The 67,215-nt window shown below is 48.8% G+C and overlaps 2 protein-coding genes across 7 annotated transcripts; one reads left to right on the top strand and one right to left on the bottom strand.

The window, feature by feature from the left end:
* Positions 1-6,720: 6,720 nt before the first annotated feature.
* On the top strand, positions 6,721-30,166 carry APBB1 (amyloid beta precursor protein binding family B member 1; the record flags this gene model as incomplete). 5 transcript variants are annotated; one of them, XM_080642416.1, is made up of 14 exons in its annotated part: positions 6,721-6,858; positions 14,799-15,533; positions 21,701-21,876; positions 21,969-22,025; positions 22,108-22,193; positions 22,297-22,360; positions 22,789-22,938; positions 23,314-23,441; positions 23,832-23,946; positions 24,094-24,178; positions 24,412-24,495; positions 29,065-29,180; positions 29,323-29,499; positions 29,592-30,165. In XM_080642416.1, 13 exons carry the CDS (start codon positions 14,813-14,815, stop codon positions 29,757-29,759), a joined length of 2,127 nt encoding a protein of 708 aa, XP_080498542.1. In that variant the 3' UTR covers positions 29,760-30,165. The 5 variants fall into 5 exon arrangements, with proteins under 5 accessions (XP_080498542.1, XP_080498541.1, XP_080498544.1 ...); XM_080642415.1 differs by lacking the exon at positions 6,721-6,858 and adding an exon at positions 6,956-7,295; XM_080642418.1 differs by lacking the exons at positions 6,721-6,858; positions 14,799-15,533 and adding exons at positions 19,469-19,611; positions 19,991-20,219 and having other exon boundaries at positions 21,687-21,876.
* Positions 30,167-30,295: 129 nt separating this feature from the next.
* Positions 30,296-34,805, bottom strand: SMPD1 (sphingomyelin phosphodiesterase 1). 2 transcript variants are annotated; one of them, XM_080642421.1, is made up of 6 exons: positions 34,280-34,805; positions 32,655-33,427; positions 31,933-32,104; positions 31,576-31,652; positions 31,248-31,393; positions 30,296-30,948 (listed from the first exon to the last, which is right to left on the bottom strand). In XM_080642421.1, exons 1-6 carry the CDS (start codon positions 34,736-34,738, stop codon positions 30,941-30,943), a joined length of 1,635 nt encoding a protein of 544 aa, XP_080498547.1. In that variant the 5' UTR covers positions 34,739-34,805; the 3' UTR covers positions 30,296-30,940. The 2 variants fall into 2 exon arrangements, with proteins under 2 accessions (XP_080498547.1, XP_080498546.1); XM_080642420.1 differs by having other exon boundaries at positions 30,299-31,081; positions 34,280-34,798.
* Positions 34,806-67,215: the final 32,410 nt, after the last annotated feature.

Genomic DNA, 67,215 nt, shown 5'->3' with positions numbered 1-67,215 from the left:
CAGTGTCAGCATTGGTATAACTTGACACACGTCTGTACCATTTCTCTTCCTCTTTCTATGCAGGTTTAATGGCTCCTCCTTTGGCATCACACAGGTGAGCCACACCATTCTTATGGCCATGATCTGCCAACGTTGTGACTCTGTCTTCTCAGTTGCTGAAGTCCCCAATTACTTCAACCACCCAATTATTATGGCCCAATTCTGACCTCAGTCATCATTCACAATTGCTCTACCCATGAAAAAAATTCCAACATCTCACCTGTGATCATAACCTCTTATCCTTATTCTTCTGTCTTCCTCACAACTTCATTCTGACTCTCCTGCTCTTTGACTTTATGGAGATGTTTCTTTTTAAAATATATATAAATTTGTATTGATTTCAGAGGGGAAGGTAGAGGGAGAGAGAGATAGAAACATCAATAATGAGAGAGAATCATTGATCGGCTGCTTCTTGCACACTCCACACTGGGGACCGGGCCCATAAACCGTGCATGTGCCCTGACCGGGAATCAAACCCTGACCTCCTGGTACATTAGTCAATGCTCAACAACTGAGCCACACTGGCCAGGCAATATAGAAATGTTTCATCTCTTTACTATCTCCCAGCCCTTCATTCCCTAAAAACCATTGTTTTTCCTACTCAGTTTAATAAGTTGATCATCTGAACAACTAATACTTTTATTTCTCTGTCCCCTTTTAACTTCTGTTTAATCTGGCCATAGAAAAGAACAACAAAAACCAACTTCAAATCAGAGAAAGAGAGAATTTTAAAAGTCAGACATGTCTGAACTCCAATCCCAGCTAGGCCACTTCCTTTGTAGATTATTTGAGAAAGCCTGAGTCTTGTGTGTGGTATATGTGTGTGTGTGTATGCATGAATGTATGCAAAATAGGAATGTGTATTGAATCAATCACTGTTCAGGAAGAATACAGAAATCACTGTAGACAGTTTAAGTAGAGAAGGACTAAATGGGAATGATTTGTTACAAAGCTATGGGGGAGGTCTGGAGAAACGTAAGAGTTTGAAAAGCAGGGCTACTTAGAGACCAGAAAACGACCACTAATCTTAATTTAAAGGAGCAAAAATGGGGATATATGCAAAGAATAAGGAGCTAGAATCTACAAGTCTGCACTGGCTGCTGATATGGCTGGAACTTGTATTGCTGATGCTGCTGGGACTGCCTCCATTTTTGCCACATCAGAAGCTGATGTTGCCAGAGGCACTGCCAAAAAGCAGAACTTCTCCCTTCCTCATGTGAAGGTTCCCATTAGTGGGACCCAACTGTAACAAAGCAATAAAGGAATCAGAGAAATGTGGTTTTCAGATTTCTAGCCCTTTGTACAGGGGAGATTATAGAAGAGTGTATGTGGGGATGAATACCAACAGGCAACATCTGCCACGTGTGTTCATCATACTCTTGGTTGCCAGTGATAAGTCTCAATTCAAAATGTGTAAGCAAAAAGAAAATTTATTGACTTACGTGATTTCAGGCAGAAGTAATATAGGTGTTAAAGTTATGTTATCAGGCATCTGTCTCTCTCCCTTAACTATGTTTCATCTCAGGCAGGCTCGTTGTTCCTGGTGGCAAGGTGTCCACCAGGCTTATGTTCTACCAGCACCTCTATTTGCAGGAAAATTCCTGGATCTGATTTTCACCGGCTCAGATTTCATCATGTGCTCATCTCTGAATTGATCACTTTGATCTAATCATGGTTTAAAAGCCCATCACTGAAGTGGATTGTGGGACTTGTGTGACATAGACTTTGACTGGGGAAGGAGTGTGCCAAAAGAAAAATGAGGTGCTGTTACCAATAAAAAGGGAAATGGATGCTGCACAGATAACAAAAAGGCAACATGTTCATGACAGGATATTTAGCTTGCAGGTTTTTGTTGTTCTGCATCCAACCCACCTTCCCTTCTTCAGCTAGACTGAAAATATTGATATCCCTGGGCATGAAATATCTCAACCTTTTGTTGGCTCCCAGTTTATTACCCTATCTACACCTTTGTCTGCACCCCTATCTTTTTAGTCTACAAAGTTAAGGTATCCAATTCTCCTCATGAGTCCTTGATCCCACCTCCTCTCCTTGCCTCTAGCATCTCACTCCATCTGTCAGCTTCTATTTTCTTTCAAATTCATCTTCTCTGCTGGTACCCTTTTGTGGTGTATACTTATGTTCAAGTATATTTTTAAAAGACATACACAGCCAGAATGTATCAGTTGGTTGAGTGTTATCCTGTGCACTGAAAGGTTGTCGGTTCGATTCCTGGTCAGGGCACATACTTGGGTTGCGGGTTCAAACCATGGTTGGGGCATGTATGGAAAGCAACTGATTGATGTTACTCTCTCACATCAATGTTTCTCTCTCTCTCTCCCCCTTCCTTTCTCTATGCATGTCCTCGGGTAAGGATTAAAAAAAAACAAAAAACAAAAAACCTAAATAAACCAGAATATTTAACTTCATACCACTTTTCAGCTACTGTCTATTCTTTCTTATAAATTTCTCTATAGGGGGTTCTGCACTTACTTATTCTTCTTCCTCGTTTTCATTTGCTCAACTCATTGCATTGTGGCTTCTGCCTCCGTTTTCTGCTGATACAGATCATATCATGAATGTCCATGACCTCCATGCCACAAAATTCAAAGGATACTTTTTTGCCTTGACCTTATTGGAAATCTTTGCTGCATTTGATGCTGCTGACCATTTTTGTCTCCTTGAAAATCTTTCCTCCCTTGGATATCTTCCATGACATTACTCTCTCCTGATTCTTTTCTTACTCTGTTTCTTCTCAGCTTTCTTTTTGGCCTTCTTTTCCTCTGCTGGCTCCCCAAACACTGGCATTCCCAGAGTTTAGTCCTTTTCTCACCCTCTATGCTCTTCCTGGGAATGTATTAGAATAGTCTAGAAGAAGGGTGTTGAGGAAGTCCTTGCAAGACCTAGCATCTGACTTATGAATTCCACTCCATATAATATGTAGGAAGATTTTACTCGTTATAAATTTTTCCAAATGATAACAACCACCCAGAATAAAGAAAGTTTATTAGATCGACTACAATAAAAATTACAATATCTAAGCAATGCTTATATATAGTGAGAGAAAATGCTGCCTTTGCTTCATTAAGTGTCTTTAGTGCTAACAGAGATGAAAGCTCTATTCTTCCATATATAGGTGACATGTATACTAACTGCCTGGTGATGCATAAAGCCAGTGCTCTTGGTAAGTGACTCTCTGGATGGAATTGTTTCTTTTTTCTTTTTTTAAAATTGATTTCAGAGAGGAAGGGAGAGGGAGAGACAGAAACAACAATGATGAGAGAGAATCATCGATTGGCTGTCTCCTGTACAACCCCTACTGGGGATCGAGCCCGCAACCTGGGCATGTGCCCTGACCGGGAATTGATCCAGTACCTTTCAGTCCACAGGCCAACACTCTACCCACTGAGCCAAACTGGCTAGGGCTGGAGTTGTTTCTAGTTCAAGTTTTTCTTTCTTTTTTTTTTAAATATATTTTATTGATATTTTACAGAGAGGGATAGAGAGCTAGAAACATCGATGAGAGAGAAACATCAATCAGCTGCCTCCTGCACACCTCCCACCGGGGATGTGCCCGCAACCAAGGCACATGCCCTTGACCGGAATCGAACCCGGGACCCTTGAGTCCTCAGGCCGACGCTCTATTCACTGAGCCAAACCGGTTTCGGCTCAAGTTTTTCTTGATAGGACCAAGGTAATAATTTTTAAAAATTGCTGCCTGGGACCCACATTGTTAGAACCACACACAGTATCTGAGGTGGTTCATAGGCTGTTTGCTCCTAGGCCCTGGAGAGCATCAGAAGGGAGAAGAGATACATTAGTGAAAGGATGGATAAAGGGCACAGGTTGACTCCCCATGGAGCAGGAGGCTTTGCAGACATAGGAGATCAGGGATTCAGGAAGACTGTGTATGGGTCAAACTGCACCGTGTGTGAACTGCACATTTTCCTTTGTGTATCTTAGCTAATTAGACGCCTATCCCCACCCTCATCATCCTATCTGTGTGCCTCTGGTTACCTGAAGAGATTTCCCTGAATATTGCAGCCCTCCTGCCCAATGGACTGGGAAGACAAGTATTCTGGTGGGCTCTCTGTAAACTGATGATATTTCTGGATTTTTTTAATTGCTCAAGCAGAAGTCTGGAATTCATCCTTTCCTTCATACTTCCATAGCCAATCAATTGATCACTAATATCTGTGAATTCTACCTCCTGTTTATTAAACCTATGCAATTTTCTCCATCCCTACTCCCACAACTAGTCATCTCCCACCTACACTACATCAACTGCTTCCTAACTGGTCCCCACACTGAGAGCCAATTTTGCTTTCTTCCTATCTATTCTCCACTTAGCAGCCAGTGAGCTTCTGAAATGCGAGGATGAACATGCCTCTCTTCGGCCTCAAACCCTTTGATGATTTTCCATTGCCCTTAAAATAAAGTCCAAACCCTTAGCAAACCCTTACAAGGCCCTCCTTGATTTGGCACATACTACCTTTTCAATTCATCTTATGCCATTCTTCTCCACTGTCACCCATGCTGGCCTTCTTGTGCTTCTCCTTTGACTTGTAATAATTTTCTCTTCTGGCTGACTTTCTCCTTTACCCCATTCCCCTCACATAAGTGCCAGTTCCTTATGGAAAGCCTTCCCAAACCTCTCCAGGCTAAATTTAGTTCACTCACATAGCATCGTGTACACCTCCTTCAGATACTCATCACAAATAGCTAAGATCTGGAAACAGCCCAAGTGCCTATCAGTAGATGAATGGATAAAAAAGCTATTGCACATTGATACTATGGAATAGTATGCAGCTGTAAAAAGAGGGATCTCTTACCTTTTGGAACAGCATGGATGGACCTAGAAAATATTATGCTAAGTAGAAATAAGCCAATCTGAGAAAGACAGGTATCACATGATCTCACTTAATTTGTGGAATCTAATGAACAAAATGAATTGACCAACAAATTAAGACCTGAAGCACAGAGGCATGGAACAGACTGACATACCTTTAAGTGGGGTTGGGGGGATGAAAAGAGATAAACCAAAGAACATATATACTTACTAGAGGACTGGTGCACACCATTCGTGCATGGGGGGGGGGAGGTGGTGGGATCCCTCAGCCCGACCTGTGCCCTCTTGCAATCTGGGACCCCTCGGGGGATGTCTGACTGCCTCTCATAATCCAGGACTGCTCACCCCTAACTGCTCACCTGCCTGTCTGCCTGCCTGCTCGCCCCAAACTGCCCGCCTGCTGGCTTGCTCCTAACTGCTTGCCTGCCTGCCTGCTCAGTGCCCATCATAGCGACTGGTCATTCCCATTGTTCTGCCTTAACGGTCGCATAGGCTTATATATATATAGATATGCATAGCCCATGAACATGGGCAACAGAGTAGTGAAGACCTGGGAAGGGAAGGGAAGTAAGGGGGGCAGGGAAGTGGGAGATATCTGTCCTACTATCAACAATAAAAATATATTTTAAAAAAAGATACTCATCACATTTCTAATCACGTTTAATGTCTTTCCCATTATTCAAGCTTTAAGAAGGTAGAAACACAATCTTGTTTCTTTATGTGTTCCTAGCACCAAGGACAGTGCCTCACACATAATAATTATTTGTTGAAAGAATGAATGGATAAGGACGACTTTCTTTTTCTGGGTAACTCTTATTCACCTATCAAGGACCAAGGCCAGATGTTATATCCTCCAGGTTGGGTTACAGTCAAATCTGATACATCTTTGGATCCCTAGGGCCTAGTGTGGAACTTGGTACATGATTCATATATCATAGATATTTGTCAAATAATAATAAACTCTTGGCCAGGAGTTGATAATTGTTGAAACTGAGTGATGGGTATATGAGGAGGGTTCATTACACTGTTCTTTCTCCTTTCACCTATATTTTTAATTTTCCCATAATAAAAAGTGAAAACATTTATATTCACCTAAAGTCAAGCGAAAGTGTAGTCGAAAGTGTAGTCGAAGAGGATCTTGAGGTTTCTGGCTGAAGCAAACCAGTAGATGGTGGTGTGATTCACTGGGGTGGATGAAGGGCTGCATCCAGACTCGGATGTGTATGTGCATGGGCTATCTTGGAGAGGATTCCTTTTCACCCCAGTGAAAGTTCTTCAAAGGTCAATAACGGGGATGAAAGAATAAATTTTGATTTCAATACCATTAGTTTTAATTACTTGAGGGCTTCTCCAGTCAGCTGTGCAATAGTTAGCAGCTACCATAAATCAAAACCTCTGCCTTAAACAATGAGCTATGAGAAGGTTTCTGGATGGTAACCTTCCCCCTCATGGTCCTCCATGAACTCTGGGACACTGATCTGACTGACCACCGGGAACTGGCCTGCAGTAGATACTGTGCCCCACCAATGCTTCCGTCACACTTCTCATCCACACTCTCCCCTTCTTCTTTACCGCTCTTTTATTTCTACTGGGGAGCGATTTATTGACATCAGCCAGGCCTCGGTGGGTGTCCCGGCTTTATGTTCAGCAGCAGGTAGGGTGTCAAGAAAATTCTGGTTCCCTTTTGACTTCACCACCTTCTCAGAAGACTGCAAGTCGCTTGACCGTTCTGAATCTCAAATGCTGCCTCTGAAAAACAAGGATAACAATCGTGGCGAATTCACAGGGCTGACGCGAGGATGAACGCACGCAAAGGGTTCAACACAGAGCCTGGCACAGTGTGAGCGGTCGATAAACAGGAGCTATAATTATCGCCAGCGCCGCGTCCTCCTCAGCTCTTCACCTGGACGTTGGGAGAGCTGCCGCAGGAGCGGAGCAGGCTGCCCTCCGCCACCGCCGCCGGCCCCTGCCCGGTGGGTGCGTGGCCCCGCGGGGGCGCGGGGAGGGTCCCGCGGGCGCGCAGGAACAACTCAGGGCCAGGGTGGAGGGTGGCGCCGGCCGGGCAGGATTGGCATAGGCGGGGGCTGCGCTGTGGGACCCGGGAACCGCGCGCAGGGTTGGCGGCTGGCGCGGGGGTGGGGCCGTGGGCTCACCGAGGCCGGAGGGTCGCGCTGGGTGGGACCCTCCAGGACGCCGCGGCCAGGACCACCCCGAGGAACTTGCGCCCGCGCCGGCTAAGATGGCGCCCCTCCCCGCGCGCGCCCGCCCCCCGCGCGCCCCCGCTCCGGGCGCAGCCCCGCGGCCCGCGCGCTCCTGGGCGGGGGATGTTGTGATGGAGAAGCCGCCGCGGAGCCGGAGTCCCGCAGCCTGAGCCACCTCCGCCACCTGGGCCTGGGGCCTCCCCACGCAGGTAGGAGCTGCCCCGGCCCGGGCCCAGCCCCGGCGGCCAGATCCCGACCCCCAAGCGGCCCGCGGACCTTTTCCATGGCGTCTCGGGTCCCCCAGCCCGGCCCATCCCCGCGGGCAGTGCTTTCTCCCTGCGCATTCCCACTATCTCCGGTCCTTCCTGGTAGATTCCACTTCGGTCTTCACACCGTCCCTCCCCGACCTGTACCTCCTGCCCCTGCGAGATGAATAGGGGGCGAGTATGGGGGACGCGAAGGGAGGGACGGTGGGGGATGGGGCGTGGGGGGAGGGGAGGTCAAGGGCTGGGACGGGGAGGTGCAGCGAGGTAGGCAGAGGCCGCGGGTTTTCCTGCAGTGTCCCAGGCCTGGAATCTGTCAGGCCGCATTCTGTCGCTCTCAGCGACCGAGCAGCGTGCCCTGGGGCCGGCTGTGTCCTCAGCTCGGCCAGGAGGCCTAGCACTCACAGGGCCACTCATTAGGAGCGGTTTTCCCACAGCCAATTCAGAGGTTATTCCGAAGCTATTTTGATTCTGCCTGTGCGTTTTTGCATTCCCAGACCCTCTATCGTAGTTCCAGCTCTCTCCACTCTTCAAAGCCAAAACCTTGTCACACTTGCTGTGTTCATTGCCTCACTTCCCATTCATTCTTAAAGCCGATTTACTGGGTCTTCTGTGTCACTCACCCACTGAAACTGCTCAAGCCAAGGTCACTGGAGACCTCCATGTGGCCAACTCCAGTGGGCACTCTCCTTCGCCTTTCCATAGTATTCATTCAGTGGCGTGTGTCAACTCTTCTTGAAGCATTTTCCTGGTTTCTCTCCTGGCATTGTTGGCTCCTTCTCGATCTCATTTGCTACCTCTTTCCTCTTCTTTTAGATGTTGGCGAGGCTCTTCTTTCTGTCCTGAGCTATCTTCTCTCATTCTGCACTTTCTCCTTGGGCATTTCATTCATTCCCAAGGCTTCATACACACATGCTGATGATCCCCACATTTATATATCTGGCCTAGACCTCTTTCCTGAACTGCAGATTCAATATCCAACTGCCCTCATGATCTCCGCTTGGAAGTCCAACAGGAATTCCAAACCTATAGATCCATGCTGAATTAATTATTTCCCCCGTGTTCCCTCTCTACCCTTCTTCCAAGTCTCTTGTTCCTTTAACGCTCTGAAATGGCTACTTTCTAATCAGTTAGTTACCAAGGCTAGAATCCTGGGCAACAGTCTAGGTTAACCTCTACTTCCTCACCCTCTACATCTAATGTCACCAAGTTCTGTCACATCCACCACCTAAATATTTTTCACATCCATTCATTTCTCTCCATCCCCATTGCTACCAAACTTAATCTAGGTTACAACCCTTTTTCCCCTGGCTGGCTACTCTAATAGCATACCTTCCCTCCTTTTTTTTTTTTTTTTTTTTTTTAAAAAAAAAGTATCCATCTGATCATTTATTCATTCAACAAATGCTATTTGAGCACCTAATATGTACCAGGTATTGTATTGGGCACTGAAAATGTAATTATGAGCCGAATAGACCGGTCCTTGTCCCATGGAGCTGACAATCTATAGGAAGGGGGAATCAGAAAAGAACAAAATTATAGATTTAATAGATATCACGAAGGAAAGGTAGATGGTGCCTTGGGAACACACAAGAGCATAAGCTAAGGTGGTCTTGGGGGTAGGAAGAAAGGGTCAAGGAAGACGTCTCTGAGAACATGACCTTTGAACTGAGATGTAAAGGATGAGTAAGAGTTAGGCTGAGAGGGTAGGGGAAGGAGGTTCTAAGCAGAAGTGAAATCACATGCAAACACCTTGTGGAAAGAGACAATATGATGTTTTTGAGGAATTAAAGAAGGCCAGTGAGGCTGGAGAACAGAGTGCCAAAGCTGGAGAGGAAGGCAGGGGCCAGACCGAGCAGGACAATTGAGACCATGTTATAAATTTTGGTCTAAAGGTCTTTGTTCTTGATGCAGATTGTTGATGGTAGTGAATGTGGAGAGTAGTTCAAATCTAGAAATGTTTTCAGAGAGAAAATTGTCAGTACCTAGGGATCGATTGAATATGGAGAATGATGGAGAAGGTAGTGTCAAGGATGGCTGACACTCCCTACTCAGGATGGTTGATCAGATCATTCCATGAGCCAGTTAGGGGGTGAGCAAGAGAAACATGAGTGGGCATGTTAGTCTGAGAAGCCTTTGAGACATCCAAGTGGAGATGTTGAGTAGAAAGATATGTACATGTCTGGAGCTCAGATGAGGGATCTGATGGAGGGAAAACCATTGGTATATAGATGGTAACTGAGGCTATGGGCATGAATGAATACCTATATTGAATGATAGGTGAGAAAGACAAAAGGGCATAAGGACAACATGGGAAACTCCAGCTGGTAGAGGAAGATGAGCCAGCAAAGGGGTCTAAGAAGCCACCAGATAGAAACTAGAGTGTAGGAAGGACACCAGGAGATGTAGCATGTAGAAGCTATGGATGAAAGTTGGATGAGAGGCCCATGGTGTCAGATGTGCAGAGCGTGCAACCCAGATGAGAACTGAGTGTCTGTTGGATCAGTGACGTAGGGGCCATGTTGACCTTGGTAAGAGCTGCTACTGAGGTGTGTTGGGAGTGAAAGCAAGATCGGAAACGGTTAAGAAGTGAGTGTGAGGTGAGAAAATGCCCGTTGGGGGATGTGCAGAAGAGAGAGAGCAGCAAGTGGCACTGGAGGAGGAGTGTTGGGTCAAAAAAGAGTGTGTGTGTGTGTTTGTTTTAAGTTGGGAGATAGTAGATCCCATTGAGAAGGAGAGATTGATTATATAGAAAAGAAAATGGGGTGCTCGCTTTGGCAGCAAATATACTAAAATTGGAACGATACAGAGAAGATTAGCATGGCCCCTGCGCAAGGATGACACGCAAATTCTTGAAGCGTTCCATATTTAAAAAGAAAAGAAAAGGAAACGGGTAAGCAGTGGTATAAAATTCCTGGAAAGGCATGAAAGGAAGGAACCAAATGGTAGGTGAAGCAGTTGGTTTTAGGAAAGAGGGAAAAGGATAGGTCCTGAAGTCAGCAAGTCTGTATGTTCGAGGACATTCCCCACTGATGGCTTCCATTTCCTCTGTGAATGAGAGTGGGTGGTCATCCTCTGAGAGGGTGGGTGGTGCAGGGGGTGGACAAAGGAGAGTTGTGTTCTTGCCTTAGCTAAAAAGTCCCTTCCTCAGGAAGGTCTTTGCTGATGTCTAGGCTAGAGTAAGCCTCAGGCTGCTCCAGTGTCCTGTTCTTCCCCCATCATATTACTCAGTCATGTATTCAACAAATAGGGAGTGCTTTTAGGTGCCACGTACTAGTCTACATACTGGCATTACATTTTATTGTAACGGCCTGTTCAATGACTATTTCACCACTAGATTGTGAGTTCCACTGGGGAGGAACCATTTCTTTATTATTCCTCATTCTCCCCCATGCCATGCAAAGTGCCTGGCATAAGCTACCAGGTTAGAAGACCCTTGACCTTGAGCAGGATACCACCCCCCCTCCCTCATAGTCTGATATCAGTTTCTTCAGGTCTAGTGGCCTCTCTTAATTTCTGCCCTGAATTCCTTGCCCAACTCCCTGCCTTGAGCCAGAATCCATTCGGCTCTTTCCATCCTTCAAGGAGATCCAGGTATGGATGACCCCAATGAGAGGGGAGAGGTTGGGTCTGGAAGATATTGGGCAGCTGGTCATCCTTTGATCTCAAAGGCAGTGTGATCACTATCACCTCAGAACTTCCCCATTCCTCCCCCAATACTTTCTGCCCTGCTGGCCAGAGATGGACAAGGCTGCCCTGAAGTCAGCCAGGCTCTTTGCCGTCCCAGCCTCACAGTGCATGTGCCCGTCCCAGATCACACTTCCAAGTGCTAAGGAGCTTGGTCCCAGCCTGACCTCTGCAATACCCAGCTCCATACGCCACTGCCTTAGGGAAGCACTCAGCATGAGCTTGCCAGAGTTGCGGCTCTCCCACCTCCTGAAACTCATGGAGATGGCACTCTTGAACAGCATAAGAGCCAGGAAGTCAGTTTAAGTAAACCCCCTTGCTCCTTTTCCCCCTAGGTCTCAGCCCACACCTATCCTGCACCCCAGACCCCTCTTACTTCCTTCTCAGGGACTCTTTGCCATTCTCCAGCACCCTCTGTACACTCCCATTGCCCATCCTCAGCCCGTGGGGCCACACAAGCCTACCTTAGTGTCTCTTTCCAAAGAGTTTCAAGCTTCCCAGTGTCTCTCACCCTGTCTGCCCCACCCATCTTCCCTTCCTTCCACACTGAGGGTCAACTGTGTGGCAGATGCATGGTGGACTCTCATTGTGAGTGGGAAAGTGAAGTTGAGCAAGACGTGGTCTCTGATGTGCTGGTAGGATGCAGTATTGGGTATTGTGAGACACAAAGGAGGGAATGGTCACTTGAGGATGGGGAGAGAGGACTGAACAAGAATAGACTTACTGCCCTTGCTGATTTGGCTCAGTGGATAGAGCGTTGGCCTACAGACTGAAGGGTCTCAGGTTCGATTCCGGTCAAGGGCACATGCCTGGGTTGCAGGCTTGATCCCCAGTAGGGTGTGCAGGAGGCAGCCAATCAATGATTCTCTCTCATTGATGTTTCTGTCTCTCTCCCCCTCTCCCTTCCTCTCTGAAATCAATAAAAATATATTTTAAAAAAAGGAATAGATTTACTGCTTCGGAGCTGTGACCACTGAGCCACGTTTTGAAACATGAAGCAGAGTTTCTCATGAGGGGAGCTAGAATTCCAAGCTGAGGGCAAACAGAGAGCCAGGGCTGTGAGACTGTGGCATGTTCTAGAACCCACCATACTTCACGTGGCTGGAGTGTAAGGTGTGAAGGAGGCAGGGCGGAGGATGTCCAAGAGGTCATCGGGATTGGCTCAGGAGGCTTTTGGTGTCCTGCTAATGAGCACGGATGTTTTATCCTAAAGGCAGGGGTAAGCCATCTTCTTTTTCGAACTGGGGAATTACACAATCCCGTTTCCATTTTTGGAAGATTCCTGTGGTTTTGGGTAGAGGCAGAGCTGTTTATTTTTTCTCATTGCCCAGGTGGAGCCACACGGAGCAGACCAGCAGTTCCACGTGAGGCAGACATAGACAGGAGCCTTTCCCATTTATCTCACAGATGCGTGCATAGCATTGTGCTAGGGTCTGAGGAGCCAGAAGGCACAGAAAGGCGAGCTACGGCTCCTGCCTCAGGATACCACACCTGAGAGATGGCAGAGCCTTGCTCGGCAGCCTAAACACCTCGCTGCAACCTGTGCTTGGAGCTGAGAGCCACACTGAGGTGGCAGAGAACTGGGGCAGAGGGTCAGGGAGTGAAAGGACTTCTTAGCGGGGAACAGAGAGACAGAGAACTCTCAGGAGAGAAATGAAGGAGATGGAACTGTACAGTGGGTGTCAGAGAGAAAGGTGGCGTGTGAGGGGCAGTCAGTGAGGGAGAGTTGTGTTGGGGAAAGGGTCAAGTAGGAAGAGAGAACTCTAAGAGTGTCAGGGAAGTAAGAGTGTCATGGTAGGGGCTGTCAACAAGGGACAGGAAGAGAAAGAATTGGGAAGTGGTTGGTCAGGAGGCATGGACTGTGATGTGGGGGGCTAACAGGGGGCGAGCACTCTGTAGTGGGGGTCAAGGAAGGAGAGTAGCCCAGTAGTCGAAGGTCAGGGAAAATGGGGAGGGTGGACTGGGAGCTTGAGGGTGGGGTCACTGGGGTGATGGGACTGGAAGGAAAGGTAAGTGGAGGTGATCCGTGAATGGCTTGTGAGGAGGGAGGAGGGGTCAGAGGGGTCAGGATACATGGGCTGTCACTCGGCAGAAGGGCAGGCAGAGTTTGGTTGGGGCACCATGAGCACTGGTTGAGACGCAGAAACACAATCAAAGTGTGCTTTCTGAAACTGGCAGTGGAGATGCTAAAAGGAGGCCTGGAGGAGATGGGAGGGCACATTCCAACATTAATTCTGCAGCTGTGTGTTGAGTTCCTCTTCTGTGCCAGGACTGTGTTAGCTCTAGGAATACTGCATTGAAAAAAAAAAAAAAGACAAAATCCTCACAGTATGGAACTGAAATTATTGTCATGAGGAGACAATGAGTTATAAAAAGCAATAATAGCCCTGGTCAGTGTGGTTCAGTGGGTTGGAGCGTGGTCCCCTACACTAGAAGGTGGTGGGTTCCATTCCTGGTCAGGGCACATAGCCAGGTTGCGGAATCAATCCCCCATTGGAGTGCATGTGAGAGGCAACCAATAAATTTGTCGCTCACATCCATGTTTTTTGTTTTTTTTTTCTCTTTCTCCCTTCCTCTCTCTAAAATCAATTTAAAAAATAAAATTAAAAAAGCAGTAATAATAATATCTTGTCAGATGGTGTTAGGTGCTAGGGAAGATTTGGGGATTGCTGAGAGGGGGCATAGTGACCTGCAGTTTTTTTGTGTGTTTTTTAAAAATATGTTTTTATTAATTTTTTTAGAGAGAAAGGAAAGGAGAGGGATAGAGAGATAGAAACATACAGCGGCTACCTTCTGCATGCCACCTACTGGAGACTGAGCCTGCAACCTGGGCATGTGCCCTGACCGGGAATCCAACCGTGACCTTCTGGTTCATAGGTCAACGCTCAACCACTGAGCCATGCCAGCTAGGCAGACCTGCAGTGTTAAGAGTATTCAGAAAGGTCTCACTGAGAAGGTGACATTTGGGCAAAGACCTGAAGGGTTGGAGGGTCCAGTTCAAAGGCTTCTGCTGTGACCCAGGCTTGCGTTAAAGGGGCTGGTGGAGGGACCAGTGCCCGAAGTCAGATACTTTATAGAAAGACTCACCAAAATACATCATCAACTGACCAAAGGGGCCATGAATTGGAGCTGAGGCCCTTCCTTTGTGACCTGCCTTCCTGGCCCTGCCCTGCCCTGTGGGCTGGGTCTGCAGCTCTTTCTTTCCCGACCTCACAGTCCCTATAGGGAGCAGGCTTGGGGGCTGGTTGAGCCCAGTGATGTATGATGATAGGAACGCATCCTGGGGAGCTCAGAGGTGGGACTCTGGATGGCAGTGTGGCAAGAGGAAGGGGGCAGTCAGTGTCCAGTGTTCAGAACACATGAGCCAGGCCCACGCCAGCTGTGTCCCTGGCACAGTGCGCCCCAGTTGGATGAGCTGGGGGTGGGGATGCACAGAGAGCCATTGTGTGAAGGCTCTGCTGTTGGAATTGAGGGAAAGACAGAGGTTGGCTGTGCTCTCTGGGGAAGTCGGGATTTGTGGATGGGGTGGACTTCGGGCCTGGGCCTAGTCTGGGAGAGGGGTGGTGGAGGACAGGAGTTAAGCTCAGCCATGCTTATGGGAGAATAGCTCATACACGGAGCGGTGTGTGCTGGCCTTCTGAGAGTAAGGGAGAGGAGGAGCTGCAGGGCACAGCCCTGGGGCAGAGGCAGGGATGCTGCTATTCTGACCTGGAGACTAACCGTGGTCTTCCCTTTCCCCCCAACCCCCGCCCTGCCCTGCAGGATCTGCCAAGGCCATGTCTGTTCCATCATCACTGAGCCAGTCGGCCATTAACGCCAACAGCCACGGAGGCCCCGCCCTGAGCCTACCCCTGCCCCTGCACGCTGCCCACAACCAGCTGCTCAACGCCAAGCTGCAGGTCACGGCCGTGGGACCCAAAGACCTGCGCAGTGCCATGGGGGAGGGCGGTGGGCCTGAGCCGGGCCCAGCCAATGCTAAGTGGCTAAAGGAGGGCCAGAACCAGCTTCGGCGGGCTGCCACGGCCCACCGTGACCAGAACCGAAATGTGACCTTGACCCTGGCAGAGGAGGCCAGCCAGGAACCTGAAACGGCACCCTTGGGCCCCAAAGGCCTGCTGCACCTGTACTCTGAGCTGGAGCTTTCTGCCCACAATGCGGCCAACCGAGGGCTCCGAGGACCCGACCTGATCATCAGCTCCCAAGATCAGGGGCCAGACGAGGGAGAGGAGAAGGCAGCGGGGGAAGCAGAGGAGGAGGAGGACGAGGACGAGGACGAAGAGGAGGAGGAGGACTTGTCTTCTCCCCCAGGGCTGCCCGAGCCCCTGGAGAGTGTGGAGGAGCCCCCTGCTTCTCAGGCCCTGGTAGACGGCCCCCGGGAGCACAGCAAGAGTGCCAGCCTCCTGTTTGGCATGCGGAACAGTGCAGCCAGTGACGAGGACTCAAGCTGGGCTACCTTATCCCAGGGCAGCCCCTCCTATGGCTCCCCGGAGGACACAGGTACCTTGTGGAGGTTGACACGGGGAATGTGGGAGGGCAAGAGGGCAGAGGGCAGGCTTCTCCAGGCAGAGGCCAAGGCCAGCCTGGGGGTGAGTCCTCGGTCCACAGCAGGCCATGCCCAGGTTTTCCTGAAGGAAGCCATTCCCGCCTCAGAGAGAGCTTGACCACGTTGACCAGTCCATCCGTCATGCACCCGTGACGGACAGTGGAGCAGGTCCGTTTATGGGGCATTTACCAGGTACGGGCCCCGTGCTCAGCTCTGTCGTATTTAACCTTTGCAATGCTGTGAAATCGATACTATTTTGTGCCCATATTACAGATGACAGAAGGAGGCCTGGAGCGATTTAGTAGCTTTCCTAAAATCCCAGGGAGTCTGAGATCACAGTAGAACTGACATCTAAACCAGGTCTGAGTCCAGACCTGAGCTCTGGGCGCTGTGTTAGCCTGCCATCAATGCACACAGCACAAGGAACCAAGGCGCCTTGGGCCAGACTTGGACATGCTTGAGAGGGAGCAGCAGCACATCCACAGAGGTCTATTGTAAAAACGGGGGAGCGTTGTGTGCAACACACTGGGCATTGCAGGGATCCTGTTGTGAATCCTTTGTATCTGGAATAGAATATTTACTAAGTTAGGAAGAATAAATATATACTTCTTTGGGGGTGTGGGGGAGAGTAAGAATAGATATTCAGATTCCAAGGATTGATCATTAAATGTGTCTCTTGGAAGTAAGTTGAGTTTCCACATTTGCTGATTTCACATTTGTGGAGATGCAGACAGAGCTGAGAGCACAGGGCAGAGTTAGTGGGCTGTAGCTACAAGCTGGGCATGTGGAGGATGGGGGTGTAGGTAAAGATTAGAAAAGACTCCCCTGCATCAGGCAGCAGGCACCATACCCAGACTCCAAACTGTGGAACCTTTGCAGGAAGCATGTGGTTCCGATGAGCCAAGGGCAGCACACTGTACCCTTTTAAAACTCTTACTATGGACACTTTCAAACATATACAAAAGCAGAGGGAATAGATACAGGGGTCGTCAAACTTTTTAAACAGGGGGCCAGTTCACTGTCCCTCAGACCGTTGGAGGGCCAGACTATAGTTTAAAAAAAAAACTATGAACAAATTCCTATGCGCACTGCGGGCCTGGGACGAGTTGGCTGCTAAGCAGGACAGGCAGCGGCACCCGGCGGGCCGGATAAATGTCCTCTGCGGGCCGCATGTGGCCCACGGGCCGTAGTTTGAGGATGCCTGGAACACACCTGATTTATCTAGGACCCAGTTTCAACAATTATCAACACCTGCCTAGTCTTGCCACATCTGCACCCCCACCTACTCCTGGGCCGCAGCCTAGGTTATTTTGAAGTAAACATTTCATCCATAAATGTTTGCCTATCCATTGTTTTAAATTTTATCCTCACTCCATATTTTTTTCATTGATTTTTAGAGAGAGTAGAAGGGAGGAAGGAGGCGGCGGGGGGGCGGCGGTCGGGGGGAGAGAGAAACATCAATTGGTTGCCTCCTGCACTGGGCCATGGATTGAACCAGCAACTGAGATATATGCCCTTGACCGGGAACCGAACCCGTCCTGCGGCTGATGCTCCCAGCCGTGGCCAAACTACGGCCCGCGGGCCAGATCCGGCCCGTTCGGCTGTTCTATCCGGCCCTCGGAGCCGAAAGAGCGGAGGGTTCTCTTGCTCTCCCCTCCGCTCCTTTACTTTGAATTTATATTAGTTCACACAAACACTCCATCCATGCTTTTGTTCCGGCTCTCCGGTCCAGTTTAAGAACCCATTGTGGCCCTCGAGTCAAAAAGTTTGCCCACCCCTGCCTAACCACTGAGAAACCGGCCAGGGCAGCGCATACATTTCTAAGAGATGTAACTCTTTTATTTATTTTTAAAATATATTTTTATTGATTTCAGAGAGGAAGGGAGAGATAAAAACATCAATGTTGAGAGAGAATCATTGATCGGCTGCCTTTTGCATGACCCACACTGGGCATTGAGCCTGCAACCTGGGTATGTGCCCTGACCGGGAATCAAACCGTGACCTCCTGGTTCACAGGTTGACTCTCAATCACTGAGCCATGCTGGCCGAGCAAGATAAAACTCTTTTTAAAAATTCACAATACCATTATCAAGTCTACAAAAATGTAGCAATAATCACTTAATATCATCAAATATTCAGTCAATGTTTACTTTTTCCCAGTTGTCTAATAAATGTCCTCCCTGCCTTTTAAAACACTTACTGTTTGAATCAACATCCAAATATTGATATTGACCTTTTGATGATTGATATGTCTCTTTTGATCTATTCATGATCCCTCCACTGCTCTGTCTTCGTTTTTGCCTACCGTTTTTTAATGGAAGCCGCGGTGGTGCTTGCCCTGGTTTTTGCATGGTCGGACTTGCACGTCCTCTCTCTGTGGTGGTGCTGAACGTGTTCCCTTCCCCTGAGGTTGCCAGGAATTGGTAGTGAGTTCTAGAGCCGGGCTCAGACTCAGATTTGAGAGTGTTTTTGCAAGAACATTTTATAGGTGCCATTGAGTCCTTTATCAAAGGCAACGTCTGATTGCCTCTCTCCTCTGTGATGTTGTGAACTCAATGATCATTGCTTGGACCCCCTTTAAAGGGAACAGCTCCTCTTCCAGTCCAGCTCGTTGTTTGTAGGGTTGGGTTTGGGAAAATGTACTCTCAAGGGAGCCATTTCATGTACCTTTTCAAGGGAAACGGAAAACTAGATATTGATGTGAACTATCCCAATTTCTAAATGTTAGCAGTCAATTCTGTTTTTGTTTTTTTTTTTTAAAAAGAAAAACAAAACACCTTGCAGGCCACACAAAATTGCTCTGAGGCTTGCACCCATCTGCAGGTTGCTGGTTTGCAACTTCTGCCCCAAGGGTGGGAGTCAGGCCAAATAATGGAGAGGGCTTGGTTGCTCAGGGATCCTGGGATGGTTACTGTGGTAGCTACACCTATGAACCTTCTGGGAGTAGGAGGATAGAACTGCTGGAGACCTGGGAAGGGTATGTAGGCATGGGCAGTGACCTTAGCAAGGGCATTGGCGTGGCAAGAGGAAGGTCAAGGATCACACTCCAGTGGAGGCTGTGGAAATTGAAGGTAGCCATGTGGGGCTAGCCCAGGGAAGGGCCTACTGTTTTGTGATTGTGTTGCTATAAGCATGAAAGCCACAGAGCAGTTCTAGACTCCTGTAGGAATGGGCTAGAATTGAGCAAAAATTATTTCTCCTTCCCACTTTAGTATCTCCACAAAGTTGTTGATTGATTGCATAAGTGAATGAATGAATGATGAATGAATGAATGCACTCGACTACCTGCGTGGGGTGCATACTCTGTGCCAGGCCTTGTCCTGAAGGCTGGAAATGCAGACTGCAGGGGACAGGTGTTCCTGCCCTCATACACTCCCAGTCTAGTGGGGAGACAGAAGTACAAAGTCAGAATCAGCATGATGCTCTGCGATGGGGCAATGCAGGAGAGGCATCTAACCCTGCCTGTGTGTGGGTTTGGGGTTTGGGGTGGGGTGGGGTGGATTAGTTTTGAAAAGTGACCTTTACACTGATGCCTGAGGGAGGAGTTGGTAATAGCCAGGTGAGGATAGAAGGGAGGGAGGCTGGGCTGGAGAAGATGGGGGGCATGCCCCAAGCAGGGGGAGAGAGAGAGAGGAGAGGGTTAGGGATGGTCAGAGATAAGGCTGAGAGGCAGTGGTTAGGGCCTCCTGACAACACACAAACCTTAGGGGGTGGGGTGGGGAGGATTTGGATTCCATCTTGAGGGCGAGGAGAGGACAATAAAGAGTAATTTCATCAGCTGAGATTTCAGAACAGTCATTCGGGCTGTGATGTGCAGCCCAGATTGGTGGAGACTAGACTAGAGGGAGGCACTGACGCTGTTGCAATGATCCAGGTAAGAAATATGAGTAGTCTGGGTGCTGGTGGTGACTGGGAGGTAGGTAGTGGTTGGAGGAGATGTGCCAGGCTCCAGAAGGGCCTCCCAGATGGTCAGGGCAGGAGAGCGGCCCCTCCAGATCAGATCGGAAGGAAGAAGCTCTTTGAAGCAGGAAGGTACAGACTGACAGGGACAGCAGATGGATTGGTGTGTGTGGCTCAGTCAGAAGATGGAGAGTTCTCCCCGCAATTAGAGAGGTGTATGGCTTTCATGAAGACGTGTGTGGCTGTGGAGGGCATGGCTGCGCTTTGCGCTGATGTTCTTGGAAGGTTTGGCCTTTGAGCCCGGAAGGCGGTGGGAGGTCTCTGTGGAAGAGCAGGCATTTTAATTCCCTAGGGCCTGAGGGTGGGGATGCGGGGCGGGGGGGGGGGGGGGGAAGAGGTGGTTATGGCTGCCTGGAAGGCTGGATGGGCAGCAAGAGCCCCTCCTCACTGGGCCCACCTCATTTGGAAGGTCAGGGTGGTGAGGCACCTGCCCAAATAACTCTCCCCTCAGGTGTGCAGCCACCGTGGTGTAACCACGCCCACTCCCAGCCCCCTGGGCCTGGTTGCTCAGCAGCCTGGGTCTAGGGACTGACTGCCTGTCCCTCAGTGCTGCCTCTTGGACCAGTCAGGATTCCTGGTCTCCCTGGTAACGCGAAGCACGTCAGCAGACTGGGCGCTCCCAGCCGGTCCTGGTGCTGCGGTTGCCGAGGAGACGCTGCAGCCTAGCTGGGCCCTGGCAGGTGAGGGGGGTTGGTACTGGGAAGCCCCAAGCCCAGCCTCAAGCTTAGTGGAGCCCATGCCCTCAAGGCCCACTCTCAGACTCAAACTGTTGGGCAGGCTCTGGGGAGGGGGGGCATCCCTGGGAGCCTTGAAGCCACACCCTGATTGTGTTGAGCTCCAGGCTTGCAGGGCCCCAGGGGGCTGGGGTATTCCCAAGGGCTGAGCCTCCGTGTCCCTAAGACAGGGCGTGACTGTGGCACTGATGTGATCACTGTGGGATGGGGTGGGATGGAGATTTGGGATTGGGGGAGGGGAGCCAGGATTGGAAAGAAAAGATGTGAGGAAAAGGGCTGGGGTCTCCTGAGCACCCTCCCTTCTCACCCCAAAGAGGTCCCCTCCCCTGGTGGTCCTGGCCCCTCCCTAGTGAGCTCCAGGCGGAGGAGGATCTTGCCTGGCAAGCACTCTGCCCTGGTGAGAAGGGGGCGGGATGAGCTTTTCTCTGCAGCCCAGCACCAGGCTGTGAGCCCAGCTGGCTGGGCTGGAGGGGCTGTGAGGAGGGAGGGTGCAGGCAGGAGGGGCTGGGAACGAGCGCCATGTTCTCCCAGGACTTTTTCCTGGCCATCATCCTGCAGGACAGCAGCCCAGGTGAGGGAGGGCAGGGGGCTGGGCATGATGTGGGGTGGGGCTGGCAGGGAGGGCAGAGGCGGAGGAAGCATGAGCTGGGCCATAGGGCTGGAGTGGTGGTGTCAGCGGGGATGGGGGGAAGGGAGGGGGAGAATGTACCGGTATGTCACAGGTGTGTGGTGTGTGAGCATGTGCACAGAACGTTAGCCTGCATCTGTAAGGGTCCGGGTGCGAGGTCTGCAGTGTCTGCATACACATGGCAGAGGTTGACATACGTTGTATGAGAGTGCATTAAAAATGTGGTACCTGTACATGTGTTGAAGGTCATTGTAGGTGAGGTTTCTGTACTTATGCGTGGCCGGGTTGGTTTATATACATATATACCTACCTATGTGTGTGCACACCTCGCCTCTGTACATGGTGTCTGCATTAGTATATGCCTAGAGTTGGTGTGTGTGTTTGCCCATTTTCTGTGTGTACATACCCTTGTGTTTGTGGTGGCTGCACAGGTGTGGAGTAGGGCTTGTGTGTCTGTGTGCACATGTGTGTGCAGGAGCTGGTAAGCGTGTGCACCTGAGATACGGAGCTGTATGACAGGAGGGCACCTAAGCTCCCTCCCTTCTCTCTGCTCTCCTCCTTCCCCCAGTATGGCCTCATTAGCCAGGAGCAGGGCCCAGGAGGAGACCTGAGCCATGTTCCCTGCTGGGGTCCCCCCTGTGGTGACTCCAGACTGCAGGCTCTGGGAGGAACCATGTTGTACTGCAGCCCTCCCCCCACCCCTTCTTGCCCACCATGGGGTCTTAAGGAGGGGACTGGACATAAGCACCGCTGCCTGCTTGTTGGGTGGGCAGACTCTCACCAAGGCCCCACCTCGCAGATTCCTTCTGGAACCCCAACGCCTTCGAGACGGATTCCGACCTGCCGGCTGGATGGATGAGAGTTCAGGACACCTCAGGGACCTACTACTGGCACATCCCGACGGGGACCACCCAGTGGGAACCCCCTGGCCGGGCCTCCCCCTCCCAGGGGAGCAGCCCCCGAGAGGAGTCCCAGGTGAGGCTTACAGGCCTGTTGTATTTGGGGTGCAGGGGTGGTGCCTCTGGAGCAAGACGAGCCACCCACTCACTGCTGCTGCCCCCTCCTAGCTCACCTGGACAGGCTTTGCCCACGGAGAAGGCTTTGAGGATGGAGAATTTTGGAAGGTGAGTGGGGGACCTGTTTCACAAAGGGGGCTCTGCAGAAGGGGCATGATTTTGGTCCTGATTCCTCTCTCCCCTCCCCAAGGAGGAACCCAGTGAGGAGGCCCCAATGGATCTGGGATTGAAGGACCCTGAGGAGGGGACACTGCCCTTCCCGGCTCAGAGCCTTAGGTGAGTGGGAAGGCACGAAGCAGTGGGATGGATGTATTGGGAAGGAGCCTTGGGACAGCTCCATGTTTGGAGCCTGTACCAAGTGTTACCCATCTGCCTCCAGCCCAGAGCCATTGCCCCAAGAGGAGGAGAAGCTGCCCCAAAGGAATGCCAACCCAGGGACCAAGGTTTGTTCAAGACCAATGCCCGTTCCCCAGGCTGGGGCCCTTCTGTGTGCAGGAGAGCGCCTCGTGTCATGTCCTGGGGGGCACCTCTGGTCTCAGTACAGCTCCCCAGGTCCTGAGTTAGGAGCTCTTCCAGTTTCCACACCGACCCCTGTGTCTGAGCTGCAGGACCTTCAGCTTTCATTCGGCCAGCCCAGTGGTCTGACGGGGCCCTGCCGGCTTGTACTAGCAGGGTCTCTTCTGAGACCACCACCCCTCGCACCAACTATCTCTTATTTGGGGAGCTTCTGAGTCTTAGCTTAGAACACCCACCACCACCTTCCGAGTTAGGGACTCCTCTGGTCTCAGCAGAACCCCTGTGTCCTGTGTTGGGGGCTCCTCCAGTTCCAACTAAGACCCTCTACCTCCACCCCTTCTTCTGTGTTTGGCAGTGTTTTGCCGTGCGCTCCCTAGGCTGGGTGGAGATGACTGAGGAGGAGCTGGCCCCAGGTCGCAGCAGCGTGGCTGTCAACAATTGCATCCGGCAGCTCTGCTACCACAAAAACAATCTGCACGACCCCATGTCTGGGGGTTGGGGGGAGGTGAGGGCCTGGCTGGTGGGGTGTGGTGCTGTGGAAAAGTGAAGGGAACTGTGAGAGATGGGAGAGCTGAGCTGCCCAGGTGGGGATAGGGTGTGTGTGTGTGTGTGTGTGGGGACCTATCCCAGGTGACGGCTTGTGAGATGGATGCGTGACCTCACCTTGGGGCCTTGGGAGATGGTTGTGTAACCTGGGGGTGGGGGGCAGGGGGAGGATGATAAAAGGAGTAAGCGATGATGGGTGAGACCTCTACTCTAGTGTGGCCTGCAGGGTGGGTGGTCTGACACCCAAGTAAGGGTCCCAGAGCCATGGCTGACCTCCTCTGAGCTGGAGGTGGCAGCGGGGACCCCAAGAAGTGCCTGCATCCTGGGCCTGCAGGGAAAGGACCTGCTGCTGCAGCTGGAGGAGGAGACGCTGAAGCTGGTGGAGCCGCAGAGCCAGGCCCTGCTGCACGCCCAGCCCATCGTCAGCATTCGAGTGTGGGGCGTCGGGCGGGACAGTGGAAGGTGGGCGCAGGGCCTGGGGTCTCAGGGTGGGGGCTAACCAGCAGCTAGAGCGGGCCCTCCTCCCTAACTCTGTTCTTTGCCTCTCTTGTGCTGCCGGACCCAGAGAGAGGTACTATGCCTGTTTACCTCCTCCCTCCTCCCACACCCAGACCAATGCCTCAATGCCTCGAAGCACCCAAGTTCCCCTATTCTGCCCTGCCCCTTCATGCCCGCTGTGCTCGCCCATGCTCCCTCACCTCGGCATGCTTGCCTGTCTACCCTCCAGCCAGAAGGCAGTGCCCACAGGACACCATCTGAGGGCAGAAGCCCTGGAGGAGGGTGTGGGTGTGGTGGGGACAGGCTCGGCATTGGATGGCACTGGGAGACACTGAGGTGCCCCTCCCCCAACAGGGACTTTGCCTATGTAGCTCGTGATAAGCTGACCCAGATGCTCAAGTGCCACGTGTTTCGCTGTGAGGCACCCGCCAAGAACATCGCCACCAGCCTTCATGAGATCTGCTCTAAGGCACGACCTGTCTGCTCCCTGGATTAGCTGCCACCTTCGCTCTACAAGAGTGGGGGTGGGGTCACGGAGTGGGGGTGGGGGGCTTTAGGGCTAGGAAGCCCTAACAGGCCGTCCTTCGCTCCTCCCTTCCTCTCCTCCCTTCCTCAGATCATGGCGGAACGGCGAAATGCCCGCTGCTTGGTAAATGGACTCTCCCTGGACCACTCTAAGCTTGTGGATGTCCCTTTCCAAGGTCAGTGTCACAACCCCTCCACGTCTAGCATCAACCACTGGACAGACACAATAGAAAAAAATGGCTGCTAAATTCTTTGGGTCAAATGAGTGGAGGGACTTTGGTTAAAGAGAGGAAGTGGGAAAGGGTGGAGGTAGGGCCTTGGCTGGAATGTCCAGCTCATGCCCGCATGGTGAGGACTGGGAGTGAGCAAGATCTGCCACCACAACTGAGCTTCCTCTTCTTTCCTGCAGTGGAATTCCCAGCGCCTAAGAATGAGTTGGTACAAAAGTTCCAAGTCTATTACCTGGGGAATGTGCCTGTTGCTAAACCTGTTGGTATGTATGTTCTCCTTCACCCAGGGACCACCACCTTGATCCCAAAGCTCTGGCCCCCCTCTGCCTTCCAACGCCTCTTTTCCCAGACCTTCCTCATGCATGACGTCACCCATCCTTCAAAATGCATCCCACCTGCGGTACCTCTGTCCCAGCTGCACTGTGTCCTGCCTGTCACAGCAGTTGGCATGCCTTCACTGAGTGTGAACCAGTGAACCAGGCACACAGGGAGACCCACTCTTGAATCCTACAGAAAAGCTTTGATTGGGTTGGGAGGCAGGTCTTTCTGATTAGAGACACCAGGCAGCAGCTGGGAGCTGGATTTGGTATTACAGCACCAGCTATGGGCCTTTGCAGAGGCAGTGAGCATATTTGTCACATGCTTTATTGCTTGTAAATTACTTCCTTATATGTCATTTAATTCTTGATTAAATTCTGATATCTCCATTTTATAGATAAGGAAATTGAAGGTAGGCTATCTGGTTTACTCTTATATTTCCAGTTCATTCACTAAGCAAATAATACCTATGAAGCCTACTACCATGTGCCAGACCCTGGGAAAACAATGGCCATAGTCCTGCTTTCATGAAGGTTATAGTAGGAAAAAACAGGAACTGGTAAAATAATCACGGAAATAAATATGTAATTACAAGTTGAGTCATTCGTTGAAAGAATGTAGCAAGGTGCTATGAAACTACATAATAGGGAAACCTCATTTAGTCCAGGGAGTCAGAAAGGACTTATTTGGGAAAGTGACATTTGAACTGAGATCAGAAAATGAAGAGGAGCTGATGTAAAGTGGGATGGAGGTGGGGAAGATCCTTCCAGTCATTTGAGTACCCAGAGCAGAAGGCACTTTGGTGCTTCAAAGGCACTGAGAGAAGGACAGTGGTGCCAGATGAGGCTGGGAGCTGGACAGTGGACAGACTGTGTGTGCAATCTCACAGGCCATGTTAGCGATTTGTTCTTCATCCTAAGAGCAGCAAGGGGCTCTGGAGGAGTTTTCAGGAGAGCTCTTGACATGATCAGATTTGAATTTTGTAAAGCTTACTTTGTTATTCCATACATGGGGAATATTCAGTGGTGGAGGTGGATGTAGAGAACTCAGGAGACCTTGCAGTAGTGGTTGCCAGTATGGGGAATAACTTGGACTCTGAAGGAACTGAGAAGGAGTGTATTGACTCAAGAGATATTTAGACAGATGACAAATCAGAGAGGGAGAGATTTAGACAATTGAAATCAGTAGGCCTTGGTGATTAATGTGAGGTGTGGGGGCAGAGGCATTAAAGGATGACTCCTGGCTTCCTGGCTTTTGTAGAGTGGTGCCCTCCAACATTTAATGGATAGTGGAGGAAGGTGAAACTGCCAAGGATAGTGAGAGCAGGAGAGAGTTCAGAGGGAAAAAAGACTGCTTCACAGAGTGGTTGGGTGTCACGTCGAAAGACACTTTGGAAGAACTCAACAAAGCTTGGTGAATAAGTAAACAGACAAACGAATGTATGAATGAATGAGACTTGCCTCAGATGACATAGCCAGGGGAAGGTGGTCCTAGGACTCAACCTGGTCACCTTCAGTTCTTTCCTCTTCCCCTCCAACCATGCTGACTGTAATGACCAGCACCTTACATTCAGCGAGGGCACCCCTCTTAGGAAGGATAGGGATTGAGCTGGAGTTGCAGAGGAGTGGCTGTTCTGGTTGGATCCAATAGCACTGCTGCAGACATGGATTTGGAGGTGGAAAAGGATGCTGAGGAAGCAGAAAGGAGGTGCTTGACCCCTACACATTCCCTCTCATTTCCTCTCCCTCCCACCCTCAGCTTCTAAGCCCTTGTTGCCTCTTCCAGTTATTACCCCCACTCCCATATCCACCTGACACAGGTTCTCACTGCACTGAATCATCTGTCTGCAACCCTTGATGGCCATTAGCTCAATGTGCCTGCTCTGTTGAAGCCAGGTCATTCACACCAGTACTCTCTAAGCTCACTTCTTGCTTTAGTTTCTGCTCCCTTTTTGAACTCTGGGAGTTTATTTATTTATTTAAAATATATTTTTATTTATTTCAAAGAGGAAGGGAGAGAGATAAAAACATAAATGGTGAGAGAGAATCATTGGTCGGCTGCCTCCTGCATGTCCCCTACTGGGGATTGAGCACACAATCCAGGCATGTGTCCTGACCGGGAATCAAACTGTGACCTCCTGCTTCATAGGCCAACATTCAACCACTGAGCAACACCTGCTAGGCTGAACCTCTGGGAGTTTAACATTGGCTCCTGCTGAAGCTGCAATATTCATTCACTCAACAAATGACTACTGACTGCCTGGTTTGTGCCAGATACTATTGTGGGTTCTTGGTATACATTAATAAGCAAAACTGACAAAGATTCTTGCCTTCAGGTAGCTGACACTCTAGCCAGGAGAGACAGACAATAAAATAAGTTATGTAGTATGTTGGAAGGCAACACCTAATATGAAAAGAATGCACATCAGGATGAGGGGGATGGGAGTGTGGGGCTAGCAGTTAGGGTGTAGGTTTCAGCTCTGAATTGTTACCAACTCAGGATTTTTCCAGGCCCATTCTTCCACTGCTTTCCCCTTCCCTCCACGCTGGTCCTCCCCACACTCTGAGGCCAGGACCCACCCTCACAGCCCCATCTGCTTTCCCCCACCAGAGGATATGCTTTTTATTAATTTTAGAGAGAGGAAGGGAGAGAGAGAAACAAACACACCAATTGGTTGCCCCCTCCCCACTCCCCAAAACGTGCCCCGACCAGGAATTGAACCTACAGCCTAGGTATGTGTCCCAACAGGGAATCAAAACCGTAACCTTTTGGTGTATGGGACAATGTTCCAACCAACTGAGACACACTGGCCAGGGCCTCATCTGCTTCTTAAGCAGTTTGATTTCAGTGTCGTATCCGCAACTCATGATCTTTGAGACTCTATTGACTGAGCTTAATGTCATACACATCACAGCTCTCTGCAGTCTGACCTGGCCCACCCACTCCTGCTTGCATTGACACCCTTCTGTGGACTCCTGGGTTGCTTGGTTATACCAGTTTGGGTGCATTGGCCCATGCTGCCTTGAGGGTGACTTGCTCATGCATCTGGAAATCCTTCAGTAGATAAGCCCTGTGCTAGGATTGGCAACATAGAGATGAATGAAACTTGGTTTCTGTCCTTGAGATGGCCAGCCCACTGTAGGAAAGGTTTTAAGCAGTATTAGATGTTTTGCTAAGAGTTGACCCAGCAACACCCTCTCTCTGCCTGCAGCAGGGAAGGCTTCCTAGGTGGGGTGTGGGTGAACCTGAAAGATGAGAATCAGGAGTTTCTCAGGCAGTCAAAGGGGGAAGGTGCACTCCAGACCGAGGCCTTACCCTCAGTAACATTCTGTGTCCCTCGAGGGTATCCTCTTTCATTTTTGTATTCCCCACCTGCCTCCAGGGCATTTGCCCAGATGCGATGTTAATAAATGTTCCATAAGTCATCTGAAGCTCAGGGAGCAGTAAAATAGGAGGCTTGACAGCTCAGATGAGGCCAGGTTTTAGAGGCCTACTGTGCTTGGGAGTTTGGCCCTGATCCAGCCAGAGGTAAGATGAGCAAGGCCAACATGAGGGAGGACTGTGGAGGAAGACATTTTTCCTCTGCCCTAAGAGGGCCCATGTGGTCTGTTTCTGGTGGGAGCTCAGAGGGTCCGAGGGACCACAGAGGCGTGTGCTTTTGTGTGGGATGCTTTTGCATTGGATGCTTTTGTGATGGCACTATTCACCACTGCAGGGGTGAAGACACGTAGGTCACACAGCCAGTCCTGAGCGGTGCAGGGACTGGAACCCATGCCTCCACCACGCCACGTGCTGCTGCCTGGGTTCTCACTGAGTGCCAGCAGAAGTGGAAGAAACCATTGTGTTTCAAGGAAAAGCTGGTTGATCTAATAAAAGCCAGGGACCTTGGGTTCCTTGGCCTTTGGGCACATTATAGAAATTATTAAGCACAACTAAGATTTTGACACCCCATCCCTCCATGTGACCTAAGGTTTATTTCCTGATTTCTATGAGCTTCCTTATCTATAAAAGGATCTATTGTGAGACTGTTGAAAGGCACTTGATTTAACACAGTGTGACACAAGAGTAAACATTTCCTTAAATGGGTATCTTTAATAAAACAAAAGCTTGGGTCTTGGGAGAGGACTGGCCTTGAGGGGCTGATTTTGGAGTCAATGTTGTGTGAAGCACAAGGTCTGAATGTGGGTGAGTCAGATGTGGTCAGAGCTCCAGGGGGTCAATGGGTTTAGGAGGCTGGGTTCTCCTCTGAGTGCAAGCAGAAGAGGGAGAATAGTGAAGAAAACCAAGCCTAGGATTTAGGATGGAGAAACCAGACAAGAGGCAGGTCACTGAAGCCCAGGAGGAAAGCACTGAGGCAGGGCCGCCTGGGCAGCACCATGGGGGCTGTAGGCTGGTGAAGTGGGGATGGAGCAAAGGCCCTGGGTTTGACTGGGCAGAGCTGGAAAGTCTAGGGTAGATCCGGGGTGTCCTCTTCCAACCTCCAGTGGTGCCATGTGTGTGTCTGTATCTTCTAGGGGTAGATGTAATAAATGGGGCCCTGGAGTCCGTCCTGTCCTCCAGTAGCCGGGAGCAGTGGACCCCAAGTCACGTCAGCGTGGCCCCTGCCACCCTCACCATCTTGCATCAGCAGGTAAAGACCTGGGATGGGAGGTGTGGCAGTGCTTTGCCGTGGAGGGGAGACTGGGGGGTGAGGGCAAGAGCTGCCAATGAGATGCATGTGCCTGTGGAACAGAGTCTGGCTGTTCCTTACTAACTGGGGCCCCTCCCTCCAGACGGAGGCAGTGCTGGGAGAGTGTCGGGTGCGCTTCCTCTCCTTCCTGGCGGTGGGCAGAGATGTCCACACGTTCGCATTCATCATGGCTGCCGGCCCAGCCTCCTTCTGCTGCCACATGTTCTGGTGCGAGCCTAATGCCGCCAGCCTCTCTGAAGCTGTGCAGGCTGCGTGCATGGTAAGTGGGTAGGATGGTGGGGTGGTGACCCCCCCAGCCCCCGCCCCGGCGAGGCAGGCTGGAGAATGACTGCCCCACCTGTCTCTCTGCAGCTCCGCTACCAGAAGTGTCTGGATGCCCGCTCCCAGGCCTCCACCTCCTGCCTCCCTGCACCCCCTGCTGAGTCCGTTGCCCGGCGTGTAGGGTGGACTGTCCGCAGGGGTGTCCAGTCCCTGTGGGGCTCCCTCAAGCCCAAACGCCTGGGGGCCCACACCCCCTGAAGCCCTCAGTTCTTCCTCCACCTGCTTGCATTAGGCCCCAGGGAACTCAAGGGTATGGGGCAGGGAGGGGCCCTAGAGGCTATTCTTAGGCCTCAGCCCCACTCCCCTCCCAAACTGCCCCTTCTCTGTAGCTGGGTTCCCAGCCTAGGGGCTGGGGAGGGAGACATCTAATCCCTTCAAGGAAGTGACAATACTGGATTGATAAGAGGAACAGGAAGCAAAGCCAGCCCCGTCTTCTCCATCCCCACATTTCAGGTGGAGCAGGAGGAATGCCAAGCCAGGCCCCATCTTTGTGGGGTCCAGCAGGGGCTGAAGTAGGGGACCAGTCCAGACATGGACCCCCTCCCCTCTGCTCCATGGCACCTCTGCTGTACTGATATCACTAATAAAGTCTGTCTGCCCTGCTGAGCTGTGTCACTTCCTGTGCCCGCACCACACCATCACCCCCATTACCCTGATCCCTCAGTTAGGATCTTGTTCCCAAGGTCCTCTTGCCCTGCCTGCCTTGAGAGAAGAAATTGGGGCAGTCACAGAGGGAGAGGATCTGGAATCCAAGTCTCTTAGCTTTATTAACCGCCTGGCAGCCAGGCAGCAGCAGCAGCAGTGTTCCTCCTGGCTGGCCAGCACGGGCCCGGGCCTGGGCCCTGTCTGCTCTGCCCAGAGCACTGCCAACTGAGACCTCTGCTCCTAGTCTGTGAAAGGACAGCAGCCCCAGGGCAGCCTCGATGTGGCCAACAGGCGGAGCCGCCAATCCCCGTCCATGCCTTGCCACCCCAGCTCCAGGCAAGGAGCTGTACTTGGGGTCCAGCAAAGGCTCGTCACTGACGTTTCTCACCACAGCGGCCTTCTGGGGTTTCTGCTCCCTTCCTAAGACGCGCACTTTCCCAACTCGAGCAGATGATGCTAGAGTGGGTGCTAGCAGAGCGGCCTTCGCTGATGGCTCTGGACCTCGGAGATGCTTGCGTCTGACACCAGGTGGCGGCACAGAGCGGGGCTGTCGGAGCGGGCGGAGAGCTGGGCGCACAGAGTAGCGAGGCGGCAGGGCGTGCCACAGGGCTCGGAGGGCGGGTGGCCCTTATGGTAGAGAAACCAGAAGGTCTGGAATAGCTGCGTGTCGCCCCGCATGCGGTATACCAGGTCGTTCCAGGCGGCAGGCAGCGCATTGGGCAGCCCGTAGGTCTCTAGAGCCCTGTAGAGGAGATGCCAGTGCGGAGTGGCCCCTGGCTCATTAGCTTGAGTCAGGTTCAGGATGTAGGTCTCATGATCCAGGACAACGTGAGAGCTACCGGGGTAGTTGCCGTCTATTAGGTAGACCCGGTAACCTACAAGGAGGGAGGGGCTGGCTGGGAACTCAAAGAGCAATGGCAACAGAGGGGAGAGGCCCCGTGTCCAGCCCCTTGCTGGCCTAGGCTCTACCCCGCCCCTTTAACCCCCTCCCCCCCCCCCCCCCCCCGCGCTATTTCAACAGCTGCTCTCTGCCTCACTCACCAGGATTCAGGCTGATGTAGGTGGTGGCACTGGGCGCCAGGAAGGCTACAGAGAGCGGCCGGCTCAGGGTCTCCTCATCATAGAAGATTTCAAACTCATCCACGTGGGTGTGGCCAAAGAACTGACCAGCCAAGGTGTTCTCATACCTAGCCAGGGACAGGAATCATATTCAGAAGGTTCTAGGGAGGAGGAGGAGGAATGGACGCCTTCTTTTCCATCCTATTCAAGTATGTGGCCTCCCCTCCGGGTTGGGGCAACAGGAATGTTGAGAGGCTCAAAGGAATTTCAATCTTCACTCTTCATCCTCCCACTCCCACCCCCCTCCTACCTGGCTACAATTCGGTAATAATTCCAGCTCCAGCTTTTCAGGCAGTGCCCTGGGGGGATGTGGCCAATTATATGCACCTGTGGAGAGAGGTGAGGATGGTTATCAGGGCAAGGAGGGGTTCAGACAGCCCAGGCCAGCCGAGTTGGTACTCATCTATACTGACTGGCATTTCTGGCCAGAGAGAGGGTGAGTGAACAAAAGGACTTCTAAGGATGACCTTGAGCAGCACCCCGAGAACGCTGTTGTTGGAAGCGTCTCTGCTCAGATGCTCCAGCTCCAGACAGGAGTCTATTGAGAAGAGCCTGCTGCTCCCCCTTGTTGGGCACTGATGCCATCATGCTCCCCACCCTCCCTCACCTTGTCTCCTCGATCCTCAGCAGCCTGAAGCTCTCCCACCAGCCACTGGAGCTGTCCAGCGGGATCTGTGGAGTTGATCAAGAGCCAGAAGTTCTCACGGGAACAAAAATTCATATTGAGAGAGATGAGGCGGAGGCCGGGGCTTGGGGAAAGGGCATAGAACCCCCCAGTTCTGAAACAAAGTGAACACAAGGGGTCAACACTCATTCATAACCCTGGTGCTGCATGCCCAGTCCTGTGCGAGACATTTGAACGCAAGTTGGAGGCATACAGAACATCGTGTCTACCCTCAAGAAGCTGAAGACCTATGAGCACAATGATAGGGCCTGAGTGACTGAGGAGAATGGCAGAGGGCTGAGGGCTCTAGGAGTTCAGGGTAGAGCGAAAAGTGAGCTAGAGTGGGAAGCAGTGGCCACTCAGGAAAGATGACACGGACCTGGGTAAGTTGGGGAAAGGTAGGATGTAAACAGGAGGGGAAGGCATTCTGGAGAGGGCCAACATGAGCAAAGCAGAGACTAGAAGGAGAGGGAATGCTGCCAGCCCTGTGAAGGAGGGTGGCGGGAGATAAGGGTGGGAAGGAAGGAGGGGTCAGATTAGGGAGGCCCGAGAGGAGAGCAGAGGAGTCCCGCTACAGTGGTCAGAGATAATGCCCGGGTTCCCTGCTCCCTTCACATCCATCCACCTTTCTTTTCCACTCCCATTTTCCCATGGACCTCAAGTACCTGAGGGTGTGAAGGGCTTCAGCAGGCAGCCAGGGCTCCCATGCCTTGGCCATGGCCTCGTAGAGCCAGCGGGAAGAGTGGTTGCCCTCTATGAAGGGGGGAGGGAAGCCATTCACAGGTGTGCTTTCGTGGTTGCCCACAGCAGGATACACAGGCACGGGCCCCAAGTACTTCTTCACAAGGGCCGTCACGGTGGTCAGGGCCTGCAGCTGGTCCTGACGAGACTGGTGCCAGACGTTATGGGCGGGGATGTCTCCCGTCCAGTACACCATATCAAAAGGGCCGGCGGGGCCCAGCCCGCTCAACAGGCTCTCCAGAGTCCGCAAGGGCAGGTCACACTTGCTGTACTCGCCCCAGTATCCAGCACCTGGGCGGGAGTGGGGTGGTGGGCCAGAACCCCGGCGGCAACACAGTGGGTCTTCACAGTCAGGGTCTGTGCCCTCCAGGTAGTCCCGATCCCAGTGCAGGTCAGTGAGGAAGAGGACTCGGCTGACAGGGGCACCTGGGGCCGGCGGGTTGGGAGGCTGGGGAGCCGGCTTCGGCACGGCTGGCAAAGAGATGTTCCAAGATGAGAAAATGTCCCAGTGCCCACAGGTGGAGCCCAGGAGCAGGCCACAGGCCTCAGATGGGCTCAGTACTGAGCGTCTCCACACCTCCACCATGTCATCCTCAAAGAGCTGAACAGCCGACTGGCACACGGCGGGGGGTGCGATCTTCAGCAGCTTGCACAGCTTGGTGGCCAGGGAGCCCACCCGGGCCACATTATTCTCTTTCTGTGGTGGAAAGACCCAGTGGTGAGAGGTCAGAGTCAGAACACAGGGGCCAGGCCGTCCCCTGGCTACCACCCTTTGGGCCTCCACATTCAAACTGGGGCTGGACTGGACCAGTGTCACCATGGCGAAGAGACCTCAGCGCCTCCTCTGCCTCCCACAGATACTGCCCCGTGACTCAGGCAGCACCAGGCCAGCACTCCTCTTCAGTTCTGTGGCCAGAGGCATTTCAGGCCTTTGTTTGCCCAGTTGGCTTTCTCAGGCACAGTCTTCAGTGTGCCCTGAAGTTTGGGATGGGCACAATGACAGACTGTCCAGGGTTTGGAGACACACGCAGGGGCAGGGCCCTGCTTATCTGGGGAGCCTCACAAAGCTTACCTAACAACCAGCACTCATCATAACCGGATCAGGGTCAAGGCGGCCCCAGCTGGTCCTACACCCTGGATATATCTTCATGCAAGTCCCCTTTGAGTAGCTAGTACCAGGCACACCAGGATGGGAGTCCCAGTCTCCCCCTGGCCAGTCATCTGCCCTTGGACAAGTGACTTCACCTCCCTGGAAATCTATTCATTTGTAAAATGGAGACAGCAGCAGCAGCAATGAAACCAGCTCTCAGGCCTGCTTTAACCTGTGTGAAAAGGCTAGCACAGTGCTCAGCCTGTAATTTGCTCTGTTCCCTTACTTCACAAGGTCACAATGGAGGTAGGGTGGCGTACAGCACGGGTGTCCTTAAAGGAGAGCAAATTCAGTGAAGGCTTGTGGAGGCCAGCCTTTCCCCATGGGGGTGCTCTCCGGGACCCCGGCCCTGGCGCTCTCCAGCCAGGCCTGCTTCCCCACAGCCCCTTCAGCACGCACCTGCAGTCCGAAGTCGAGGACAGTGAACAGGCTTTTGCAGGCCGGGCAGGTGAGGTTCCTCCATCCAAAGGTGCCCCGGTTCTGGGGCACTAGGCCACTGAAACTGGCGAAATAGCCTTGGGCGGGGAGTGGGTGGGCCGCCGCCGGGGTCCAGAGAGCCAGGGAGTGGAAGAGGGCCAGCGCCAGCGCCATCCCCAGGATCCCCAGGCTGGGGGCCCCGCAGGGTCTGTCCGATCGCCGCTCCCCGCCGGACCGGGGGAGGCCCCGGCTGGGAGTTACTCCGGGGCCCGGCATTGCCAGCCGGGCAGGTCGCCTGTCCCGGCCCCGCCGATCTAGGCCCTGGCTGACCTCGAAGCCGTAGGGACAGCGCGAGGGACCGCCAGTTCGCCCCGCTGGGGGCTGACAGCTCCGCGGCGAGCCGCAAAGCAGCTCCACCCCTTCCTCTTCCTCCGTCCCCATCAGCTGTTCGCGGCGGAGGCGGGGGACCTGGACGACGCCCGGGAGGCGGAGTGGGCCGGGCGCGCCCGGGACCCGCCCTTGACCCCGCCCCGGATTCCGCTGGGGCCCTGCCTGCTAGGGTGGCAGGTGAAAGGCCTATGGGAGGTTCCTAGGCGCCACCTCTCTCCAAACCTGCGCTCCAATTCCTGGAATGGCTAACTGCCAGGCCCACCCGGCATTTAACTCGGGAAGCGAGGCTGGGGGCGAGCGGGGCCGGGCAGGGATCCTCCACTGCGTGTGCTGCCCCGGCCAAGAGGGCGCCGCCCCCTCCATTTCCCACCTTCTGGCCCTGGCACCAGCCCCCTGAGTCACCCTGCCTGCGAATCTTTGAGTCACATTTGATTCAGACTTCTGAAGGAAGGGACCCTGGGCTCAGGTGGGGACACCCATACTTTAATTTTGTGGATGAGGAAACGGAAGCCTGCGGATGGTGAATGACTAAGAAGGGCTGGGAACATGGACTAGAGCTTGGGTCTCCCCCCTCCTGTAGCCATGATGGTAAAAGCTATCATTCATTGAGCTCTATACATGTTTCCCGCACTGATCCAGACACTGTAATGACTAATCTTCCATTTTACCAACCCTCAGAAGCAGGTATAATAATATCATTGCCTCCACTTTACAGAGGGAAGTTCAGTGGCAGAACAGAGATGAGAACGTAAGCTGTTTAACTTCTGGAGTGCTGCTCCAGGACCCACAGAGCCCTGCCAATTCTCTCCTTCGAGAATTTCTTCCAAGTGACGCTTCCTCGTGTCTGTGGGCATTATCTCGGAGTAATTGTGCTACAATAAATACATTTGGTCTTTGTCTCCAGTTCCTGGCACAGAGCTCCCACATCCTTTGAATTTCCTAAGTGATACAAGTCTTTTGTTGTTTATGTTATGCTAATTAGGTGACTTAGGGTGGGGTCCCTAGATAGAGAATGGGGCTGGTCACTAAAAACAAACAAACATGTGAATAGAGGGTGAGAAATTTCAGTCCCATCCCCCAACCTTCACGGAGGGGAGTAGGGCTGGAGATTGAGCTCTCTAAAAACTCTTTGAGCCCTGGACAGTTTAGCTAAGTAGATAGAGCGTTGGCCCCGTGGATTGAAGGGTCCCTGGTTCGATTCTGGTCAAGGACATGTACCTAGATTGCAGGCTCAATCCCCAGCCCTGGTCTGGACACAGGCGGGAGGCAACCAATCGATGTGTCTCTCTCACATCCATGTTTCTCTCTGTCTCTCTCCTTCCCTTCTACTCTCTCTAAAAATCAATGGGAAAATATCCTTGGGTGAGGATTAACAAAACAATCTCTTTGAGAGCCTCTGGCTGGTGCAGAGGGTGCTGGGAGAATGGCATATCTGGAGAGAGCATGGAAGTTCCATGACATTCCCCTTCTATACCTTGCCCTAATCCATTTAGTTATTCTTGTGTAGTATCCCTTATAATAAACTGGTAAATGTAAGTAAGGTGTTTTCTGAGTTCTGTCCCAGCAAATTATCAAATCAAAATTTCTAGCTGGTTGGTCAGAAGCACAGGTGGTAACCTGAGACTTGTGACTGGCTTTGGAAAGGGGGTCTGGTGGGACTCAGCCCTTTAATTTGTGGGATCTCACACTAACTCCAGGTAGATAGTAGCAGAATTTAATTGAATTGTTCTACACCCAGTTGGTTTCAAAGAATTGGTTGGTGTTAGAGAAGACACCCCAGGATTGGTATCAGAAGTAGGATTTGCCAGACTGGTCCTGGCTCATGGAAGCACGTGGTTTGGGAAGAGAAAGGATGAAAGGGGAGAGGATGAGGAACTTGATTCCTGGTGGCGACATGGTAGGGAACAGCAGCTGTGCTGCAATTACTAAAGAATGAGGAATAGAGTGAAGAAATAAAATGAAGTCGCTATAGCCAATCTGCCAAATTACTAAAATCAAGTAGGTTGAGGCAGGAGGAAATGATTTTATTCCTGTTCTAACTAGCCTGGGAACTAAAACGATTGAACTTTCCAGTCCTGTGTGAATGCCTGTGTGTACATTGAATTTCCAGGTAACCTTCTGGTTACCCCATGATGAACTAAGGAAAGAATGTTCATGTATCCAAATGACACCTGTGGATGGGATAAAAAAGGATTCTAGGGAAAGTAACCTCACAGCATGATCTGATCATAAATTCCTAACTGGACAAGTTATGGTGCATACCTATGCCCCAGGCATATAATTTTTTACTAAAAAGTTTATTTTTGCCTTAAGCAAGCTCTGTCAATTGTTTCTATGCATGTAGGTTAACACACCTTTGAATTGAGCCATAACCACCCTCAAGAGAGCACATAATTTTGTTAACCATCCTGTAATCCTGCTTTGCTTCCCCCCACTTCCAGGAAATCTTCCTTAGTTTCCCTACTTAATTTCAAATGCATGGGGAAAGCTGCAAAACTATTATTTCCGGAAGCATTTGAGATCTCATTTCCTGGCATATGTTGGCTTAAATAAACTCATAAAAATTCTCTACCAGTTTGGGCATTTCTTACATCAACACATATCCATTATCCAGGCCACTGGTCAGCTAGAAGATTACCATCTCTGGACCAATCCAGAGGCTAAGAATGCAGGACTAATTCTTCTCAAGAATGTACTTTTTACTATAAGAACTCTCAGCTTTTTTTCTCTTTTGGAACACTCTGGGTATTACCTAGTTGAGTTTCTGAATGCTTGAGGAAATGGAAATGAATAAGACAAGAGCAAAATATATAACCTCTTCATTATTGCTCTCTGTAATAGTTAAAATGAAAATAAGGGAGTGCTGGGCTGGACCTTGATGTTGACTCAAGCGTAGGTTTTGGTTGAGCTTTGGCCACTGGTCTCCAAATCACCCCAAAGGGAAAAATTATTTGGTGACAACTGAGAGTTCCTCTAAGACTCTAGTCACCAAGAGGTGGTCCGTGTAGGGAGAAGACAAAACCAAGAAATGACTAAAACCAGGGGGTATAATATGAATGAGTTGTTTTAATTTGAAGATTAACATCATCAAATTCCCAAAGAACTTTACTAAAATAGGTAGTGAGGGTGAGTAATTTAGGGGCAATATCTTTGCTTTTAAATGCTACAGAGTGGAAGAGCAGGCTTGGATTGATACAGGACCCACAGCTTGCTATGGAACAATCATGCTGTCAGATTTGTTTACCCCGGACCATACGGCAACCCCTATAAATGTCAAGTAGAACACCCCAGATGAAGCAGCTGATCTGTTTTGTATGGAAGCCAAGTAAGGCTGGCTTAGCGATGACTCAGATCTTCACCCAGGTCATGGTGAGTGCTATGGTTCACTGGGCCCCTTTTACATGGGCACCACTTTGGCATTGTCCCCCCATGTAACTTTACAGCTGCAAAATCAAGCAACACCGATAGTAACCTTCTAAACTGCAAATTAAATCCATAATTCCAGTCAGCGGCTGAGAACTGAAGGGGAAAGGTCTCCCTCTTGTGGATATTTTTAGGGAGTGCTAGAGGGCTAAGAATCTTAAGAATTTTTTTCTGCAAGAAAAAAAAATCTGAAGAAAGCCCTGAAGAAACAGTATTTTCTAATAGGCAATTCTAACACAACGTATACAGAATCCTGAATGGCAGGGGCAGAGGCTAAGGGGGTGGACTTTAGATGCAGGATCTAAAAAGTGCAAGTCACTTTCTGGGATTCAGTTTCTTCCCGTGTGACATGGAGATAATAATAGTACATGTTGTGAGGCTTCAGTGAGGAAGAGTACTTAGAGCAACATATGGTGCAGAGGAAGTCTTAGTATTTGATGCCCCAGCTTTAAGATGCATCTTTGAGACGTATTGACTGCCAGTAATTTAATGAGGTCCAGCTCCCAGCTTTTACTGACTTCCCAGGCCCCATTCACCGTGTTCATTGTCAGGGGAGAGAGACTCTGGCTGCAATGAGGTGGAAGGCCAAAGGGAAGAATGTAGGAAACTTTGAAAAATCCTATTATTCTCCCTCAGTGGAATATGTAGGGAGCATTTATTTAACAGACAGACACTTAGTTCCTTTTATTGCCAGGCAATCATACACTCATTCATTCAACACACACACACACACACACACACACACACACACACCCCTCACTAAATTTATCCTCCCCAGAAAAGCCCTGTTGTCATCTATTGTTACTCATGCAGCCTTTGGAGGACCTCACTCTCTCCACCTAAACTTCTCACTCATCAAAAGATTAATGCAATAAAGCCAATTCTCTTCTGAAGGGATAGGGAGAAATTCTGCATCTAATATATATATATATATATATATATATATATATATATATATATATATATATATAAATTTATTAATATCTATATTGCTATACTAGTAATTGAGCAATTCTGTTTAGTCTGATAAGAACTTCCAGGGGGAAGTGTGGGGAGTTGTGGGAGCAAAGAGGAGGCTGATCACCTGGAACGGAAGGCCTTCCTTAGTGCAGGTTCCGAGCAAATGATTGGTGTCTACACTGAGGCCCGAGGAGCGCCTAGATGAAGAAAGACCGATGCTCCTGGCAGAGGGAACTGCTTGCACAGTCCTCTGCAGGGAGGGCTGGGCAGGTTCAGGAACTGAGAGAGAAGACAGTAGGACTGGAGCCCTGAGGAGGAATCTGTAGTTGAAGAGTGCTGAGAGCTGAGGCTGAAGATACTGGCAGGGCCACATTAAGAGGATTACATTAAAGTGTTTAGTCTTAATCTTTAAAGGAATGGATGCATTTCTTATTAATTTTATTCATTCATTCAACCAGTCAGCCAGCCAGCCATTCCTGTGACAAATACTTTAGAAGTCTACTCTGCACCAAGTGTAGGAACCATGAACACAGAGCCCCACTAAGACACCAGTAGCTCCCTCAGATCCTCCCTCATGGACCTGTGGGAAGAAGCAGACATGAAAGCACAGACCTACCATAAAGGGCTTTTGAGGTCATGCTTACTTGGTACTGTAGGGGTCAAAGGAGTCAAAGGAAAAGTGGTTGGCTCCTACAGATTAGGGAGTAAGGGTTGGTGGGGATGAGAACAAGTTTTCCAGTCCTGAGAAATAAGTTAGTATTTGCCTGGAGAACAAGATTGGGAAGAGGTTTCTCTTTATGTCTCAATACTTGCGATGCACTAACCTTCTTTCAGAATTTATACAACATGCTCCCAGCTTTCTCAGGGTTTTGCACATGCTGTTCCTCCTACCTAAAAAGATCTTCCCTCTCTTTTTACTTCTACTCATTCTTCAGTTCCACTGTGATTTCCTTGGGGATACTTTCTTTGATCACTTTAACTCTTGTTCTTTTTTCTGCTCCTTCCCTTCCCTCCTCCTCCTTTTCCCTTCAGCATATTTCTATTTACAGTTACAATTTTACATTTATTTATGTGCATGTTAGATTCATGCCTGCCATCTCCAATAGACTGTAAGCTTCATGGGGACAGGGGCAATGTCTGGGTTTGCTCCCCAAAATATCCCCAGTATTTACCACAAAGTCTGGCAATGTCACAATAAAAATGGTTGAATAAATTAGAAGTGAGATATAAGCAAAGTGTTGGCAGCAGCTGGAGCAGTACCAGGTATTAGTCTGGTGGGGTCAGTCAGGGCCTGGGTTCAGCAATCTCCATACTTGAGTTCTGGTTAGGAAAGAATTCAGAGCCAGGACTCAAACTATGAGAGATTTCATTCATTTGGAAAATCACAGAAGTAGGAAAAGTAATTCACAGAAGAAATGGGCTTAGGAAAAAAGCTATGGAGGCAAAGGAAGGGCCCTTGGAGCTCAGAAGTGAGGAAGGTAAAGGTAACATGCTGGAGAGAAGGGGGAAGGGAGGGTAAAGGGAAGGCTCCAGCACACTCCGGGGAGGGAGAGCGCTCTGGGTCCTCCATCCTAAGGGTCTTAAGGTTGGAATTTTTAGGGAGATCTCAGGGGGAAGATCTTTTTTTTAAAATATATTTTTATTGATTTCAGAGAGGAAGGGAGAGGGGAGAGAGCAATAGAAACATCAATAACGAAAGAGAGTCATTGATTGGCTGCCTTTTGCATGCCCCCTACTGGGGATTGAGCTGGCACCCCCCCCCCCCCCCCCGCATGTGCCCTTGGCTAGAATAGAACCTGGGACCCTTCAGTCCACAGGCTGACGCTCTATCCACTGAGCCAAACCAGCTAGGGCAGGGGGAAGATCTTAACAGAATGCTCAGCAGCTTTCAGATCTGGGTATCCACTGATTGATTGGTCGACACCTGGGCAGAGGGTCATTATTCAATGCAGCTGGTCCTGAGGTCGAGTCCCTTGTCTAGTTTTGCTGCTTTTCTGGGCCTGGAGCTGAAATACAGCTGAGGCCTAGATGTTATCTCTGGGAGGAAAGGTCAGGGCATCTAAACCCCACAGCCATGTGCTAGCAGGAGGAAAGGTCACACTGGGGATGAGGTCCCATTCTACAATTGTTCTTTTCTAGTCACCCGGGGCTGTCCACCCTGGTGACCTTCTGTACCTGGCCCATTGTCCTTGCTTTGCTCACGTCTAACTGCTTACCACAAAAGGACCAATGGCAGAAAACACTATGCAACAAGGAGACATATTTAAAAGTTTAGATGAATGGTGGTTTTGAGAGGAGATGCAGGGAGGTGGGTAGGCAGGACCAATCTTTTTTTTTTTTTTAAATTATTTTATTTTTATTGATTTCCGAGAGGAAGGGAGAGGGAGAGAGAGCTAGAAACTTCAATGATGAGAGAGAATCATGGATCAGCTGCCTCCTGCACCACCTCTACTGGGGATCAAGCCCGCAACCCGGGCATGTGCCCTTGACTGGAATCGAACCTGGGACCCTTTAGTCCACAGGTCGATGCTCTACCCACAGGACCAAACCAGCTAGGGTGGCAGGACCAACCTTAAAGAATTTAGTTACAATCTTGTGGAGGAAAAGGGGCCGCATGTTATCCTGACAAGCCCCGGGAAGACCTCTGTGGTGGCCTTGCAAACTCAAAGACCTACAATAACTACCAAGGATGGTCTGAAATTACAACTTCTAAACTAAAGTAGTTTATGGTGGTAGTCATGTTCCAGGTTAGAATCGTCTCTGACAAAGGTCAATCTTTACCTTAACTAAGCCTGTCTTGTTATCTTTTGTATCTATAACATTCTTTTGGAAAAAGACACACCCAGGTTGGAAACCACAAGTCCTCTCATTGCTTTATCATGTTAATTATTGACTGTGAACTATCCTGTACCCACCTATGTAAAAGATGTATGTGTCTATCATTTTACTTTTCACCCAATCTCAGAGGTTTCCTCGCTTTGCCTTTTCCCACCTCTCTAATCTATCACCAATGGATTTCATGCATCATCTCTTTTGATTGTAATTATATAAAATAAGGTGCAAAACTGCCATTCTCCAGAACATTATCTCAATTCGTTGAGATTTTGCTTGCTGGCAATTGTTGACAGTTTGGCTTAAATAAACTCACAAAAATTCTCTATAGGTTTGAATGTTTCTTACATTGACAATCTGACAACTGAATCATTAAAGAATTTTATTGGAGTTTTTTCTGCTAAACTATGGAACTTCAGTGAGGATAGGCCGGGGAGATCAGCTGGTGAAAATGGTAATAAGTGCCAGGCTGGTGTGGCTCAGTGGTTGAGCATTGACCTATGAACCAGGAGGTCACAGTTTGAATCCCAGTCAGGGCACATGCCCAGGTTTCAGGCTAGATCCCCAGTGTGGCCTGTGCAGGAGGCAGCCAATCAATGATTCTCTCTCATCATTGGTGTTTCTATCTCTCTCTCCCTCTCCCTTCCTCTCTGAAATCAATAAAAAAATATTTTTTTAAAAAAAAGATAATTATAATAGGTAAAGGTAGAGATGGTGAATTCTGAAAAGTGGGACTGAAGAGGGGCATTTAGCAGGGGGAATAGATAGAAGAGATATTAGAAAAGCGGCCTCAACACAACCAACTGGATGCTATTCTGCATGGAAAAAGGGATTCTATGAAAAGTAACCTCATTGGGTGATGTGATCATAAATTTCTAATTGGGCAGGTCATTGTGGGTAGTCATACCCCAGGCATTACAAGTTCTTTAATAAAATGTATTTTTGCCTTAAGTAAGCCCTGTTCATTGTTTCTATGCATCTAGGTTAACACACCTTTGAAATAAGCCATAACCACCCACAAGAGAGCATATAGTCTTGTGGTAGACAGACAGACATGAGCAAAGCAAGGATGATGGTCCAGGTACAGAAGGTCACCAGGGTGGAAAGCCCTGGGTACATAGCAAAGGATAATTCTAGGGTGGGGTCTCACCCCCAGGGTGACCATTCCTCCCCTAGCATATCTCTGGTCAGGAGGTTTGGACCCCCTGACCTTTCCTCCCTGGAGATAACATCTAGGCCTCAGCTGTATTTCAGCTCCAGGCCCAGAAAAGCAGCAAAACTAGACAAGGGATACTGCCCCAGGACCAGCTGCATTGAATAATGACCCCCTGCCCTGGCCCAGACCAATCAATCAGTGGAGACCCAGATCTGAAAGCTGCTGAACATTCTATTAAGATCTTCCCTGTCCTAGCCAGTTTGGTTCAGTGGGTAGAGCATCAGCCTGCAGACTGAAGGGTCCCAGGTTTGATTCTGGTCAAGGGCACATGCCTGATTTGTGGGCTCAATCCCTAATAAGGGGCATGCAGGAGGCAGTTGATCAATGATTCTCTCTCATCATTGATATTTCTAGCTCTCTTCCCTTACTCTCTGAAATCAATCTATATACTAGCATATGAAAGCCTAAGTGACCGAAAGACCAAACGATTGGTTGATCAGTTGACTGGTCGCTATGACGTGCACTGACCACCAGGAGGCAGGCACTCAATGCAGGAGCTGCCCCCTGGTGGTCAGTGCACTCCTACAGCAGGAGTGCTGCTCAGCTGACAGACCCGTCCCAGTAGCCCACCAGCCCAGCTGCAGCCACTCACTCCCTCAGTAGTCCTGCAGGTCCAATCTCTGGAGAACCAGCCAGGCACTGAGGGACCAGTGCCACTGGTCTCCTGGAAGTCAGCTTCAGGCACCGCAGCCGCTTCCCCTCCCTAGATGCTCCACAAGGAAGGAAGGATATAAAAGCAACTGCCAGGTGACTCCCAACTGGAGTGAACATCAGCGGGCTGGATCCGGATCCCACCGCCTGCCTGGAGGGCTGATCATGTCCTTGCCCCCCCCCCCCCCCCCTTTGGACAGGCACCAGATGCAGGGCTCATGGTTGTGTGTGTCAGTGCACTCCCATAGCCAACCTCCTGCGGTCCCTCCTCCCGGCTAGCTGGCCCCAATCAGCCTGATCGACAGCCAGACTGACGGATCCTACCCATGCATGAATTCGTTCACTGGGCCTCTAATAAAAATATATTAAAAAAAAAATATCTTCCCCTGGATGCTCAGTTAGTGTGGTTCAGTGGTTGAGCATTGACCTATGAACCCAGAGGTCACAGTTTGATTCCCAGTCAGGGTATATGCTCCAGTGGGGGGCATGCAGGGGGCATGCAGGAGGCAGCTGATCAATGATTCTCTGTCATCTTTGATGTTTCTATCTCCCCTCTCTCTTCCTCTCTGAAATCAATAAAAACATAGAAAAAAAAACATCTTCCCCTGGGTTCAGCAACCTCAGTACTTGAGTCTGGCTAGGAAAAATTCACAGCCAAGACTGCAACTATAAGAGAACATTTATTTGGAAAATCACAGAGGTAGAAGTAATTCGTAGGAGAAGTAAGGGGCCCTTGGAACTTGGGAGCGAGGAAGCTAATGGTAATGTGACTAGGGGGAGGGTAAAGAGAAAGGCACACCCATGCTCCTGGGAGGGAGAGCGCTCTGGGTCCTCCATCCTAAGGGTTTTCAGGGTGGAATTTTTAGGGGAGGTCCCGGGGGAAGACCTAACACCTGGTGCTGTTCCTACCTACCACAATCTTCACTATCCTGTAATCTCCACCTTGCTCTCTCCCACCTCTTTGTAATCGTCCTTAATTTCAAATGCATAAAAGAAGCTGCCAAACTGTTACTCCTCCGAGCTTTGGAAATCTTTGCTTCCTGGCATTTGTTGTAAGTTTGGCTCAAATAAACTCATAAAAATTATCTCCAGGTTTGGACTTTTCTTACCTTGACACTATGGGAGAGGGCTACTGATGTCTTCCAAGTAGCCGTCTTAGCTCCATAAGTAAACAAGTGAGAAAAATAAATACTTGAATTAAAGAGACGAAGGTTTCTGGTTTAGGAGATAAGCAGATGGAGCACATGTGTAAGTTTTGGATTGGGATAAGAAAAGGGTTACAGCTTCTTCTGAGGCTGAAGGTAGTGTACTTCTGTTTTTTGTTGCTGTTGTTGTCTATTCTTCTTAATTTATATTTATTTATTTATTTGAAACTAGTGTACTGTTGTCTATGTAAGAAGGAGATAAAGAAGATTACATGAAGGGAGAAAGCAAGGTGGGGGATGGATTAATAGGATAGTTAACATTCTTGAGGGTGGTTATGGCTTTGGGGAGTGGGGAGCGTGAGGGGGTGGTATTACTTCTGGCATTTCAAAGGTGTGTTAACCAGATGCACAAGAACAATGGCCAGGACTGTCTTAAAAACCTTTCACTAAAGAAATTACAGGCCTGGGCCATAACTACCCACCATGACCTGCCCAGTTAGGAATTTATGATATATTATAGCACCACATTTTCACCCACACTTCAGATTCATGTAGGGGGAGGAGGAAGAGGACAGAACATGAGAGGATTTCAAAGTCCCCATGATCTTTGTCAGGTAGGAATTGAGGTCATGAAGGCCTTGGTCTGTGCTGTCCCTTCCCCCCTATCTGCCTAATTTCTTGTCTTTCAAGTTTCAGTTTAGCTGCTTCAAAACTGGGGGATTTCCCCATGCTCTATCCACAACACACCCTTCAGGAGACAATTGCTCAATGTTTTCCCCACTAGACCAAGAGTTATGGGGGTGGAGATGTTCAGTTGCACCATTTTATCCTCACTCCCTGGCATGGTGCCTGGGGCATAGTAAAAGCCCACTGCCTGTTTGTTCCGAGAGAAAGGAGTGAGGCTGAGGTAGGGGTCTGGAGAACTTGACAGTAGAGATGAGGGGAATGGCAAGAATATAAGGAGAAACAGCCAACATTACTGACAAGTAAGACTGGGAATCCAGCAGTTAGAAACAGAAACAAAAAATCTCAAACCTGAGAAAAGGTGAACTCATATGCTATTGCCCTGATAATAAACAACCCTGATCGACTAAGGGGAAAGAAGTTTGTTGTTTGATTTGAGTAACAGCCCCTTGTGGAAAGTTAGACTTTACCTCTCTCAGCTGACCATTAGTCTTGTAGTGTGGAGCCCAATGGCCTTGAACCAGCCGAATTTTTCTTGAATCTCATATAACCATTTTATCTACATACCCCCTTTTTCCCTCCCAGGAAAGCCTACTTCCCTCAAATGCATTTTTCAACCTAGCTTCTTGTAAGCTTAGCTCCCTTGAGGGGAAGTTTGAAATAAACTTTAACTCTTGCTTGAAATCTACTTGTCTGGCAAGTTGCTTTAAGAAAGGCATTACTTTGCTTTGTGTAATACCACCCACACTTGTTTGTTACACTGGTGTAACAAAACCATCTTGGAGACTGAAGAGAGAATAGGAAAGCTTTCAATTTTTTAAAAGTCCAGTTTTCTTAAAACTGAAAAAAAAAATATATGCACATGTTAAATTTTTTTTTTTTTCCAGAGAATGCTTCCTACCCTCAAGTCCTGAGCCTTTTTCTTTGGAGAGAACCATGACTCCTTTGTGTGTTTTTAGAATGTTTCTACCATAATAAGAGTAAGTGTGTGTGTGTGTGTGTGTGTGTGTAACAGAATGACACTTTTAAAAAAATATATTTTTTATTGATTTCAGAGAAGGAGAGGGAGAGAGAGATAGAAATATCAATGATGAGAGAGAATTATTTATTAGCTGCCTCCTGCCTGCCCCCTACTAGGGATTGATCCCGCAACCCAGGCATGTGCCCTGACCGGGGATCGAGCTGTAATCTCCTGGTTCATCATAGGTCGACACTCAACCACTGAGCCAATCCGGCTGGGCGGGATTTCTGATATCTCAATATTTTGACCAAAGCTGTAATCTTAGACGGTACACATACCCAACGGATTTCTTAAAGTTTGACGGAGCGAGTCCTTTGACCCTCCCCCTAACATCCACATTCAGTTTATAGAAATGAAGTCTAAAAAGTCTATGGAAGAGAAAGCACAGGGACAAGTGCTATGGTTTTCTAAGTAGGTGTGTGCTGGGGGGATGGTGCCAAGAAAACCACTCAGTGATTGGGAATCTGGTTTCTTTCCTGTGGAGAAAGGCTTGGGGAGTTGCAGAAACATACCCAATGCAATCCCAATGCAGTTACTGGAGCAGAGGGTGATGAGAGAGTTCTTGAAAGAGCTTGACATGTGACAGTCTGCTGCCTGTTTTCCACCTGTATAATTTCAAGTGGGGAGGCTGGCTGGAGCAGCCCTCAGTGTTAGAGCAAGGAGAGAAGGCAGCAGTGGCATAGTCTGCATGCCAATAGCTTGATGTGACAAAGTCAAGTGGATGCTGCAGAAGAGAGCTGAACGTGAAGGAGCCTTGTCCATGGGGGCACTTGGTACTGACAGTAAGAGACTATAGAATATGCATCAGTGGAGAGGAACTGAGGAGGAGGTCTCTCAGGAGATCAGCAGGAGGATGCATACCTCTTTCTGCCCATTTCCTTCTCCATCTCCCAGGTCAGAAAACTGTACAGGGTTGAGATCCCTCCTGGGCTCTGAAATCCACAAATGTTCCCAAGAGGGAGCCAAATTCCAACACATCTATACAGAGGGTGTCAATTGTTTGGTTACAACAGGCTCCTGCTATACATAGAAACTCACATTCAAACATTGGTGGGGACTCTGGAGGAGCCAGTTGTAGGGTGAAGGAGGTAGAAAAAAAATGAAAGAGCTGTCCATGTTTGTTTTCATTATTACAAGTTTCAAAACCACAGAACTGGCCTGAGCTGGAAGTGCAAAGTGGGTAGGAGAAATTTGGAATTGGGAATGTTTTATATTTTGATTTAGGCAAGACTGAATTATTTTAACACTTAGAAAGGAGTTTAGTTTTAATTACCAATGTGTGGCTTTTTCCATCTGCAAGTGACCAAAATCTGCGGGATCTGCTTGAGACGTCATGGGAGGGGTGGTGTGAAAAGGGCATTCAGCACAGAACGTGTGAAGGCTGTGGTTGGAAAGAAAGCTGAGACCTGTTACTATTGCACTGAGTTCAGTTCATTCTGTAAATCCATTACATGTGTATTGATTGGCAATGATAGAAAAGACACTAAGGAAAATGGCACCTTGTTTTTTCCACTTAGCAAAGTGTCTTTTCATTTCAAATTGGAGAAAGCTAACTTCTGAGTAGTTCCAGGAGCCATTTAATCACAGGGCTCCCAGCATCAGATGAGGTCTGGGTACACCAGCCTCATGGGGGTCCTCAGTGGGGCCTGGCAATTCTTCTGTTTTTCTCTAGTCAGCTTGCTCTACCCTTTTCTACAATAACTCTCCCATTTCTTTGCAAATCTTCTCATATCTCTGAGTCCTCTGTCCCCATACCACACCACCCAGTCTCCTTTAAGGATTTGCCTTCTGTTTCACAGATAATTCAGGTTCCACTAGACGGAAACATCCTTGTCTTTGTTATAACAAATTAGTAGTCTACTTGCTTCTGTAACTATCCTGAGCATTCCTGAACTCTGACACAACTAACTCATAATACCTGCATTTTGCCTTGGTTGGCGGAAGAGGGGTTCCATCTTAACCAAAGCAGCTAATTTCAGCCTCTTATCACCTAAAAGTATAAGCAAGTCCCCTAACATAAGGACATGTGGAGGAGGAGCAAACTCCTCTACCCTCAAGGTTCTTTTGGCTGTTCTAATAATCAAACAGTCATGAAACAGATAAGCGAGGGACAATAACCAAGTTTAATACATACTGTATGTATGAGAACCCCACATATATGAGAGAGTCAGAGACCCCACATGCAGGAGAGGTTCAGAGATAGAAGGGGGATTGAGGAATATAAGACATCATGAGCTAGGGATGAGGTAATGCACCTTGGGGGCTTCAAAGGATCCTTGCAAGATGATAAGAAGAACATATGGCCTGGCCAGTGTGGCTCAGTGGTTGAGCGTCGACCCAGGAACCAGGAGGTCACAATTCGATTTCTGGTCAGGGCACATGCCAGGTTGTGGGCTCCATCCCCAGTGTGGGGCATGCAGGAGGCAGCCAATCAATGATTCTCTCTCATTGATATTTCTATTTCTCCTTACCTCTCTCTGAAATCAATAAGAATATATTTTTTTTAATTAAAAGAACAGATGTTTAGTAAATAAAAGTTTGCCCTGCCATATTGTTTACCTCTGATAATCTCTTATGGGAAAGGCCTCTAATTAAAATACATCAAGGCAATTAAGGGAGTGGAGAGGGCAGACGTTTCTCCTGAGCCTGTGGCTAACGTGGCCTTTAGCTCAGAACAATCCACATACCACAGAAGCACATCTTGGGGTGACTCTTTCTGGACCCCACAGACATAGCTCATAACTGGGTCTTTTGCCTGCCTGGCTCAGGACCATACTTTTTGGTCTTTTATGTCTTTCTTGAATCTAAGTCAAGAAGAAAGTACATTACTTGTTTTGAAATAGTTTTCTTCCTTTTTCTTTCTCTTAAAAAGTACCTTTTTTTTTTCTATTCCTCCCTTGTGGCATTGTCTGAGATGTTACCGGTAGTCAATGATAGACTTTCTTTTGCCTTTTCCCTGCTACAGAACTCCAGCCAAAAGCAGGCTTCCTGCTTTAACGTCTCTGCTTTAACTTTCATGAGTTAAAGCAGACATGAACCCACGAACCACTCAAAGACACTTGAGAGTCACTGGGGCTGAGGCCTGTAGGCCCTGCCTTACTCCTGAGCTGGCTGCTTTCCACAGCCTGGCAGCTGCGCAGTGTGGGCAGGGCAGGCGACCTAGAACTTGCCAGGCTTGTCCTAGCTTTTCTGTTGAAATCAAATTTGTTTCTCTCACTAGTTCTTTGGATGCAAAATGGTCCAGTTCTAATTTTATTTTATTTTTTGTTTTGTTTTATGTGCTGTTTTTTTCAAGTTCTAATTTTTATTCACTGTGGTCATAGACTGGATCCACTCAATCTGGAGTGTGTGTGGGAAGGGTTACAAAATCAGATTCTGGGGCTGGGCTGTAGTATCTTAGCAGCTAAGAATGGGGGAAGGAAGCCTGGAAAGGCCGGAAAATTTAGTCAGATCATCATGAATGACCCTGAGACAGGTACGAGTATTACGGTATCCCTACTTCTCAGAAAACAGGCTTAGGGAGACTAAAATTTGACCAAAGTCACACAGCCAGTGAGTGATGGAATCAAGGCTTGGGATTTGCTTTCAGATTGTCCAAACCCCAGCCATACTCTCAGGGATCCCAATGCATTGCCACTCTGTCCACATTTCACTGTGAAAATCTTGCCAGTCACACAGGCCTCAGAGATGCTAAGATACCAAAACACCATGTAAACCTTTTAGATGGTGTGCCTCTCATTATTGGACATTATTGCAAAGGTGGGAAATGTGTGTGACACCACCAACAACAGAACGAGAACTTTCAAACAAATAAACAGAAAGGTTTTTTCTCTACTCCTTGCCTGGGTAAGAAGACAGCTGGAGATGTAAGAAATGACTAGGGAAGTGGTCTGATTCCTTAGCTTAAGGATGGGCTGTGGTTTCTGTCCCTGCATGCACAGAGCCCTGTCACTGTAGTATGAAGACATAAATGAGGAGTGTGGATGGGAAGCTGGTGATCTGAGGAAAGTTAATTTGGCACAAAAGCCAATTGATTAGGGAAACAGTAATACTTTTGAAGCAGGACAAATTTGAATTTACTCTGTTTTTATAGTTGGATATTAGTCAGGATGAGTAACACTAGCTGCTTTAAGAAACAATCTTAGAATGTCAGTGACTGCACACAGTACGGGTTTATTTTGGGCTGCCATTGTCCAATGTGGGTGTGTGGTGAGAGAGAAGTGAGTGGGACCTGAGAGAGAGAGAGAGAGAGAGAGAGAGAGAGAGAGAGAGAGAGAGAGAGAGAGATAGGTGATCATGCAGACGAATCCAGGCTTAGAAGCAATTTTTATGCACCAGGCCTGAGACTGGTGTCCATTGCTACTGCCCAGATTCCCTTGGCAGGAAGTGGGGCAAGGATGCCTGGAAAATCTAGTTTAGCTGTGGGCCAAGATAGGAGAAGAGGGATCTTGGAGAGCACTGTAATTCACAATGTGTGATTCTTTAGTGCCAGGTGTAATTAAATTTATCTTAATGTTTCATCTCCGCGTTTTCCTATCTACATGGTGTCTGACCTACAGAAGCTCAGAGAATGTGCTGAAATTTTGAATGACTTACGTGCTAGATAAGAACTCAAGCTTTCTAATTTTCATGTTGGTGTTCCCTTAACCTGACCCAGATTGTAGAAAAAGGTCACTGTGTTCAGGTCACTCTAGGCTGAGGTGATCAAGAAAGGCTTCAGGGGAGAGCAGTGCCTGAACTGGGCCCTAGAGGATTTGGATACACCAAGCAGAGGGCAGCATGCTCCAAGCAAGTTTGGAAACAGATTTCAGACAGTGTGCCTCTCAAAGAGCATACTCATTTACTTCAATTTATATTATTTTATAACTAAAACTAGAGGCCCGGTGCACGAAATTCATGCACTTGGCGGGGGGGGGGGGGGGAGGGCGGGGGCGGTCCCTCAGCCCAGACTGCACCCTCTCGCAGTCCGGGAGCCATCAGCCGTACATCCTTAGCGCTGCGGTGGAAGCGGGAGAGGCTCCCACCACCGCTGCTGCGCTAGCCAGCCATGAACCCGGCTTCTGGCTGAGCGGCGCTCCCCTTGTGGGAGCACACTGACCACAAGGGGGCAGCTCCTGCATTGAGCATCTGCCCCCTGGTGGTCAGTGCGTGTCATAGTGATCCATCGTTCTGCTGTTCGGTTGATTTGCATATTAACCTTTTATTATAAAGGAAAATGTCTTATTATGGGCAAGGCCTTTAATTCAATTTTTTTTACATAGTTAAAGGGAGGGGCAGAATTTTCACTTGAGCCTGAAGCTAAAATTGCCCTTAGCTCAAAAATCTGCATACCTCTGAGACACATCTTGGTGAGGCTCATTCTGAACCCCCACACTGTCTATTATGTGTATAAGTATTGGGAACCATCTTATCTCTTTAGTGAAAGGAACCTTTTGTTATGTTACAGTGACTAACTTTATCTCATGAGTTGTGTTTTGGCTTCAAGCCTGTATGCAGTATTCATGCAGCAATTTCAGCTCTTCTGTTCAATATTTATCTGGCATATCTTTTATTTTATTTTCTCTAAATCTTTCTAGATTTTTATGTATTAGATAGGAATAGCCTATGGACACAGACAATAGTCTGGTGAAGGCCTGGAAGGGGTGGGTGCAGGGTGGAGGAGATCAATGGAAAAAAACCCACACTAAAACAAAGGGACATCTGTAATACTTTCAACAATAAAGATACATTTTAAATAAAGGAAAATATCTTAGTTGAAAAGAGTTTTATGTGAAATAATATAAGTAATTGCTCTACACTGTAATTTATATTTTCAACTCCTCTCAAAGAGATATTAATTGACCCTATGTTCACTTAATATTAATTGACCCTATGTTCACTGACTGCAGGACTGACTTCTGCCATGCCGACCCAGCACCGCCTGCCACAAGGACTGTGATCAGACCCTGCTTTTCTCTCTGGGCCTGATTGCAGCTCCCTCAGCAGTCAGTGCTGGGTCACCATGGTCAGTGCTGGGTCACCGTTTTTAGAAAATTATCTATATATATAAAGAGCTAGGGTCCGTAGCATCCAAAATGACGAAAGGCTCAACCAAACACCAGAAGTCAGTCCTGCAGTCAGTGGTGACCTAGCACTGACTGCAGGACTGACTTCCGGTGTTCGGTTGAGCCTTTGGTCACTTTGGATGCTACGGACCCTAGCTCTCTCTCTCTCTCTCTCTCTCTCTCTCTCTCTCTCTCTCTCTATATATATATATATATATATAATTTTATAAAAACAGTAACATATTCACATGGCTCAAAAGGTACAAAATAATATAGGATGAAAAAAAAATCTCAGTGGATAGAGCACCAACCCGTAGACTGAAGGGTCCTGGGTTCGATTCCAGTCAAGGGCAAGTACCTTGGTTGCAGGCTCAATCCCTGGCCCTGGTTGCTGGCGCGTGTGGATGTCAACCAATCGATGTGTCTCTCTCATATTGATGTTTCTTTCTCTCTCCGTCTCTCCCCTTCTTGTCTACTCTCTCTAAAAATCAGTGGAAAACTATACTTGGGTGAGGATTAACAACAAAATTTCTCTTCCATCCTTATTCCCTCCCTACCCCAACCCCCACCCCAAGTTCCCCTTCCCAGAGGCAAATATTACCTGTTTCTTCTGTCCAGATATCTTCTTTGCATATATAAATAAATACTTGGGCCCAGCCTGTGTTGCTCAGTGGTTGAGTTCTGACCTATGAACTAGAAGGTCATGGTTCAGTTCCCAATCAAGGCAAATGCCTGGGTTGCTGGCTCCATCTCCAGTGTGGGGCATGCAGGAGGCAGCTGATCAATGATTCTCTCTCACCCTAGCTGATTTGGCTCTGTGGATGGAGCATCAGTCTGCGGACTGAAGAGTCTGGGTTTGATTCCAGTCAAGGGCATATGCCCAGGTTGCGGGCTCAATCCCCAGTAAGGGATGTGTAGGAGGCAGCAGATCAATGATTCTCTCTCCTCATTGATGTTTCGATCTCTCTCTCCCTCTCCTTTCCTCTCTGAAATCAATAAAAATATATTTAAAAAATTAATAGAATAAATAAATACGTGGGTCCTGGCTGGGTAGGTAGCTCAGTTGGTTGGAGCATTATCCTGCTATGCCTAGGTTTCAGGTTCGATCTCCAGTCAGGGCACATACAAGAATCAACCAATGAAAGCGAAAATAAATGGAACAACATATCGGTTGTTTCTCCCTCCCTCCCTCTCTGTCTCTCTAAAGATCAATAAATTAAGAAAATTGTTTTAAAAATAAGATAAAGGGAATCTAGTTGTCCACAAAGTGATGAAGATCTGCTGCCTATTAATGGGATCTTTTTTTTTTGGGTAAACTTGACCCAGACCCAGGAATCCTTCCATCCCCTGAGGGCCAAGTGCACTCAGCCACACCCGCAGCTTCCCATACTTTTTACATGTCGATGAGTTCCAGGCTTATTTATATCTCCAGTTCTGCCTCTGAGCTCAGACATCTCTAACTTAACTGTGTCCACAATGGAACTTTTGATCTTCCTTCCTGAATTTGGCACGGCTCCAGTCGTCCTAGCTGGGGATTAGGTGACTCAATCTACATAATTCTTTGTACCAGAAACTTGGGAGTCACTGTTGCCATTTCACCTCCCTTTATTCCTAAATTTTATTCATCACCAAGTCATGTCTATTCCCTCCCCCGCAAAACCTACCCTAAAGCCTGCTGCTGCTAACCCCTCTGCAGCGATTGACAGCCCAAGTCCCTATCACCTTTCGTTTAGATTGCTCCCTGTGATCCTCACTGGTGTTCCCACTTTCCCTCTTGCCCCCCCTCTCTGTCTGAGTCTCTTTTATCTCCCTCCGACCCCCATGGCCACTTGTCTCTGTGCTCAGTACATGGTCGTGGGGTCTCTGAACACCCCAGTTCTCTGTGCATTTGTACATGGGTGTGGTTCCATCTTCAAATAATTTCTTATCCTTTGACCTTCTGGCAAACTCTACTCATTCTTCAAATATCAGCCCAAATGCCTCTTCTGTGCTGCTGTGCCCTGTGTGTCCCCAAACCCTCATTCATGGATTTCACGTAGAAGCTCATTTAGTGTTTGTATGAATACGTAGGTGACCTTGAGCGGGATGAGGACTGAGCCTGGAGGACAGGCAGGACAGGAAAGTCAGCACTAGGGCCTGGGCGGGGGTCAGGCCAGGTCAGTTGCTGGGTCTGAGGAGCATTGACCTCTGTGTGACAGGACTGTGCTGTGATGGGGGACTTGTCTGTGTGGGAGAGGGGGTGAGATGATACTGACATGTGTGACTGGTATTGGGGGGCCAGCAGACGTGAGCTCCAGGTGGTGGCAGGTGGGCTGTCCTGCAATGGAATTTGACCTTCTCAGGCCTGAGTTTCTGGGAAAGGGTTAGCGGTCCCAGCAGAGCACACACTCCTCATGAGACCCAGGCACAGCTGTGGCCACATCTGAAGCAGGAGCCCAGGAGCAGAAACAGAACAAGATGGAAAGCCTTGGTGTCTTAGCCTCTCTGGAGACTAGAGGTAGTGGGGAGATAGATGGGGAACCAGATGGGACCTGCCTGGTTCGTGGGGAGCCAAGAGTCCCTCACAATCCCACTCCATATGTCCACTGGGCTCTAGTTTCTGAGTACAGAGGGTCCTGGATGAGGGGGCTCCAGGTCACTGAGGGGCCCTGGTCACTGGGGCCTGATCGAGGGACTCTGGTCTCTGGGAGTCCAGCTGTGGGGTTCTGGTCACTGAGTGGTCTGAGTGAGACTGAATGACAGGCTCTCATTACTGCAGGGCTTGAGTGAGGGGTTCTAGTCACTGAAGCTCAAGTCAAGGTTTCTGGTCATTCTGGGGCCTAAGAAAGAAGCCTGGTCACTAGGAGCATGACCTAGGGTTCTGGACACTGAGGAGCCTGAGTGAAAGGCCCTGGTCACGGGGTGGTGGGCCTGATCCCGGAGGAACCTGACCTTGGGGTCATGGTCACTGGAGGATGGGAGCAGGGGCCTGGGATCACTGAAGTCTGAGTGAAAGTCCCTGGTCAAGGCCACTGTATGAATCCTGAGCTGAGGTAGGGGGAAGGCTTCCCAGTGCCCCAGTCTGTCATGGCTCTCAAGAGCCAGCAGATGGCACTGTGACTGCACACACAGCCTGGAATCAGGGCTGGGCTGCTGGCAGGCAGTCCTTGAGGGGTAAAAGCTCAGCAGAGACAGGCTCAGGTGTAGCCTCCGCCAGCTGTGGGACCCGCAGGGTGGAAGGTGGGGTGTTAGGTGGACTCTGACCAGACTCCCTGGGGTGACGCAAGGCGGATCCCCTGGAAGCAGAGAATTTGGTGCTGTGGGTCAGGAGTCCTGGGTCTGTTCCAACCCCAGGAGCCAGGACAGGCTTGATCAATAGCTGTGAACTCAGAACAAACTCTACTCCAAATGTTGCCTAACACACCCCGATGCACTTTCCCCTCTGTGCTGGCTCGGCTTTCCCTGTCCACAGATCTAAGACAAACAGGGTCCACCTCGCACATTAGAACTCTTGTTTCCCAGAACATTCTGTGCCCTGTGACACCCAGACAAAACTGGAGGCTGCCCCTTGTCAATAGCCAGAACTTGTCACAGCTCAGAACTTGATACCGCACATCCCAAGGCTTGGTCACATTCCAGAACCAGGTCACCTTCCAGGGTCTTGTCATACCCCAGATGGAGTCACAGAGCAGGGCTCTGTCATCCCCTAGATAAAGGCACATCCTAGGACCCTGTCACCCTGCATGTACAGAACAACACAAGGCCTATCCTGCCAGTCTTTATATACGAGTACATCCTTCCAGGGTCCTGTCACAGCCCATGGTTGGCCCTGAGCTGTGAAAATATCGGGGATGTGACAGCTGGGCTCTGACAGTATTGGGCACATGACCAAGCCCTGGATTGTGCCTGGATTTGAGCGATGGCAGGGCCCTGGGCTGTGACCTTGTCCATGTGTACGCAGCAACTTGTCCCAAAACTTGCACCTGTGAGCTTGGCCCCCATCAACAGGTATTCATGATTAGCATCTGTAACGATAGTAGTGATGAGTGTTGTGGAGCAGCACTTCTCCAACCGTCCGTGGCGAGAGAACAGTTTTGTGCCTTCAATTTCCACGCTGGATCCATTGCACACGGACACTTTTATAAAACACAATTGCATTGCTATAAAAATAGAATTGAAAAAAGATGTACAAAATAGAAGCCTATGTTTTAAAAAATAGATGTTTTATTTTGGAGTGGTTTTAGATTTACAGAGAAGTTGCAAAGAGAGAGAGCTGCTGTATAGCTTCCACCCAGTTTCCCCACTATTAATGTCCTAGATAACTGAGGTACATTTGCCCACACGGACAAGTTGATATTGGTTCAATGCTATTAACTAAACAATGGACTCTCTCTGATTTTAGCAGTTTTCCTGCTAATGTTCTTTTTCTGTTTCGGGATCCAATTCAGGATACCACATTGTACTTAATGCACTTTTAAAATATATATATATTTTATTGATTTTTTACAGAGAGGGATAGAGAGTCAGAAACATCGATGAGAGAGAAACATCAATCAGCTGCCTCATGCACACCTCCTACTGGGGATGAGCCCACAACCAAGGTACATGCCTTTGATCAGAATCGAACCTGGGACCTTTCAGTCTGCAGGCCGACACTCTATCCACTGAGCCAAACCGGTCAGGGCACTTAGAGCACTTTTTAGTATTAGATTCAAATGGTGTATAAATATTCTGTCAAATTGCTATAAAAGTTTCTAAGCACTTACTCTTCATTTCTGCACTTATTTCATCATGGACCAGTCACTAACGATTTGTGGCTGGCACTGGTCCGTAGGTCACACCTTGAGTGGCGCTGGTATAAAGAATAGTCGCCTTATTTACGGTGGTGCAGCAGGGGGTAGAGAGAAGGGTGGGATGCAACTGCATGAGCAGCTGGAGCAGAAGGGACAGAGGAAGGAAAGATGGTATCTATATGGGCAGGCCTTGGCCTGGCCTGTGTAGAACAGAATAGTGGGAATGGGAAGCTTTAGGACCAGAAGTCCACAGGATACCCAGTGAGGCCATGACCCTGCATTTGTGTGCATTGTACTGAACTTCAGTGCAAACATCTGCAACCACTAGCAGGTCCTGATGACTACTGATGAGCTCACTGAGCTATTGGGTGTCTGGGTGGAAAAGTGAGGACTTGATGATATTGTGTTTGGGCCCCGGGATTCTGAGGTTTGACCCAGGCCTCTGACAGTCCAAGGACACTGGTGAGTCAGCATAGTCTTAGGAAGACTCAGGTCTAGGATCGCACAACAGGAGACCAGGAAGCACGCAGATCCAAGATGGCAAACTCCCCTCAAGGGAGGAGAAGAGACCAGAGCGAGATGGATATGCCTTCTTCAGGGCCTCCCTTCATTCCGATCATGTTGTGATCTGGGCCCCCAGGAAGAGGGTAATGTAAACACTCCAAGCCTCAGTCTCCTCATCTGTGAGTGGGGTACATAATGCCACCTCAGGGAAGATTCTGAGAATGAAGTGAGAATCATATGGAAATGTTATCATGACACCTGGTATGGAGCAGGAGCTCCCCTTTCCTGCTCAGGACAGCCAGCTAGAGTCATCAGTTTCCTCGTCTTTATCTCCTTTTCCTCCATGAGATGAGCTGGAATTGAGGCTCTAGTAGTAGTTGCCTGGCCCAGGTCCCATCACACCCAGCTTCGTCCTTTTTGCAGCTGTGCCCACTCACCCCTCAGGTGTCAGGAGGAAGCCTCGGGGCCTTCTCTAAGCCGACCCTCCATCACCTCGAAGATGCACAGGTAGCTGCTAAGCACTTGCTGCACTTTATCATCATTGCTTATTCGATTATGAGTACAGGAATGGCAGACACTGTGCCTGTCTGACGCTCCACTCTATTTCTAGCTCCCAGCAAGTGTCTGGCCCATAGTCAACATTTAACAAATATCTGTTGAATGAATAATTGGGGAGGAAAATATGTAATTTCTTTCTTTAAATAATTTCAAGTGTAGTTAACAGAGTAACAAAGAATGTACAGTCAAGTAGCAACATAAGTGTTGCTTGGAACCAAGTAGGTTTCCTGGGAAAAGGTGGCCCTGATGGACATGAGTTTAATCCTGTCTAATAAAGAGGGAATATGCTAATTGACCATCAACCCTCAAAAGATGGCGGCACCCACAGCCACAAGATGGCGGCACCCAGTCCCCTCAGCCCGCTGGGGGGCAGCAGGCGCCATGCGCCTCATCCAGCCAGAGTCCCCCAGTCTCCTCAGCCCCACAGGGGAAGGCGGTTGGGGGTGATCGGGCTGGCAGGGGAGGGCAGTTGGGGACGATCATGCCGGCACGGGAGCAGTTACGCGTCAATCAGGCCAGCAGGGGAGTGGTTAGGGGGCTATCAGGCTGGCAGGCAGAGTGGTTAGGGGCAATCAGGCAGGCAGGCAGGCAGGCAGGCAGGTGAGTGGTTAGGATCCAGCAGTCCTGGATTGTGAGAGAGATGTCTGACTGCCGGATTGAGCCTAAACCGCAGTTGGACATCCCCCAAGGGGTCCCAGATTAGACAGGGTGCAGGCTGGGCTGAGGGACACCCCCACCATGCACGGATTTTGTGCACCAGGCCTCTAGTATATCATAATGATGGAAAAAGAAATTATTGGTAAATGAAGAGATTTATTCTCTATGTAGTCTGGGAAAATTGTTTAGTATCAAAGAAAAAAAAATCTAGATGTTTTCCTCACATTATGTACTAGGAACTTTCCAGATGGACTAAAGAGCTTAAAAGCCTTGGAAACACAAAACTATTTATCAAATCTCTGGAAGGATGTCATTTTCCATCTTAGAAGCAATAAAAGCAGTCACAAAGGGAAAGGTTAACTGACTTAACTATAGAAGTATTTTAAACTTTGGCAGGTTAAAAAAAATGAAACTCAAATAAAGAGGCACACAAACTAGGAAATATGGAGGCAGGTGTAGCAAGAACTTCCATAAATTGATTTTAGAAGAATTCACTGAGGCCCCAGTGAATAAACAGGCAGAGTATATGATCAGATAGCTTCCCAAAGAGGAAAGCCATGGCATGGTGCTTAATCTTAATAATTAAAGATAACTCCTGGAAGGAGAGGGCCATGGTGGCCAAAAGAGTCAGGGAAGCCCTGGCCGGAGGAAGGGAGAGGGAGAGAGAGAGAGAGATAGAAACATCAATGATGAGAGAGAATCATTGATCGGCTGCCTCCTGCATGCCCCACACTGGAGATGGAGCCTGCAATCCGGACATGTGCCCCGACAGGGAATTGAACCATGACCTCCTCGTTTACAGATCGATGTTCAACCACTAAGCCATGCTGGCTGGGCCTAGAGTCTTTTCTTCATATGATTTGATATATTTTTTAAAATTAAGCAAGCAATACATATTCATTGGAGAAAGTATATCTATATATCGGGCATATCTGAACATTTTTTCTGAAGAATAGAGAGGAATAGAAAATACAAACAGTTCTTCAACAGTCAAATTTCCTAGCACAGTGTGCAGACCCCACAATAAGGAGACTGCCCTGACACGAGGCTTTCTGGTCAACTGGGCTGGGGATTTCTTCCACATTGGAGAGGTCTTCTGACATCATGGTGGCCTCCAGGCAACACAAACCAGATTCGTATTTGCAGCTCCCTCCCTTCATCCTGATCAGCTCCCTCCCACTCAGCTCCCTTTCTGGTCTAAGCAGTGTGACTCATCTTCAGCTGCGAGCAGCAGCCATTCTCAATTTTTCCTCCACCCATCACATGTGACGGATGACATCCATATTCATACACACTCTCAAAGGTTAAACCCAATTTTATCCAAATCTGGGAAGATTTTTGCAGGAAATGAAAGCCAATGGTAAAAATAACTATTTCATCTCAATGCAATACGATGGTTTGAAATTGGTGTGACTGTTGGTGTGTTAGCCATCTGCCCACTCCTGGCCGCTGCACACGTAGCACAGGCTTTGGGGAAGCCATTCCTGAGTGCTGGCCATGACACCAACCTTCCTCTCCCAAATCAGTGAGGGCGACATTATTATAGGGACAGCTTTAGTGGTGGTTATCACTAAGCCTCATGCGTGCATTTTATTGATTTTTATTGTATTTATGATAGCAATTTTGTTTTGCCCCACATCTATTTCCCCAGTTAAACTTTTTTATTTAGTTGCTGCATATCTAGTGCCCAGTGCGGTGCAGGGACTTGATCAATGGGCAGTGATTGAATGAATGAGTCTGTGGACCCTTCACGCCTGCATATGTCTCTTGCTCTGATTCTAAGAAATCTCACCTTCTTGCTATTCCTCTTTCCTGGCTTATGCTGTCTGGGGCCCTCTGCTGCTACGTTTTCTAAACCTAGTTTGCTTTCTTAGAGTCTTTTCAGGTTTGGCTGTTTGCACTAGTCTAGGGTCCCAGCCCTGGTGTCTTGGCCTGGTTTCCTGGGCTCTTTACCCACATTTTGTCTTTTCTAGCCACCGGGGGCTTTTGAGAAATGCTCAAGAACTATTCAGACGGTGAGATTTCTCCAACCTTCTCCTTCCCCTAACAGATATTCTGACTTTTCACCTAAATTTAGATTCCATCTCTTTTATAATCATCCAAGCAAATAGCCCAGGCCTAGGTACCTGGAAGGCCCATCTCCTTGGAAGCATGTATCACACTTAAAAAAAAATTTTTTTTAAATTGATTTCAGAGAGGAATGGAGAGGAAGAGAGAGATAGAAACATCAATGATGAGAGAGAATCATTGATTGGCTTCCTTCCCCATGCCCCTCCTCCCCACCCATTGGGGATCGAGCCCACAACTCGGGCATGTGCCCTGACTGGGAATCGGACCATGACCTTCTGGTTTATAGGTCGACACTCACTACTGAGCCCACGCTGGCTTGCCTATCACACTTTTTATTAAATAAGTAACCATGTAGTTTGTCTGACATCTGTGTATCCCATTTGGGGGTAAATTCTGCAAGGACAGGGATGCTAACTATTTTACTCACTGCTGTATCCCCAACATCTAGCAAACAGCGCAATACATAGTAGAGCCCAATAAAGATATGTGACAAGAATGAATGAATGAATGAATGAGTGCCTGAATGATGGAGCCATTATGATTTTGATAAGCAGGGCAAAGCTTTGTTTCTCTGAAGGGAAGCCTTAATGTTAAAGGTTCTGTTTGTGAAAGGGAAAAACAGGCCTCGGGGAAGTTTGTGGCCAAGAGCAGTGGTTAACGCTTAAGTGGACCCCATGGACAGCCCAGCGTGGGCCGAAATAGAAGCAAATGGCTCTGGGAGGATTGGGAATATGAGTGGGGATGGTGAGTCACAATTTCCTATTTGTGACCCATCACCTCCCCCCATAGTCGTGTTTACTTTGGACCTTGTATTGTTCCCAGAGGATTTGGGGTAAAAGTGGAAGTTGGTTTGTTTATGTGGGGTATGGCAGCAACATTTCAAAGAGGTTATTGCTAATCACTCCTAATACATGTGGGCCAAACTGGCCTTTTGGGGGTCAATCCCTGGAATTGCACCAATTAGCCCAGCAGGCCCATACCTCCTCCTGAGACCTGGGCACAGCTGTGGCCCCTGTCTGGACAAGGGGCCCAGGGACAAAGCAGGAATCAGACATCCTGGGGGCAAGAGGCTTTGGCAGCTTCTCTGGGGACCAGGAGGAAGCAGAGGGTAGGCCCGTGATCTGAAGGGACCCGCCGAGCTCTTGTTATGCTCACTAGGCCTTAATTAGGGCCTTTGGTCTCAGAGCTCTGAGTGATGGCACCAGGTTCCTGAGGGAATGGGGCTGGATCAATACCGGGGAAAAGTCCAAACGTGTTAAAGATTATGTTTGGTCTCCATATGTCATTCAAAGTAAAAACAGTTAAACCATAAAATATGTGCAAGGTCAATATAGTTCAGGTTTATCCCATGATGGTTACATGGATGCTCTGCTGCAAATACTGAATTCTTTAAAAAAAACAAAAAACACACACACCCTTTTTTCCAGTTTTTTTTTTTTGGTGTTTCTGCTTTAGTAATGCCATACATTTCTTGTCAGCCTATTAAGGATCCCATCCCCGAGGAAAGGTCTGAGGGAGGGGTCTTGTCACTGAGACCTGAGTGAGAACTAAAGAAATCTGAGTGGGGGTCCCTGGCTCACCGAGAGGCTGAGGGGGGTTGCTGGCCGCTAAGGGAATGGAGGGAAGAGTTCTGACAGCTGAGAGATCCAAGGGAGGTCCCTAGTCACTGGTAGTGCTGAGGGTGGGCTCTGGTCAGTGAGGGGCCTAAACAGACGGTTTGGTCATTGAGGACCCGAGGAAACACTCTTATCACTGAGGGGCCTAGTCAGGGGCCCCACTAACCAAGGGGCCTGCCAGAGACACCTGGTCCGCAAAACTGAGGGTGAGGCTCCCACCATAACTCTTGAGTGTGGTCACTGGGTCCTAAGTGAGAAGGTCTACTCCTTGAGACGGCCAAGGAGGATGTGTGGGTTACAGAGGAACATTAACTTCTGAGGGGACTGAGGGTAGAGGTCCTGGCTTAGCGAGGTTTGAAGAAAGGGCTCTGACCACTGAGACATGATTGAGTGTCTTTGGTCAACAGAAAATATAAAAATGGGGCTCCCTCCATCAACTCTGAGTTCACATAGATGGCAAAATGACCAGTGTGGGGTCCAATAGCTGAGATTCCAGTACTAGATTAAACCGTAGTGAACCTTGGATTCCTCCTTTCCCTTCCTTCCAGTCTGACCTGCAGGTTTTCTAGTCACCAGTAGGTGGCACTGCAGCTTCACACGAGGAAGGGGCTGCTGGCTTGGTTCCCAAGGTGGGGTCCAGGTGCAAGCAGGTGACCCCTGGGAGAGAGAGGAAATTAGTTGCTTCCTTGACCAGATTCCCTGGTGATAGGGAGGAATGAGGCCATGATGGCCAAAGCTGGTTTCCTAAACACAGGCCACCTAGAGGCTGAGTCCTGTTATCACCAGACCAACTAGTTCTAAACACAGCGTGACTTTTTATGTTTGATTCATTCATACATTCATCTGTTCAGCAAATGTACACCTAACACCTGTTAGAATTTGTGTGAGGACACAGAGTGATTGAATAAGGTCACTGTTGTTGAGAAGTCCATAGTCTTGGGGGTGAAACTTTATTACAAACCTATTGATTACAATAAATGTGATGAAGACTGTAACAAAGGATGCATATATGCCCTGGAAGTCCAGGAAAGGAATGAATATAGAGTTTGGGGAGGTGGTGAACATGAGAGTAGAGCGAGATGACATTGATGTAGGGTCTCAAAGTATGAACAGGGACCCCACAAATGAGAAAAGGTGTCTGGAGTGGAAGCAGAAGTGTGAGTAGAGGTGTTGAGGGATTTTTGTGCAGTCCAAAATGTCTAGGGCATAGGAAATGTGGTGTGGGTGGGCTGGGAGGATGGTGGGGAGTAGAAATGACAGATATGTATGGGGAAAGATCATTAAGAACCTTATAACCCATATTTAGGGATCTGGTCATGGTCCTTTAACGGATGAAGAATAAGGAGGGTTTTCAAAATGGCAGTTGAAATATAATATTCAGGTTACTGATTAATTACTCTGGTAGCCAAGGTGTGGGGTGGATTAGAGGAGAAACAGACTGCATGCAGGAACCCAGGTAGGCAACCAAGTTAGAATTTATGGGTGTTAAGAGAAGAAGGGAGCCAGGGAAGAGAAAAGAGATTGGAGGGATATTTAGGAGAGAGGATAAATATGATGTTGCGCCAAAGTAGATGTGAAAGGTAAGGAAGAAAGAAGAATTTAGGAAAATAAATGTTAACATTTACTGAGCATTTAACATTTGTGATACTTTATCTCACTGATCATAACAGCACTCTATTAAATAGGAATTATTACCCGCATTTTCAGATGAGGAAACCAGAGCTCAGAGAGGCTGTGTGGCTTGCTGAAGGTCACACAGCTAGTTCTGTCCCCCACCTGGTTTCCTGTCTTAAGCCTTATCCCTCTCCAGACCATTTTCCACACTGCCACCAGCATGAGCGTATAGAAAATCCTTCCTTACAATCCTCCAATGCTTCTCTACTGTGTATAAGATAAAGTCCGAGCACTTCACAGTGGCATGCAAAGTCCTTGGCTGTTCAGTTCCTGCCACTCTCAGCCTTTCCCCACTCCATTCTAAGGATCAGGCACACAGGGCTGCTGGAAAGTTCCTAAAGAGCTGTGCTGGTGATACACACCCCACCCAAAACCTTCACCCATACTGGTCCTCTACATCACAACATCTCTCTCTTCCACTGGACTATAAGCTCCTCTACAGGAGGGCCCTTCCTAGAGATATTCATTGTAACTCTTCTGTAACAACAAAAATACCATGAGTAGAGGGTTGGTTAAATAAAATGTGACTAAGTGTTCCTTCTAATGAAATATTCTGCCGTCATTAAAATGAATGAGAGCGCATGCCACCTTCCCTCAAATCCCACCCAGGATCTTTGACAGAGGATGAGCAGACCCAAGACTGATTTTCAGAAAGCTCTGCACAGGGCACAGCCACCAGACAGAAGTGGTTAGGAGGACGGAAAACCCATCATTCATACAGCCTGGAAGATGGATGTGTCATCGCTCATAATTGTACTTTAATAATCATTCTCAAAATGTTGGCTTTCTGACACCAAGATTCTTATACTATCCACGTCAGGGACATTCGTACTAAAGGATTGTAATAATGATTCTATTCATTTGGACACTGGGAACTGCTCATTTCACATTTCTCATGACACAGCAGAAAGGGGGAAAAGGGTCCTAGTGTTGATTAGGATGATTTGTCTTGACTACTATTGGAGAGAATGCTTTCCTCTCACTCCCAATGGTTTATTTCACATGGAGGAAGCTTCTCTAGAGTGACACTCTTGGCCTCTCTCCCCAGAAGAGAAGTCAATAACTTGTTCTAATGACAAATTTCTCTCTTTGGGAGTCAGGTTGACAAAAAAGTATGTATTCTGCAGGGCATTTTAAAGGGAATTACCCCAGTGGGGGAGACCTCAGTTTTCTTTCTTTTAAAAAAAAAATGTATTTTATTGATTTTTTACAGAGAGGAAGGGAGAGGGATAGAGAGTTAGAAACATCGATGAGAGAGAAACATCAACCAATGAATAGAGTGCTGTTATGATCAGTGAGATAAAGTATCACAAATGTTAACCAAGGTACATGCCCTTGACCGGAATCGAACATGGGACCCTTCAGTCCGCAGGCTGACGCTCTATCCACTGAGCCAAACTAGTTAGGGCATAGTTTTCTATTCTGACCCATGATGGGGTGGGTGAACCTCTCTCTGTTTCTGGGGTTCACTATTAGAAAGTTTATTTGTCCAATGATACATGCCACCTTCTCCAATATTAACTTTATCAGTAATAAAAATAATATATTGACTCCTATCTTTTAACTGCTTTTAAATCGAGGAGAGGGAAGGGGGTATTTATTGAGGGTCCACAGAACTTCGACATCTGATTAACTGGACCAGGAGCCTTAAGAAATAAACAGGAATCCCTGACCACTGTGGTTCAATTGGTTGGGCATTGTCCTGTGCACCAAAAAGGTTGCCAGTTGGATTCCCAGTCAGGGCACATGCCTGGGTTCCACGATCCCCAGTAAGGGGCATGCAGGAGGCAGCTGACCAATGTGTCAGTCTCACATACTAGTAGATGCTTCTCTCTTTCTCCCTCTCCCTCCCTCTCTTTCTAAAAATCAATTTAAAAAAAATCTTTTTAAAAAAAGAAATAAACAGGAAGTAGAATTTGGAGACCCAGCTGACATGTGAAGAGGCTTTAGTGAGGCCAGGATTCATAGCTTACGGTTTGGGCTTTAAAGTACTTACATAGAAGAGAGAATAGTATGCCCTGGCCAGGTAGCTCAGTTGGTTAGAGTGTCATCCAGATATGCCAAGGTTGTGGGTTGATCCCTGGTCAGGGAACATACAAGAATCAACCAATGAATACATAAATAATGGAAAACAAATCAATGTTTTTTTTCTTTCTCTCTCTTCTTCTCTAAAATCAATAAATTAAAAAAAAGCAAGAATAGTATATGTAATGGCATAATGATTCATGTACTCATAACCCACCTTAACAATAACTGGAAGCCAATCTTATTTATCTGTATTTTCTTTTTTTTAAAATATATTTTATTGATTTTTTATAGAGAGGGATAGAGAGTCAGAAACATCCATCAGCTGCCTCCTGCACACCCCCTACTGGGGATGTGCCTGCAACCAAGGTACATGCCTTTGACTGGAATTGAACCTGGGACCTTGCAGTCCTCAGGCCGAGGTTCTATCCACTGAGCCAAACCAGTTAGGGCCTTATCTGTATTTTCTCACCCTCCCTTTAGCATCAACCTCCTCCCACCCTCATTCTACCTTATTTTGAAGTAAATCCTCAACATGATATCATTTGATTTCTAAATAATTCAGTATATTTCTCTAAGAGATAATGACACTAAAAACTTGACTAGTTTTTGTAACACGAGTTGTTTATTGATGCATTATGACCTCCATTGTATGGTTAACAAAACTAGAGACATA

Source organism: Plecotus auritus (assembly GCF_963455305.1).
Source record: "Plecotus auritus genome assembly, chromosome: 9".
NCBI classification, from domain to species: domain Eukaryota; kingdom Metazoa; phylum Chordata; class Mammalia; order Chiroptera; family Vespertilionidae; genus Plecotus; species Plecotus auritus.
This window is presented reverse-complemented; position numbering and strand designations above follow the sequence as displayed.

What these genes read in the sequence shown, in the direction of transcription:
- SMPD1 (XM_080642420.1), bottom strand. Translation starts at nt 34,738, where the DNA reads ATGGGGACGGAGGAAGAGGAAGGGGTGGAGCTGCTTTGCGGCTCGCCG. An exon ending in GAAGCCCTTCACACCCTCAG is followed by an intron (nt 32,105 to 32,654) that starts GTACTTGAGGTC and finishes ACTTTGTTTCAG; the next exon opens with AACTGGGGGGTTCTATGCCC. An exon ending in TATTACCGAATTGTAGCCAG is followed by an intron (nt 31,394 to 31,575) that starts GTAGGAGGGGGG and finishes GTCCCTGGCTAG; the next exon opens with GTATGAGAACACCTTGGCTG.